Here is a 72,089-nt window from a genome sequence, read left to right on the forward strand (position 1 = left end):
TATCTTGAAGTTTTTGAATGTAGAAAAGGAACTGTTGTTATTTGTGTCAGTGTGTGACACACTCATTCTCAAAAGGATGCTTAGCATGAGTGAAGTATGACATTTAGATGACAAGATTACAAAGGCATTTTCAACTAACTTTCTAACTTCATTATCATATTCTTCTCTGGGTTATTAACAGGATTTTTTCTTTTTTTGTAATGCTTGGAATGTAAATGAAATTCTCAGCACATGCTTTGTATGCATGCTACTAGTGAACTACATCCTCTGTACCAAAGTTTTCTTATATACTGGGTTGCAAAAGTCCATTTTCATGCAGGTATATCACTTTATTTCAGTATATTCACCTCCCTCAGCTCCCACATTCACACTAGCTTCTTAGTTCCTCTAGACAGTTTTGGTTTTACACTGATGTCATCTGTACATGTATGACTTCATTCTTCTATATAAAATATAATACCTTCAAACTGGTAAAAACACGTGATATTTGACTTTCTGATGTTGAGTTAATATACTTATGATTTCTTCAGTTGATGTGATCTTGTTCTTCATTATTACTGAAAACATATCCATTGGGAACATAAGCCTGATTTTTTTTAATCCATTTCTCTCTTGGTGGACACTGAGGCTGGTTCCATAGATTTTGTGGAAAGTATTGTAATAAACACTGATGTGCACGTATAAGCTTTACAAATATTAATAGAAATGTACAAAATTGATGTCTTTTGATCATATTAGTATCATTACTTTCAGCACTTTAGCAAAACTGTGTTATTATTAAATACTTATCAGTCTGCTATTTTTCATACATTGATTTTAGCACCATTTTTTTAATATATAGGCTTTACAAACTTGTATTCTTTTCTATTGCTAACTCTTGATAATTTTTTTACTTATTAATTAATTAACTAATTAATTAATTTTGTTTTTTGTTAGACAAGCTTTTTCTGTGCATCCCTGGCTCTCATGGAACTTGCTCTATAGACCAGGCTGTCTCAGAACTCAGAGATCCCCCTGCCTCTGCCTCCTGGTTGCTGGGATTAAAGGCATGTGGGACTACTACATGTTCTTTTAAAAATTATTTTATTTGTGTGTGTGTGTCAGAGAGAGAGAGAGAGAGAGAAACAGAGACAGAGATAGAGAGACATGGAGAGATAGAGAGAAAAAGAGGGAGAGAATATGACATATGTATTTGCAGGTACTTACAGAGGCCATGGTTTCTGGGAACTAAACTCGTTCTCTAGGAAAGCAGTAAGTGCTCTTAACAGATGACCCGTCTTTCTAGCCCGTAAAATCATGTTCTTTCTAATCTTTCTTGTAAGATAATACACTTAAAATTCATGAAGAGGAAAGTGTCCACAGTCAACTGAAGGGACAGTCATATGTGATATGTCTAGATCAATACAATACTCACACTACAGTTGAAGTAAATAATATTCAAAACGTGCATTTGGCCTGTCTGTCTAGATACTAAGTTCCAGGTGAGAGTTTTACCTTAGTTATTTTCAACTCCAAGCTTGACATTTTAACCGGTAATTTGAACAGTGAGTATGTTTTAAGAGATGTATACTATCCCACTCATTTAATACACAAACATCAGAAGGTACTTTATCAGTATTTAATACAGTATTTACAGTCTGATAATCACACCAGTCATCTTAACAATGGATTAATGCAAAGAGTTTTGGTTGCTGTTATTCTTTGGCGAGGAAAATGATGTTATTTTTTGGCCTACTAGCTTTCACAGCCAGTGACTATTTTCAGTATAAATAATTTCATCAATTATGTCGTAGATAGGGTAATCATTAAATCACAAATTACAACTAAATGGTGATTCATAGAGAGCCCATGTATCTATTAACCTTATAACCACACATGTGGTTTTAAAATGCTAAGTAATGGCTCTAAGAAGACATTGGCACATGTAGAATTATTTTTACAGATACAAAACTTAAGGATTTTAAGTAAAATTTCAGGCACTATAGTTTATATGTTCATAAATCCAGTCATTGATATTTTTTCCATGTCATGAACTTGGGGCTGAGTATAGAATGTTCTATGGACTACCATGATTCAGTCCTTTCTTTCAGTGAAATTCTAGTTTCAATAAAGTCAATTTCTTTTTTTTTCTTTACCTTTTTGATGGGTACACAATGTCTATATCCTGCAGCATTTTTCCCTCTCTCCTCCCTTTTCCTTAGTAAATTGGAAGCAAATATTGTGGGGTACTTGACATTTTAAAACTGTGCATTGCTTCTGGGATAAATGGAGTGGGCTCTATAGTCAGTGAAATCTCCAGCATACTTCAGGCTCTGCCATGCGATCAGATAATGAGGGATATCTATACAAAAGGAGACAGATATCTTTGAGAAGGATGGGAAGAAAATTAGATGGCAACAGAAAACCACTAATAGTACAGAGTGTGTATTATAACAGTAACCAGGGAAAACATATGGTATTAGCTTTACTGTGGAACATAACACATTTACAAGACCTAAGTTTTTCTTAGCAGCTTAAGCTGTAAAAGCCACTTCTCATTTTCAGGGTTGAATTGTGTGTGGTTTTGAAAAGGCATTTTCATCATTTCCAACCACATCAGTTTTTTGTTGTTGTTGTTGTTAGAAAATTGGTTATTGGATTCCTTTTTATATTAAAAAATTCTTGGATTCACTCATCATCCAAATACTGGAAGATAAAAATCATGTATGTAATTCTTGTTATCATATCGATATCATTCAGTTACGAAGTGGCATTGTCCACCAAATACTCACTCCAAAGATGTGGCATATCTTTGTATCCAGTCAGAGTGAGTCTTTCCCAAAGACCTTCTTAAAGTAACAGCAACAGACTTGATATAGAGTTCCTAGACTCTTTTTCCCACAGTCTCTATAATCATACATTAGGTGACTTAATTTATTTTTATTAATTTGTTAATAATTAACTTTCTGTCATTCTAGTGTTACAGTACATATGTAGGACTCAGTGATAAATGATCATTAACAAGAAAACTGCCTGATCTTAAGGAGATTAAAGCAAAGGGAGATGGGTTATAGAAGTCTCTATCTCAGTATGCACTATCTCTGTATAAACAGGTAGTGTAGTATCTTTCTTGGGGTAAAGGACAAATGTCACAGCATTCCAAAATAGAAAAAAAAATACATGTACATGAGCTGAAAAGGTGCCTCAAACTGGGGAAGAGCTGGAAATGCCAGGGGAGGAAAATGACCAAAGGGAAAAGAAATCACCATGGGTACAGGGAGCTATGAGTACAGCTGAATTCTGGACCCCAACTTAGAGGATGAGATCACAGATAAGGCTGTAGAGGTTTGCTGGGGCACATGATGAGGGATTTGAACACCATTCCATGTCTTCTGGGCTTTCTTTATATGGATGACTCATAGTAGTCAACTGGAGGGATGTGCATGTCACAAAACTGAGTAGCTGAGGCAGAATTAATGTGTTGGTGTGGTTTGGAATGATAAGTTCTTCAGATGCTGTAGTAACTTGACTAAGGGGTAACTGCATTTTTATCTACTGATGATGACCTATTGGGAGAATAGATTGATACAAGAATGTCAGAGTATTAGGAGACCTTCATGCCTTGCTTGTTAAGTTTTGCCATTGAGAAAGTGGGGAGGAAAACATTCATGTATAGCAATCAAATGATAAATGATGAATCAATGCTTTTTAAAGTTAGGGAACATTGGAAATGGGGCATTTCTTTTAAGAAGGATTATGGTCTTTCTTTATTTGAAAATGAAAATATACATTTTAGGTAGATGGCTGTCCTTTAGAAGTTTGAATGGAGATACCTAATGTATGGGAAGTCATTAGTTGGATAAGTTGTCTTGGGGATTAAACATAATTAATTGTTATAGAATAATCTTTTTGTACACTGTGAAGATGTGTCTTTGCCATGGCACCATCCGATTGGTTTTAATAAAAGAGCTGACATATCAGAAGCTAGGCAGGAGGTAAAGGCAGGACAGCCAGACAAAAGACACTGGGAGGAGGAAGGGTGGGGTCTCAGGAGTCTTGAGAGGTGCAGAGAAAAACAAGATAAACTTACAGTGTTGAAAGAAGGTGCACTCACATGGCAGAGGGCAGATAAGAAGTTTGGGTTAATTTAAAATGTAAGAGTTAGCTAGTAACAATCCTTAGCTATCTGAAGAGCATTTATAATTAATAATAAGTCTCTGAATGATTATTTGGGAGCAGCTGCTGAGACACAGAGAAACTCCACCTATGATTAATGGAATGAGGTGACTGATGTTCAACAACTGAGTCTTTGTTCTTAGTGAAAAACTGTGAGATGGGGGAAGGAGACAAGTTTCAAACTTTGGGCAGTTTCATCTAATGTTTGTTCCTGTGTTTCTCCAAGGAAAGATGGAATTTCTGAAAGTACTTAAAAAGAATAAGCTAAGAAAGTAGACATGAATTCAGCCAAAAGTTAATTTAACTGACAGTTCTGTATGTGCCGTTGTGCTAATGATAAAAATTAGCTAAAATAAAAGAGCAAACTATCTTGGTTTCAAGAAAGGCAAAGTGATTACCTAGCAGATAGTATGTCACACAAAAAGGATTTCTAAATTGCTAAGCACTGCTTTCATTTGCTGCCTGCTGTCATTCTATACTCCTATCTGTTAGAAAGTTCCAGAAGGCATCCTAAACTGCTTTCTGTAGTGCTCATCTCAGAAACATCACTGAATCTCTATCTTCTTTATACCATGCCATCCTGGATTCAAAGATAAAACTTTGGTCTTAGAGAACAGTGTAGCTGAATTTGAACACAGAAGGGGCATTATAAGGCAATGAAACAAAGAAAAAAATAATTGATCATAAATGCCCTCTCGCTATAAAAAGTAGAAGTGTACCCAATATTACAGTTGTTACGAGTGAGGAATAATGTTTGTGAAATAGAACAGTTTTTACAAAGGTGATTTATTAATTGAAGTGTTCTCATATCAACCCACTTAAGACTTCAGGTTGGCTATTAGAACCAAATCCTGCCTGGTGACAGTGAGTAGCCAGCTGCTCACATCATGATGAACATGAGTTTCCTGAGTGCACTCGATCACATAGGTTCTTACTCCCAGAGCCCCTTGTATTCTATTTCTGTCTCTTGTGAGCCTCAGATGACAATCATGATAAATTGTATCACACTGTGAGGTGGTTTGTGATGAAAACACATTTCCACTGGGGACTGGAATACAACCTCCAAACTCAAGCTCAGACAAAACACTTAGAAATGTGTGCTTGTCTCTATTCTCCTTTGTCTTTGTTACAGTGTTACAAATGAAAACAAATGTGGGTTCCCCTGGCCCCACTGAAGAATGAGGCCCACTGCCCGCAGCAGACCTTGACGGAGTAGGGGCAGTGCACCACTGGCCGTCACCCAGCCTCTCGGTACCCGGAGACAGTCAGATGCAGTGGGGAGCCCTGTCAAGCGGGAACTTGTTTATTAAGCATCAGCACACACTTTATAAAGCACCAAACCACAGCCATCTTTTCTTCTACCAATCACAACAAGGGTCGTGTATCTATGAGCCTCTCTAGGCATAGCTCAGCATGATGATCACGAGGAGACCATGCACCTACGTCATATCTCCTGATCCCAAGAGCCAATCATAATTTTTGGTAAACAAGTTAGGTTTCCTCCCAGCTCACTTCCTCTCAGCACCATCTTTGGCTTTTGCAGCCAGACATGTGCTCGGCATACTCACAACAAAAGCAGTTGTAGTTGAAGTTTTCCTGTGTCCACCCAGCTCCCGTGTCCTTGTGATTCTGCAGCCACTCAGATTCAAATAAACACACACAGGCTAATATTATTTAAAACTGCTTGACCATTAGCTCAAGCCTACCACTAACTAGCTCTTACACTTAAACTCAGCCCATTTTTGTTAATCTAGATGTTGCCATGTATTCTGTGATTTTACCCGTGTTCCTGTTACATGCTGCTCCCTAGACAACAAGCTGGCATCTCCCACTCAGCTTTCCATTTCCCAGAATTCTCTTCTCTGCTTGTCCTGCCTATACTTTCTGCCTGGCTACTGGCCAATCAGCATTTTATTATACAGAGCGATATCCACAAAAGGCAGTTAATTCTCCATAAACCTCACTAAAAGTGCAGAACAATAATACTTTCTTATAAAAGTCATGTAATTTCTATTACTTTACTCATAGGTCCACATTATTGTCTGAATTTATTTACTTTTATGGTCTTCTCTACATATCCAGCTATTATAGTTTAGATCTTACATTTTTAATTTTTTATACTTATTTATTTTATAAGTATACTTATTTATTTTATAGTGTTTTACCTACATATATGTCTGTATACCACATGCATGTCTAGTGCCCATGAAGACCAGAAGAAGGTGTGCCATACTGTGTAAGTGGAGTTACACATGGTTGTAAACTGCCATGTGGGTGATAGGAGTAGGATCCAGGTCCTCTGCAAGAGCAAGAAAGGTACTCCTAATCACTGAGCCTTACAGGTAAATGAATCCTGGTCCATACAGTCTAGATAAGTGTCTCCGAAAGGATGAGATGGTAACCTGATAGTCTTACTTGTGACCTCTTGTGGTATTAGGAACAAGTGAAACTTTTAAGATTTAGAGCCTAGTAGAAGAAAATGAGGCTATTGATGGTATGTCTTTGACTTTGACAGGGCTGTCAGGAATCTTGCTCCTTCTCTTCCTTTCTTTGGTTCCCTGACACCACAGGATAATCAGTTTTCTCTGCCACACAAATCAGCTGTGATGGACTGCTTCACTGTAGGTCATGCAAACATTTAATGAAACCGTGAGCCAAAATAGTTCCTCTTTGTTAGTTGATTATCTCCAGTATTTTTAACAAAATAATAGTAAGCTGGCAAATACACTACCCATTTAATTTCACCATTGTTATTCAATTTTATAAATGACAAAAATTTAAATGGAATAAAAGTTATAGTACAAGGTAGCCACACAGTTTTATTTTTAAAATAATGGAAAATTTTCCCTTTGGAAATAAGACTTCTCTTTACACATATACCATAGTCGTTAGTATATTGATAAGATTATTTTTGTCTGAAGGACTAATATACTTCATTGCCTGAAACTGGAGGTATTTTAGCATAAATTGTATAACCAGTGAATTTGTAAATTAAACCTGCTATTTTGTCAAAGTGAACAAGACAGCCACCTCATGTGGCAGGCCAGCTTCCACCTTTTAAAAGGGTTCCCTTGAGAAGGATAGTGGGATTAAGGAACTTTTATATAGAAAGATAATGAAGAGGAGAAAGACAGAAACACAGGATAGCTTTTGGCAGACCTGGATCAAAACCCAATGGTCCCTTCTGCCTCTTCAAAAGGGCTTTTCATAACAATGCCAAGGGGTGGGACAAAGAACACTGCACAGTCAAGTGTAGATCCTTCCAAATACCTGGTTATCGTGCCCATTGTCAAATCTTCCCCTTATGCAGCCCTGCTAAGTAAAGCAAGCTCAAATTCTTAGACCCTGAGAAACTTCTCACTAGGAAACCTATGTAGGTCTCTACAATCCCCAGATTCCTCAGATATACTGTGTCTGGCTTAGGTCATCCTTCTCCTTCACTAATCAGCCTCATCTGTCACAGATATATACTTTCTGTCAAGTGTACTCTGTCTTAGGTTGGCAGCTAGCAAGAAGAACTTTATCTGTCTCTGACTACCAGTGTCTGGCAGGGGAAACAACGGAGCTTAACTCAGCTCTGACTCAGATCCCTACTAAGAGCTTACAAATATCTGGAACAACCACAGTAATCCCTATGGCTGCCACGCCCCCTAGTAAAAGAGGAGAGGATGACTAAGATGGAATGTTCATTTTGGATGGGTCTAAGATGTCAATAACAGGCTGAGCTGGGCCAAGCTCTTTTTTAAATCAATAAACTCTTGATGAAAATGCATCAAATAAATCAATAAACTCTGATGCAATTGCATCAAACTTAAAGATTCCCTTCATCAAACTATGGGTGATCAATATCAACAGATTAACATAATTCTAGTATGAGTACTACTCTACATATTTATAACTAGCATAAATATTACTATACATATTTACAATTCTTACATACTTCCATTCAAAAGCAAACTCTCTATAGGACTATTTACACTTTACAAACTTTAGCAAACATTCAAAAGAGACCACTTAACAGAACTATTTACATTTTCTTCCAACAAGACAGAAGGTACATGAATTGTGAGTCATGACAGTTAAAATTATACTTGAGCTCAAAACTGTTTCAATTCTGAGGTTTATAAAAGCTCAAAAAAGTCAGTTCTAATAATACTCTTAAAGTTCCTCAGAAAGTTTTGAAATCAGAGCCTAACTCATCAGCAGCTCTGGAGTCCCTTTTAGCAGTTCAAGTCATAATGACTTTTAGGCAAATAGTTCCTAATATGAGGAGTCCCAAATTTGTTGCAGTTCTCTTGAATGCAACAACTCAACTTAGTTCAAACAAGTAGCTATGAAGCTTCACTCTCAGTCACAGAGGCACTTCCAGATAGCTTTCCCTAGAAGAACTGCCCTAGGGTAAAAACTGCTAGCTGGCTGGGAATGAATCCTTTCAAAAAGAGGCTTTCTTGCAGCCAGCAAACAGAAACTGCATGGCTTTAGCTGCTAGCTCTGTTCAGGCTTTTACAATCCCAGTCCTGAGGCCCAAGGACTCTCAACTGCCTCTTACTCCAGGGGTTCAAAGTTCCTCCTGCTGCTGTGCGCTGCAGCTCTCAAGCAGCCCTAGCTCCAGGAGGGGACCCAGCTGCTGTGTGGCCTGTGGTTCTCAAGCAGCCCTTCTAGGTCTGGGAGGAAACCCAGTCATGGTCAGCCACAGCTGCTGTATCCTCGGCTCTGTTTATGTTCACTTGCACTATGTTAGCCTGGCTGTTCAATTATGGGGAACACTTGAAATCCCTGCACTTCCTCCCCTCTGCTACCCACTTCCCTAATACTGGCTTGAAGGGGAGACACGGGGGTAAGCAGCAAGGGTTTGCCATGTTCTCGGAGGTTTTTGCACTAGGGCAATTATGGGTGGCTTTGCCATTCTGATAGATGATCCCTCAGGTGAGTCTAATTCTGCCCCTGCAGAAGGAAGAGGAGTACCCTTCTAAGAAGAGACCTGAAGAGTCTCCAGTTTGGGGGAAAGAGAAATTACTAAGTCTTTCAAGCCCTTCAGTTCCTCCCTTGTCTCATCCCAAGACTTCCATTCCTTAAACTTGGCTTCATGGCCAAGAGGGAACTGATCCTGATTGAATAATACTGTAAAAATGTTCTGATTTAGTGGCAGCTCCGGTGAAGCAGAGGGTTTTGTTCTACTCATATGTGCCTCAGAGAAGATTTCTCCCTGCTGCTCAAGACTTAGATCTAAGCTGTCCCAAATCAATGCCCACAGGCCAAAAGCTTCCACGGGAATCGTTTCTGGCCCATGTTTCTCATAATATTGTTACATTTTGACTCTGTTTCTCCCACAGGAGTCTTCATCTAGAGTTCCATAATTGGAAAACCAAGGACACAGTTCCTCTAAGAACTCCAAGAACTTCTGTACTTGTTCTGGTTCTACCTTAACTCCCCCACTTTTCAAATGCTCTACAAGTGAATATACAAACATCTGCTTACTATTTCCCTGCCCCTGGGTGGCTTTTCTTTCTCAGATTGCTAAGTCCAGTGGCTGCTTGTTCCTGGATGCTGTTGTCAGGTCTGACACTAGGGATATTCTACTCTTACCCTAAATTTCTTCTTATGCAATATTTCTATACCTAAACTCTATATATTTTTCCCTAATTTAAGAGAAAGAAATTGAGAGAGACAGAAAGAAATTGAGAGAGAGAGGGAGAGAGAGAGAGAGAGAGAGAGAGAGAGAGAGAGAGAGAGAGAGAGAGAGAGAGAGACCTGGACACAAAGAGGTACTTTCTGCAGCCTAACTTTTCTATATACAGTTTTTGCTCCCAAAGAATAAAATACCACAGTCTTAACCTTAATTCATAACCAGACATGTCCAATCGCCTCCGTGGTATTCCCTTCCTCACTTATCTATCCTCTGTACCCAAGTCCCTAGTTCTGGTGTCATCTGTGAGAGGCCAGCTTCCACCTTTTAAAAGGGTTCCTTTAAGGAGGAGAGAAGGATAAGAAACTTTTAAATAAAAAGATCATGAAGAGGAGAAAGACAGAAACACAGGATAGCTTCAGGAGGACCTGGTTCAAAACCCAATGGTCTCTTCTACCTCTTCAAAAGGGCTTTTTATAGCAATGCCAAGGGATGTGGCAAAAGGCCTACCCCCTTGCCAGATCAAATCAGATCACACAGCCAAGTGTAGACCCTTTTAAACACCTTGTAACCATGCCCATGGTCAAATCATCCCCTTATGCAGCCCTGTTGGGTAAAGCAAGTCCAGAATCTCAGATCCTGAATAAGTTCTTACTAGAAATCTCTGTGGGTGTCTACAACCTCAGACAAGGAACCCAATGGCCTGCCAGTTCTCATGAACATAGTTTTTGCTTTTGATCATTTAAATGGTGAGGCATTATCTTCCTCTCTCCTGAGTCTGCTTAAAACATTAGCTGTATAATTTCTCTGAAATCCTTGCAAACAGTGAATAAATTTTGACAGCTTTGGAAACAGGAGAATCTCAGCAAGCTGGATTAACATTAGTCCCCACACAGTGTCTCACAGTAAAGATTCCCTACCTTTTCAGTTCTTGTAAGTCAAGATAGAGCTCATGTAAATATTCTGTGAGTATGAAAGCAGTGTAAATATTCTGTGAGCCTTTAGAAGGAGAATATTATAACTGCTAGCTCTGGTTTCCCAACCTGCTTAGCACAGATTCTCAACCTGTGAGTTGCAAACCATTTGAAGTTACATATCAGATATTCTGTATATCAGATATTTACATTATGATTCATTATGTTGGCAAAATTATATTTATAAAGTAGTAATGAAAATAATTTTATGGTTGGGTCACCACAACATAAGGAACTGTATTGAAGTGTTGCAACATTAGGAAGATTGAGAACCACAAGTTTATTTGCCTATTTACTGATTTACTTATTCTTCCAATGGGTGTTTGCTGTGAGTTGGTTATGCTGTAAACATGGGGTTTACAAAGACATTGAAACCTTAGATCTTTCTCCTATGAAGTAAAAATGTTTAGTTTTTCCCCCCTATCTTGTGTTCTTATAACAAGTTACCAGTCCCTTTTATTTTGAAAAGCTGAATTATAATGAACCCCTTAGAACCTGATTGAGGGCCTATTGTCATTCAAGTAAATTTTCATTTAATTGACATTCAAATAATTCAAGGATTTTTTTAATAATTAAGAAATGGTCAAGAATTATAAAGAAAAGCAGTAATGGATAAGGCTCAAAGGTAAAGACAAAAGCACTAGTGAGAAAATAACATGACAGAGAGAGTTATGAAAGGATGGTGAATGTAGGCTGATAGTGTTTTCTACTGAACCCAATGAGGAAATACGACCATTAAGGCCTGCAGGAAGTGGAGATATATGAAAGGTCTTAACTGGAAAAAATTAACTGAGTCATAATGAGGTGGTTATGATAAGATGTATGTAGTCTTGTCAAATGTGATTCCTTCCAAGGAAGAATTTGGATGCAGACAATCAGGAAAGGAACATGATATAAAGGCATGGAGAAGATGACCATCTGCAAGTACAAGTGAACCACCCTGTCATAACATATACAACCTCTCAATCATAATAAAAGAGGTTTCTGTTTTTTAAGCCACCTAGTCTGTGCTCTATCACAGAAATTAATAAAGTATTACTTTATTAGAAAGAAAACTAATAAAGTATTAGACTTGAAAAGCAAAAAAAAAAAAAGACAGTTGTTGAGCAAGTAACATACTTCCACCATTATAGTAACTGTGCAGTAGAAATTAATTTATCTAGACTGTAAGGGGCTAGAAAATTATTTCTCAAAAGTAAAGTGACCCAAAGAATACCTGAAACATACACACATGCACACCAGAGAGAAAGAGAGAGAGAGAGAGAGAGAGAGAGAGAGAGAGAGAGAGAGAGAGAGAGAAAGGAGGGGGGACATACACAGGGGAGACTAAAGTCAAGTGGGAATGGCTTTTATGATTGGAGGCATAGACCTAAACATTAGGAGAAGTCACAGCAGTGACAGTGTTGGTGATGGTGATGATGATAGCAGCTTCTCATATTGAATACCCTTTTTTGTGTGCCAGACACAACATTTTCATAGCACTTCTCTGTTATGAGGGTATTTTTCTTTTATAGTTATGAACATGAAGCTCAGAGAAGTTAAGTCTTTTATTTGATGAAACTCTCATAGCTAGAATTTTCAGCATAAATGTATCGGAGCTCACGCATCAAACTTCCATGAGCCAACAGAATTATGTGGACACCTGCTGTTCCTGTAATGGGTGATGGTTTTGTTCAAAGGATCAACCAACCTTAAGAGAGGTCATTTCTGTTCCATATGGCTCATCAGAGCTCTTGAGTCTATATTAGTCCTTGGTATCTTTTGATAGTTCTGAAATCCATTATAGTCCATCATGCTGTCCTAGAGACTTTGGTACTTAAGGCTAAAAACATTCCTCTGGCCTAAATATTTCAGATTATTCTGAATTTAATTTTGTCCCTCCTGAAACCTTGCTCAGTCACATGGAGAGAAGCTCATATTAGACTCTTCCTATACTGAACAGATCTAAAACAGAAGGAAGGAACTGTTGCTAAGGTCTCTCCAAGGTCACAGCCAAATATATGAAACAGTCAGGAAGGCCATGTATTGATTTGCATAAAATATGCTCAGAATTTGCATTCAAATGGATTTTAATCTGCATAAAAGTCTATTATTATGTCTTAAGAGTATAAATTTTATAATTGTTCTTCATTTAAAGCTGTCATTTATTTTTCTATGTGTAGCCACACCCCCTCGCTTCTTTTAGTCCTTGCCAGCATTTCTGCATTTTCTGGGAAGCCTTCTTGGGTGATGTTACCAAGGAGGTTTTGGCATTGTTTACATGGAGAGCTCAACCCAGGACTTCTCCATCATTTTCTTTATTTAGTGTTTGTGTGTGTGCATGTGCCTGTGTACGCATGCATGTGTGTATGTGTGTGTGTGTGTGTGTGTGTGCATGTGTTGCCATGCATTCATAAGACAACTTTTGAGAGCCTGTTTTATCTTGGTACACTTAGATCCAAGGATTGAACTTAGATCCTCAGGTTTATGGAGCAAGCTTCTTTATTCATGGTCCTATCTTGCCTACCCTGCCCATCCATTCTTTTTCTTCCACCAGGAAGTTCATTACAAGCTTATCTTTCTCTTCCTGACTAATGCCTATTCTTTTTAGCAGTTGCTCTCTACCACTGACAAAGATAAATACGATAGAATTAGAGAAATAAGAAAGACTTGAAGGTTAATGAAATAAAGGAAAAAGACTGATCTCAACAAACCAAATATGGGTGAATTTTAGGTGCTAGGATGAGTGTGGGGGGGATTGTTGAAAGTATTAATGGGAGTTGATTGGTGGGATTGCGCTCTCTGTGTTCTTACTTACTAGGAAATTTGGACTAAACTCTTCCACAGAGAGTGGGAAAATGGACTGCTATCCTAAAGACTGTCTTTTTGAAATGGCTCTCAGGTCTTCTATTGTTTCTCAATTATTCATCTGGGAAGAAGCTGGGAGGCAGAGAAAGAATTTATGATCGTCAGTTTTCTAAACTTATTCTGTAAAAAGGGCTGCCAGGGCTGTAGTATCAGGAATAATCCTGATCACATTTAGGTAGGTTGAAGGTCTCAGTCCAGCAGGCAGAAATATGATCATTGACAATTTTATTCACAGCCATCTAGTCTCATCCCTATGTCCTCCCTCAGAGTACACTGTTCTTCAACACCTCTGCTCTATAGGGCTTCCTATGTTTATTTTATTAATGTAGTGGATGGGTAAAATCCCATGATGTCAGACAAGTCATAGCATCTGTCAGGCATGGAATTCAAATAAAGTAGCTCCTTTTCAACACAGTGTACATTATAAGGTTACTTTATGAAAGTCTCCTACTTATCAATTAACTGATCAGGAGTTGGTTCACTTTAAATGTGGAAGAAAGATCTTTGTTCTTTATTTTTTCCTAAGTTTTCAAAAGAAAAAGAACTGCTGACCTGAAGAAAGTAATGATTTTGCATGTTCTCCCCTGAAGAACACAAGCAATCATGGTTCACTGGACTTTCTGGATTCTGCCTGATTCTAAATCTCCTACTTGTAGCTAGAGTTTTCCTGCCTTGCCCACAGTCAGGACAAATCTCTGTCACCCGCCAGTCCCACAGCCTCTCAGACCCAACCAAGTAAACACAGAGACTTATTTTGCTTTAAACTGTATGGCCATGGCAGGCTTCTTGCTAACTGTTCTTATATCTTAAATTAACCCATTTCTATAAATCTATACCTTGCTACGTGGGTCATGGCTTACTGGCATCTTCACATGCGGCTTGTCAAGGTGGCGGCTGGCAGTGACTCCTTCTGCCTTCCTGTTCTTTCTTTTCTCCTCTCTGTTAGTCCCGCCTATACTTCCTGCCTAGCCACAGGCCAATCAGTGTTTTATTTATTGACCAATCAGAGCAATACATTTGCCATACAGAACATCCCACAGCACTCATTCTCTGTAGTTTTTTCTTAACTGATGACACTGTCATGCTCACAGCATTTATACTTACTTGCACATTCATATATTTGGAAAAATGTTCAAGATCATTACGGTGTATGGGAACCATGCATCACATTCCATTGTCCACTGCAAACCCTTAGTTTCTTCTTTCTCACCTTCCAAGATATTCTGTTAATTATTTGCCTCATTACTTCTACAGATTTTTAGATGTTCCTACATATATAAAGAAAAAAAAATCACGTCTTTATTATTTTATATCTATTTGCATCTTGCAAAACAGCATAAAAATTTGGTCTGTGTAGGCATGAGTGATTGGAAAATTTACCATTTCTTCCTGAATTTATATACTAAATTAAACTTAAGTGTATGAGATCAGTTTATTTTCTTTCCTGGATTATTTGGACACCATCATGCCTATTTATAACTGAATATATCAAATGACCAAAATTGGTTTATATGCCCAGGGTGAATTTGAAGAGTATACCAAATTTATTTCTTTTCTTCCCAAATACAAGCCTCTTTCATTTGTGGTCTTTTGGGAGAATGAAATAACATACATGCCAATCTTTCATATAAGCTGTTCAATGCATCTCAAAACAAGCAGATTTATATCTCAATTGTTGTAATAATTCTGAATGCTCTGTTTGCTTTTGCATATGTGATGCTGTTAATTTCTTCTGCTGAAATGAAACACAAACATAAAAGGGGTTATCAGGCACTAACCACTGTCACTCAGCCTGTGTTGATAATTTGGTCACTCTTCCAACAGATCATAATCTGCAAGGTAATGACTCTACTTCCACTTTTCCCAGCTGTTCTTACTAGTGGGGACAGCTGCCATTGTCACACTTGTAAACTCCATCCTTGGCAGCACTGGTGATGGAGTCTGAAAATGTATTTTTTTGTCTGTGTGAGTTTCTTCTGCATGATAAAGTTATGTTGGGAATTAAAGCAGGAGCAGCATATTGTTGTCTGGTTGACAAGAACACCTATGAGAAACTAGAGGCAGTCAATCTCACTAAACACTCATCACCTTGGAATTTCCTTTATCTTGGTGGAATGAGTCATTGGTGTCATACTCTTTTAATTCCTTTTGTCTTCCAAGAAAGAAAAAAAGACAAAGAAAAAAGTCTTCAAGGACATAAGCAGATAACTAAACCCATACTCTGTCATATTATGAAATTCAAGAGCAACTCAAAACTTCCTGCTAGATAGTTATTTCTCATTAGGATTCAAGTTCCCTTTGTGACTGATACCAAAGGAGAAAGACATCTGGATTTGATTAGAAGTGCCTACAACAACCCCCGTCACCATGTTTTTCTTTAAGTGGAGCCTGTCACCAACAGGACAAACAGGCAAAAATTGGCCTCATTAGTATCAAGTTGTCCCAGCTGATTCTGGGAGTAATTAATATTCAACATGGACTGATTTCCCTAAATGATCAAAATTAAAAGAAAGTTGATTCAAATCTGAGTGTCTTTTTCATTTGAGTAATACCATATTGAGGAATCATTGCTATGAAATAAATCATAAAATAGCTTTAGCCAACTCACCTGATGTCAGATACCCAACTTCAGGAGCATTACATTACCCAGTGCAATTATCTTGCTATAGCTTTCATTTTACATTGTCATATTATTTCCAAGGACTTTTTATGTTTCAAACCATTTGCTTATCTTATGACAAAATAGTCCAATCTTCTCTTTGGTGAGAAAAACAGAATTCTTGAATAGAAACTTCTTACAAAATGAAATGTCCTAAATCCAACCAAGGTGGACACTGCTAATGACTCCTTTTTTTTTTTTTCTTTTTTTCTTTTTTTCTCTCCTAGACTTTTGGCCTCAGAAGAAAACTCAAACTGAAGTTTGAGAATCTTTCTAAATGCCAGTTACTTATGCACTCACTGAAGATGTCTCATTTGCATAAAGTCTATATTCCATCAAATTGTAGCCTACCTCCTATCAAGGACATTATTTCTTAAAGTGGTTTTCCCTTTCGACTTTGGTTTCTACTGGTGCAGTTTTCGTTGCTCAGTCACTCAGGTTTTATATCTCAGTCATGATTGCCTGTCAGCTTCTTTTTCCAGGCTCTATGCTTCTTAAGTACCACGATTGCCATTCTTTATTCTCCCATGCCTGATGCAGCTTCTGCTACTCTAGAGTTGTTGAATAAACATTTTTAGAATAAATGAATAAATATGTTTTAACCTTTCCTTGCTTTGATACTCTTCTTATGATTAAAGAAATTGAATATGTGATCAAAGAGTTTGAATGCAAAAATCAAAAGTTATAAAAACGTATTGAAAGAGCAATCTTTGGGTCCCAGTCCCACCCCATCTGTACAGCCCTCCCTTCCACTCTAACCTGGGTAACTGTGGTCATCAGTTCTTTGTGATTTCCAGTTTTTTTTAGGTGCTATATGTGCAAAAGTATACATGTGTACTCTTATTTTCTTATTGTAAATACATATAGTAAATGCAAATCATCTTATACTGTTTTAATACTTGTGTTTTCTTTGAAATATTTGGAAGATAGATATTGTGATATTTGGATACAGATTTTAAAGTCAGAGAATTACTTGTAGAGTTGGATTTTTCCTTTTACTGTTCAGTTGTACATTGCTGCAAGCACCCTTATCTGCTGAGTCTTCTTGCTATGCATGGACATGCTGTGGAATAATGCTCTTGTACACTGGCCAGTAGCCAGGCAGGAAATATAGATGGGAAAACCAGGCTAGAAGGCTTGAAAGAGGAAAGGCAGAGACATAGTTACCAGTCAAACACAGAGGAAGTAAGATGAGAATGTTGGGCTGAGAAAAGGTACCGATGTGGCTAAACATAGATAAGCATTATGGGTTTGTTTAAGTGTAAGAGCTAATGAGTTATAAGTCTGAGCAATAGGCCAAACAGTTTATTAATATAAGCCTCTGTGTGTTTATTTGGAACTGAATGGCTGTGAGACTGGGCAGGACAGAAACTTCCATCTACAATTGGTGCTCACCATTGATCCGCATAGACCTGAGAAAGCTTAAAAATCCTTAACACACAGAAATGGAGCCTCACTGGGCTTCCTGGTCTCAAAGTCTCATGCCAGTAACAGCAAAGAGACACACCTCACTATGGTGATATTTTATTTGTACTGAAATGTGATTTTATTTGTATGTTAATAAATAAAGTTGCCTGGAGGGTCAGAGCTAATAGTAAGCCCTAGTGGAGCTGGGCATTTGTGGTGCATGCCTTTAATCCCAGCACTTGGTAGGCAGAGCTAGGTAGATCTCTGTGTGGTCAAGGATACAGCCAGCACTGGAGACACATGCCTTTAATATTAATACCAACCATAGAAGTCCTGGAGGTCTGTACAGACAGGCAGTGACGAGGCAGTCATGTGGTCGGGTTTACAACCAATGAGAAGGCAGAACAGAAAGTCTATATAAAGATAAACACACAGGAAGTACGTCTCTTTTGGCTGAAGAGGATCGCTGAAGCAGGAAGGGTAAGGCTCTTAGCTCTGACCTCTTGGGCTTTTATCTTTACATTGGCTCTGTGTTTCTTATTTAATAAGATGGGAGGTTACTTCTACACCTCATGACAGTTGCCTTTGAGATGTATCTGGACACCAGCTGCTATGAGCTAAGTGACATGGCAGATTTCTGCAGTCTCTCCCACAGGCCATGGGACAGAAAGGCTTCTCCTAGCCACTGCCTGCAGGCTTGGGTGCACAGGCTTGGGCTGATGAACACAGCTGCACACTGCTTAATCTGCTTCCCAGAATTGGGGAGGTAAGTGTGACTCCTTGGTGCCTGCCCCATGTTGGAAAGCAGAGCAGGGCAGAGGCAGCAGCCAGGGCTGCCTCTCCCATTCTAGCCACACAGCTTATCAGTTTAAAAATTCCCCAGGTCAGAAAAGGATTAAAGATACACAATAAAACAGATTCAGATAATAAATTCAGATGGAAAAAAAAAAAAACTCTAAACAGGTTACACTGTGTTTAAAAATATACATAGGCTTGAGAAAAGAAAAAAAATGGATAAAGTCCTTAAAAATAAAAATAAAAATAAAATAATAATAATAATAATAATAATAATGATAACAATAATAAAAGAGCTGCACGAAGATAGAAAATATACTGAAAGTCTGTCTGGATACTGTGTATTATTGTGTTGTCTTTGGGATTTTTTTTCAACTGCAGAGAGAGACATTTGATTGTAGAAGCTGCTAAGCTAAACCAACATATATATCTTAAAGATATCTTGACTTCAAAATTTGGGTCTAAGGATATGTTGCTTTGGAAAAGAAGTTCTTTTGTTTCCACAGAAGATGAGAACTTGTGGATTGCCTCCAGGTTAATATGGTTTGATCAAGCAAGACCCCCTAAAAAATCTCCAAAGGGAACAAATGGCCCAGATGATTCAACATTTCAGAGTGCCTCTCTTGCAGTTTCCTCTGAGTTCTGTATCCAGAAAGTTTTCAAGGCTGCTGGCTGAGATGATCCAGCCTCATAGACTACTCCAATCATGAGTAGTCTATTGTGGGGTTATAATCCTAAGATTTTGGGTCCCCACAAGATTACCAGGGCTGCCAATTAGCAGCAAGTAGCCTAGAAAACTACTCCCACATTCCACCAAATGGATTATGAATGTTTATCTTTGTTTAGAATGTTGGTTACAAAATGTTATGGATAATGGTCAGGAAAAAGGTAAACAAAGGAGATTAGATTCAGGGTCTTTGTTTTGAAAAGAAAAAAAGGGAAAATGTGGTGGGATAATGCTCTTGTACATTGTAAAGTTTTGTCACTCCATTGGTTTAATAAGACGCTGATTGGCCAGTAGCCAGGCAGGAAGTATATGTGGGCAACCAGACTAAGAAAAGACTGGCAAGAGGAAAGGCAGAGACAGAGTCACCAGCCAGACGCAGCAGAAGTAATATGAGAATGTTGAACTGAGAGAAGGTACCAATTTACATGGCTAAACATAAATAAGAATTATGGATTAATTTAATCATAAGATCTAGTTAGTTATAAGCCTGAACAATAGACCAAATCATTTATAATCAATGGAAGCCTCTGTGTGTTTATTTGGGACTGAATGGCTGTGGGAATGGGACAGAAAATTCTGCCTGCATGGACATAGTTATTTTATTAATTTACTTGAAGCCTTTGAGGTATTGACACAGCTCATTAATCATTTGGGTTATATGCTGTTAATGGACAGTAACAGGAGGTTACTTCATGTATAATCTTACATGGCATGACTTTGTGCAGGTGAATTGTCAGATCCTGACTGCTGGCTTTGACTTCACAATGGTACCACTTTCAAGCTGTTCTGAAGAGTGATGCTAGAGGACCCAAACTTGTATGGAATTAATTATTTGTCTGTAAAAAGTTGTCAAGACTAATTATCCAAATATAGTTCTCTTTTTCCATAAAAATATTAGTTAGCATTTCACTTACCATGTATAAGGATGAGCATCTCAACTGTATTTTCTCTCTTTTTTTGCATGTATTTTCTTCATTTCTTTTCATTGTCTATGTATATTCTTTTGATTTGGTTTTGGATTCATTTATTGTTAATTTCTTACCTGGGCTTGACCTTTCTCAATGCCTGCTGTATATCAACTAATATTTTTTTGTGAAACAGGATTTTCTCTGTTCTTTAGTTTCTAGAAAGGATAAAGGGGGATATTAATACTCATGTCATTAGTTTTGTCTCTACTTATTGAGATACATAAAAAGATGCTTCGAGATCTAAAAATTGCTATGTAAATGCCAAATAGTGTTATATATACTGAAAATAATACAGATGTTCAAATTGAAGCTCTCCAGATAATCTTAGAACATCTCAATTTATTGAGAGCTTAATTATCTATTTTTTAAAATTGTTGATCTTACTAACATAATTTCACTATTTTCCCTGATTGGGCATGAATGCCTAAATACCATCATAGTACACTATTGTGTATGATTGGGTTTGTATGTGATGTGTTGATATCCTCATACTCTTTTCCTATACGTATTTGTAATTAGGAAGTACTCCCCTGCATTATCATTCAACAAAATAAATAACTCTTAGAATATTTGTCTTACTTATCTTTCCTATTTATTTCTCCTTTGTGCAGTAAAGGCACAGTATTGATTCTGAAGTCCTTTCTAGCTTTAACTCTCTGATTCCATTGCTCTCTGTAGAACTGCCTTCAAGTTCTCTTGACCCCTTTGAAGTTTCTGATCATATTCCATTGAATCAAATCACACACTGATGAATGGTTTTATAGATTTGATCAAGGACATTTTATAATTAAGTTAAGCTTAAATTCTATATCAAAGCTAAATAAAAATTTTATTTGAAATTAAAAAAAAATGTTTTAAGAAACAGTAGCCAATTAGCAACTAAATCTTTGTGGCATATAGAAGATAATTTTGGAATCTCATAGAAAATATAACATAATAACATAAACAAATGTATACTTTATTCAAATACTAACTTATTTATATCTGCTTTTTTGAACTTTTATTGTTTTGAAATTATTATTGATTTTTATTGAAATTATAATTTATGTGTTCTAAAGTTCAAATGATATATTTTTATTAATTTTACATACCAATTACAGATCCCCTTCTTCCCTTCTCCTGCCCCTCCCGCTTCCCCCCAACCCACCCCTATTCCCTCCTACAAGAAGGTAAGGCCACGGGGAGTCAGCAGAGCCTGGTATATTCAGTAGAGACAACAGGTCCAAGCCCCTTCTGCCTCAAGGCTGTATGAGGTGTCCCACCAGAGATAGTGGGCTCCAAAAAGCCAGCTCATGCACCAGGGATAGATCCTGATCCTACTTCCAGGAGACTCCTTAAGCAGATCAAGCTACACAACTGACTTGCTTATGCAGTCTAGTCCAGTCCCTTGGAGGGTCCATAGGTATTGGTTTAATTTTGAATAATTCTAAAGATCATAGCAGTGAAATAAATGTTAGAGAGAAAAACCGCAACATGAAATGTCTTATTTTATTTTTAAACAAGACATATCAGCCCCAGAATTCCAGCTCTCAACTTAGGTAGAAACCCTGTACTCAACTTTAGGTCATTCCAACTGGAAGACCAGAGAAGAAACAGAAACCAGGGGGGAAAACAACCATACAACAAACTCAGAAATAGACACCTAGACCTATAATTACCCCAAACCCAGATGTCTAGATGCCAACATAAGAACACAATCAACAACAATAATGGCAATATGTCACCACCAGAGTGTGGATATCCTACTACAGAAATCCCTGAAAATATCAAAACAGATAAAGCACAAGAAAATGACCTTAAAACTAACTTTATGAACATGATAGTGATCCTTAAAGTGAAAATGAATAAATTCCTGAAAGAAATCAAGGAAAAACAAACAAACAATTGGAAGAAATTAATAAATTCCTTAAAGCCAAGGAAGCCAAGAAAAAACAAACAGTTGAAGGAAATGAATAAAACTGTTCAAGACATGAAAATATAAATGGAAGCAATGAAAAATCCACAAACTGAGGGAATTCTGGAGATGGAAATTGTAGGTAAATGAACAGGAACCACAGAAGCAAATATCATCAACAGAATATGAGATAGAAAAGACAATCTAAGGCTTTGAAGATATGATCGAACAAGTAGATATGTCAGTCAAAGAAAATCTAAAAATTTCCTGACACAAAACATCCTTGAAATAGGCGACACTGAAGAAAACAATCCTAAAAGTAATAGAATTAGAAGAAGGCAAACATTCCCAGCTCAAAGGCCCAGAAAATATTTTTAACAAAAATAATAGAAGAAAAATTTCCTAATATAAAGTAGAAGAGACAAATAAAGGTACAGGGAGCATACAGAACACCAATAGATTGGACCAGAAATGAATGTGTACTTGCTCATAATAATCAAAACGCTAAACACACAGAACAAAGAAAACCTAGTAAAAGCTGCAAGGGAAAAGAGACCATGTAACATATAAAGGCAGACATATCAGAATTATACCCAATTTCTCGATGGTGACTCTAAAAGCCAGAAGTGCTGTGGACTCTAAGAGACCATAGATGCCAGCCAAGACTACTATATCAAGCAAAACTTTCAGTCACCATAGATGGAAAAAACCAAGATATTCCATGGTAAAGTCAAATTTAAACAATATCTACCCACAAATCCAGCCCTATAGAAAGCACTAGAAGGAAAATGCCAACCCAAGGAGGTTAATTGCCTCCAGCAATGCACACACACACACACACACACACACACACACACACACACACACACACACCAGCAAAGCCAAAAGAAGGGAAGTATATACATATAATACTCCCAACCACCAACAAAATAACAGGAATTAACAATCATTGCTAATTGATAGCTTTTAATATTAATAACTCAGTTCCTTAATAAAAAAAAAAAAAAAAAAAAAACACACAGACTAACAGAATTGATGGGATAATTGTTGGTTTCATGTGGCACTAATTACCCTGTGAGGAAAAGTCAAAAGGCACAACAAAACCCACTATGAGAGTTTATTAGGAGAAGGTGGGGGGGGCAGGAGAGGGTGTGCTCAGGCCTGTTTGAGAGACATGTGTGGAGAGAGAGGAAGAAGGAGAAGGGGGAAGAAGAAGAAGGAGGAGGAGGAAGAGGAGGAGGAGGAGGAGGAGGAGAAGAAGAAGAAGAAGAAGAAGAAGAAGAAGAAGAAGAAGAAGAAGAAGAAGCAGGGAGGAGTCTGTGACCCACATTATATGGATTCCCCCTGCACATGTGCATATGGGCTTATGGAGCTACACCATGCATGCTCATAGATTGCTTGATCATGCTGTGCACAATTTACATAATTGTGCAGTGCACGGATTATGTAGGACATAAGGCCCTGGAACAATTAATCATTTTGCCAGCACATGAGCAGTCATGTAACTGGGAGAGTGGCCAGTGGCCACAAATTCCAACATCCATCCTTTTGCTGCATATAAGAAACACTCCCCAACATCAAATATAGACAACACCTCAGAGTAAAAGATTGAAAAAAGGTTTTCCAAGCAAATGGATCTTTTAAAAAAGCTGTTGCATTCACTGTAACTTCTAACAAAAATAGACTTCAAACCAAAATTAATCAAAATAGAGAAGGAAACTTCACACTCATATAAAGAAAGAGCCAACAAGATGATTTTTCAGTTCTTAACATCTATGTCCCAGACACAAAGGCACCCATGTTTGTAGAGGAGGCACTGCTAAAGCTTATATCATACATTGACCCTCACACATTTATAGTGGGAGACATTAATATCCCACTCTCACTAAAGGACAAGTCATCCAGACCAAAATTAAACAGAAAATATTAGCGCTAGTAGACATTATGAATAAAATTTTTCAGAAACTTTTGAGGTCCAGCCCCTTAGTTTCCTTCCCAGGTGCCCAGAAGAGACACTACTAAAGGCAGGGGTATTCTGCGGGAAAATAATCTAAGTACATCGTGCTCTTTCATCCATCCACTTTATTCCTCTAAACCAAAATTCTATCCACACAGTTTCAGTTCTGTTCTTACACTCAGGTCCTCACTGTCCCTTCTCTTCCTGTCCTCTCATAGTCTTAACTAAGGTTTCTTTCTTTCGACCTCATCTTCCTCCTCTGATCCTCCATCCATTATATTCCTTCTTTTCCTACCCTCCTCACCCATCCAATTTACCTACAATCTTCCAAATGCTGCCTTGCTGCTTCCTGGTCAGGTGGGGCAACTCTGCTTGGAACTAGGATTTTTGTCTCAATACTTCACTGCATCTGGTAGACAAAAAACCCTTTTGTTCTGAGTCAATTGCTCTGGAATGCCACTGTGAGAGGAAGTAGGATCTGAGCTTCATTTGCACAAGAAATAAGGCTATTTACACCTAGGTGTCCCTTAGGCAGTGTCTCCAGAAAGGTGTTTATCTTAAGTCAGGAAAATGTTAGTCATTATGACCTAGGATGCTTGAGAAGTATATCAGATAAATACACTGTTAGGAGTTCTTGGAAGCATACATAGCATACAAAAAATCATTGCAGGAACTGGCTACTATATACAGAAAAGCTAAAATATCACCAAGAATCTTTAAGCCATGGCTTGATTTTCAGAAAAAGTCCTTGACCTTTCCAAATAGTAGCTTTTATGATAGTAACTGGATTCTATATAAAACATATTGCCCAAACACAAAAGAATACACCTTCTTCTCAGCATCTTATGGAACATTCTCCAAAACTGACCACATACTTGATCACAAAGCAAGTCTCAACAGATATAATAAAATAGAAATTACCCCCAAATCCTATCAGACCACCATGGATTAAAACTGGAATTCAACAACAAAAACAACACAAAGTCTATAAACTCATGGAAACTGAACAACTCTCTACTGAATGATTGAAGGCAGAAATAAAGAAATTAATGACTTCCTAAAATTCAATGAAAATGAATGTATAACATACCCAAACTTATGGAACATGAGGAAAGCTATGCTAAGAGGACAGTTCATAGAACAAAGTGTCTTCATTAAGAATTTGGAGAGATTTCATAATAGCTGTTGGTTATTCTGCAGCGCTTGTGGCTGGCTGCTGCCCGTGGTGGCCATGCTGGAGGAGGCGAGTGCTGATTGGAAGAATCACATGCCATGATTACCTTTTTAGAGCTTTATTGGGAGAGAGAAGGAGAGAGGGGGGAGGGAGGGAGGGAGGGAGGGAGGGAGGGAGAGAGAGAGAGAGAGAGAGAGAGAGAGAGAGAGAGAGAGAGAGAGAGAGAAGAAACAGAGAAACAGAGAGACCATGTGGAGGGAAGAGAACGGAAGGAGAGAGTGCGGAAAGGAAGAAGAGCACACAGAGTGCATGCCTGCTTTCTAGACTGGGACGCCACTATAGGCTAGTGACATAATTAAGGACATAATCCTTACATCCCAGACTTTTGATTATTATAAAAAAAAAAGCAGGTAGATGGGAATAGGGGCGTCATTCCTCTCAAAAACTGTTTCCAGCTGACTTTTGGATGCCTGTTGGCTCTTGGGGGAATGGAGAAAGGGAGTCTTCAGAGGTAGACAGGCGTTGTGGAATGCTGTCTGTCATCCATTTGCTCTGGAGACATGTATCTCTCTTAGCTGTGGCTGGGAACTTTCTGTTTGACAAGATGCTGGTGACAGAAAAAAGCTTAGAGAGAAAAGAATCATTATTATTTTATGTTGATAGATCCGGCCTGTCTGAATGGATTTTGAAACATGGTAAGCTTTATCAGAGACAGATTATTTTAAAGTACCTATTTCCGTTACTAGTTCGGCATCCAGGAGACAGGTGATCAATTGTTAAAAGCACCTCACAGTAATAGATGTTTATATTAAAGTCTTTTTGTAGTGCCCAGACATTTTTAGGTCTGAGGGTATAAATACCTTTTAGCTGTTATAGTTTCTTACTAGATGATCTTTGGACTCTGGTTCTGTGGTGGTCCTGTACCATTAGCTAGAATAGGGGACTGGGAAGAGAAAAGCTTGTGGTGCATGAGAAATTATTATTTTTTTTAATTATGGACAAGGCAAAGATCAGGGCCCTGTCTGTATGCATGTGAGAAACACAGTCAGTAACTCTAAAGGTGCAATTAAATCTGGTGAGGTGGGTAAAGCTGTCCTCTGTACCTGACAATAAAGGAGAGATGACATCACCAAACTCCCAGGACTGAGTCAGTGGCTCTGGTGTCCAGAAGGTAAGAAACAGATCGCTTCCCTGCTGTGTTCTGGGTTCCTTGTCATGTCTGTAGCCAAGCCTAGGTCTGCTGGAGGTCTTAGCTTGATGTACCCATGTGTCTTGGTGCCTGGGGGCAGTCAGCTGACTAGTTGTCTTTCTAGGCAGCACTTTTAATAAGGCTGTTGATGGCCTGGCAGGGCATTCACTAGCCAGTGGCCTTTTCCTCACTTAAAACAGGGACCCAACAGCTTTTGGAAGTCAGCAAGTGCCATCACTTGTCAATTTTGTTTTGGGGCTTTTATCTCTTCCCTGGCACACCTTAAATGCCACAGATGACTCTCTTGCCTGTGGGGTCAGGAGCCTTGCTCTCCAGATGCTTAAGTTTTAGTCAGGGAGGTCTAGGGTACAAGAGACAGAATTACTTCATGTCCTGAATTTTTTTCCCTGATGATTGGTTGCTTAAGGACAGCTTTTGGAAGATCTACCAGGAGGTAGACTATAAACTGATCCTTTTGGAAGACTTGTCCAAGGCTATAAGCTGAATTTTTGGCTTAAAAGCCATCCTGACTACTGTAAAGTTATTTGTATGGATCTTAGCTGCTTTCAGACCTGTCTGTGTCTCTCAAGGCAGTTTGAGAATGAGTGGGTGGAGTTAAGGTGAGTTAGGCCTAGAGTCAGTAGAAGCCTCCCAAGCCTGCCCATTTGAGCTCGCCCACTTCCGGAGGAAGTCAGACAGAAAAGGTTGCAGGTGGAGAAGCAGAAGTGGGGAAGGAGAAGGTTTTAGAGCTTTAGCAGAAAGCTTGGGGATAAAGTAACTCTTATTTGCCCGTTCACTGGCAGAAGTTTCCACAATGCTGTTATGTGGCCAGGTTTACCAGTACCCACCCCTATTTACCAGTGTAGGTGGTAAATGTGTAAATGTGTCCTCCTCCTTGTCCTATGGCTGTAGCTGAGAGAAAAATAAAAAATTAAAATAACAAACCGGGATCAGACGCCAATCTCGGGCATCCCCAAGAGTGAAGAGAGATCTATGAATCAGCTCAAGTTCCTGTCCTCTTCATCAAGGGATGGGAAGGGCTGTGGCTACACTGTGGTTGGTCCACCTTTGGACCCTAGACAGCATTGACCCCCTCATCAGGAGTGAAAATGTGCCTGCCATTGCCAGCACAGCCCTAGGACAACCCCCAGGATGTCCATCTTAAAGTATATACTCAGACTACAGTCGCAAGAATGGCAGACTCACTCACTGTGGTGAAGAATCATGGTGGTATCAGTAGTGGTAGCTGTATAGGGGTCCAGCGGAGGTGAGGGACACATGCACGCTCATGGTTTCACTGCCCGGGGGAGGTGGCAGCAAGCAGCAACAGTTACAGCAGGTCCTCAGTGGTCTATCTGAGTCTGAATGGCACCAAATGTTGGTTGCACTGCAGCACTCATGGCTGGCCATGCCGGTGGAGGAGAGTGCTGATTGGAAGAATCACAAGCTATGGTTATCTGTTTAGAGCTTTATTGGGAGAGAGAGAGAGAGAGAGAGAGAGAGAGAGAGAGAGAGAGAGAGAGAGAGAAGAAACAGAGAAAACAGAGAGACCTGCGGAGAGAAGAGAACGGAAGGAGAGAGTGTGGAAAGGAAGAAGAGTGCACAGGGGACATGCCCACTTTTTAGGCTGGGATGCTGTCACAGAATAGTGACATAATTAAGGGCATAATCCTAACACTAGCAACTTAATAGCACACCTGAAAGTTCTAGACCAAAAAGAAGCAAACAAATCCAAGAGGAGTAGACAGCAGGAAATAATCAAACTCAGGGCTGAAAGCAATAAAATAGAAACAAAGAGAGCAATACCAAAAATCAATGAAACAGAGAGTTGTTCATTTGAGAAAGTCAACAAGATAGACAAACTTTTGTCCAAACTAACTAAAAGGCAGAGAGAGAGAGAGAGAGAGAATATCCAAATTAACAAAATCAGAAAAGAAAGGGGAGATATAACAACAGACACTGAGGAAATACAAAGAATCATTAGGTAATACTTATAAAACCAGTACTCCACAATATTGGAAAATCTAAGAGAATGGACAGTTTTCTCAATACCAAAGTTAAATTCAGATCAGATAAACAACTTAAACAGGCCTATAACTCTTAAGGAAATGCAATCAGTCATTAAATGTCTCCCAACAACAACAACAAGCTTAGTGCCAGATGATTTTAGAACAGAATTCTACCAGACTTTCAAAGAAGAGCTAAAATCAATGCTCCTCCAATTATTCCATAAAGTAGAAACAGAAGGAACATTGTCAAATTCATTTTAGGAGACCACAGTTACCCTGATACCCAAACCACACAAAGATTCAACAAAGAAAGAGAATTGCAGACCCATTTTCCTCATGAATATAGATGAAAAAATACTCAGTAGAATACTTGCAAACCGAATCCAAGAACACATCAAGGAGATCATTCACCATGATAAAGTAGGCTTCACCCAGAGATGCAGGGATGGTTCAGCATACAAAAAACAGCCAATGTAATCCACAATATAAGCATTCTGAAAGAAAAAAAATATGATCATCTCATTAGATGAGGATTTTGAAATAACCTTTGACAAATTCTAACACCCCTTCATGATAAAAGTCTTGGAGAGATTAGGGATACAAGGGATATACCTAAACATAATAAAGGCAATTTACAGGAAGCCGATAGCCATCATCAAATTAAATGGAGTGAAACACAAAGCAATTCCACTAAATTTAGGAACAAGACAAGCTGTCCACTCTCTTAATACATATTCAATGTAGTTATTGAATTTCTAGCTGGAGTAATAAGACAACTTGGGGAGATAAAGTGGATACAAATTAAAAAAGGAAGAAATCAAAGTATCATTATTTGCAGATGATATGATAGTATATATACAAGTAACCCAACAATTCTACAAGGGAATCACATAGCAATGGACATCTGATTTTTGATTAAAAAAGCCAGAAATACACAATGGTAAAATATAAGACAGCATCGTAACAAATGGTATGAGTCTAACTGGATGTTAGCATATAGAAGAATGCAAATTGATCCATATATGTCACCCTGCACAAAACTCAGGCCCAGATGAATAAAAGACCTCCATATAAAGCCAGAAACATTGAACCTAATAGAAGAGAAATTGGGGGATATCTTTGAACACATTAATGCAGCAGACAACTTCTCAAATAGAATACTGATAGCACAGGCATTAAGGACAACAATCAATAAATGTGACCTCATGAAACTGAAAAGCTTTTGTAAGTCAAAGGACACTGTCAATAGGACAAAATGGCAGCTTAGAGAATGGGAAAAGATTTTCAAGAACTCCACATCTGACAGAGGGCTAATATCCAAAATATATAAAAAATTCAAGAAATAATCCAATTAAAAAATGGGTATAGATCTAAACAGAGAACTCTTAACAGAGGAATCTCAAATGGCTCAGAAACACTTAAAGAAATGTTCAACATCTCCAGCTGTCAGGGAAATGCTAATCAAAACTACTTTGAGATTCCATCTTCTGCCTGTCAGAATGGCTAAGATCAAAAACACAAGTGACAGCTCATATCGGCAATGATAAGAAGAAAGTGGAAAACTACTACTTTGCTGGTGGAATTTCCATAGCTACCATGGAAATCAATATGGCAGTTCCTCAAAAAATTGGGAATTGATCTATCTCAAGACCCAATTCTACCACTCTTGGGCATATACCCAAAGGATGTTCCATTCTTCCATAAGAACACTTTCTCAATCATGTTCATTGCAGATTTATTCATAATAGCCAGGAACTGGAAACAATTTAGATGTCCCTCAACAAAGAATGGAAAAAGAAAATGTGGTACATTTACACAATGGAGTATTACTCAACTGCTACAAACAATGACATCATGAAATTTGCAGGCAAGTGGATGGAACTAGAACAGATCATGCCGAGTAAGGTAATCCAGACCCACGAAGACAAACATGGTGTGTACTTACTTATAAGTGGATATTAGCTGTAAAAGAAAGGATAATCATGCTACATTTCATAGATGTAGATAAGCTAAGTAACAAGGAAGCCTCAACAGGGGATGCTTGGATTTCCATGGGAAGGTGAAATAGAATAGATGTAATGGGTGGACTCAAGACAGGTGGGGATGAGACCACTAGGGATCAGATGGGGAGAAGAGAATACTTGGAGAGCTGACTTGAATTTGGAGGCATTTAGGGGACAAGGTAGGGATGTAGTACGGTGGAAACTTCCTGGAAACTACAAGAGTGACCCTAGTGAACTCTCCTAGTAATGGGAGATACAAAGCCTACACTGGCCATCTTCTATTACCAGGCAAGGTCCTAGCAGTTGGACTGGGATATCAACCCAGCCACAAAACCTTTGACCTATAATCTGTTCTGCTTGCAAGATGTACTGTGGTAATGGTGGTGCAGAACTTGTAGAAGTGGCCAGCCAATGACTGGTCCAACTAGAGGCCCACGCCAAGAGAGGGAGCACACTCCTGACTCTACCTAGATGTCCAGGAACTGGAAGCAGGACAGCCCAGAAACTCAAGATAGAACCAAACACAGCTGCCAAAAAAACAGTCAATGAAATAATTCCTAGTGATGTTCTGTTACAGTCATAGATCAGTGCCTAGCCCAGCTGTCATGAGGGTGTCATCCAGCAGCTGATGGGAACAGATGCAGAGACATGCAGCCAGATGCTAGGTGGAGCCAGGAGAACCCCGCAGAAGAGGGCTAGAAAGGACTGTATGTAAGACAAATTTTCAAAGGTCTAATTAATAAAAAACCTGGAGCCAGAAATTGGGGTAAATTCTGAAAGATCAGAGAGACAGAGCAAGCCACAGCCAACTTCACCTCACCAGCTCCTCAGCTGATCTAGTTTCCTCAGATTGAAAGCCTCTGAGTCCTCACCTCAACAGATCTTAGCTAAACTGCTGCTAAAAAGCCTTCTAGGAAATCCTCAGCCCAAGAGCCTCTGAGTCTTAGTTGAACTGCTTAAAAGCATAAAACCTTAAAAGCCTCTAGTTCCTGGTCCTCAGGCCTTATATACCTTTCTGCTTACTGCCAAAACTTAATGCGATTAAAGGTGTGTGTTTTTCCCAAGCAAGAACATGAGATCTCAAATGCTGGGATTAAAGATATGTGTCATCATGCCTGGCTCTTTCCAGTGTGACCTTCAACTCACAGAATTCCAGATGGATCTCTGCCTCTGGAATGCTACGATTAAGGGTATGTGCCACCACTGTCTGGCCTCTATGTCTAATCTAGTGCCTATTTTGTTCTCTGACCCCAGATAAATTTTATTAGGGTACACAAAATATTGAGGGATACAATATATCACCACAACTGTAGGAACCAGAGGAATAGAGAACACTGGGAGAACATGGCCCACAGAATCAACTAAGCAAGACTCACAGGGGCTCACAGAGATGGAATTAGCAAACACAGACCCTCTATGGGTCTGAACTAGGTCCTCTGCATATACCCTGTGGTTGTGTGTGTGTGTGTGTGTGTGTGTGTGTGTGTGTGTGTGTGTGTGTATGGTGGGGGGTAGGGAAGAGGAGTGTATCTGGGGGATAGAGGAGTAGAGGAGTTAGGGGAGGAACTGGGAGGAGTGGAGGTAGGGGAAACTGCAGTCAGGATATAATGTATGAAAGAAGTATAAAAGAAAAATCATTTTTTCATAAAATAATTTTGATCATATTCCTTTACCTTCTCCAACTCATCATCTCCCTACCCACTCAATTTCATGATTTTTTTCCTCTCTCACACCCCTAAAAAAGATGAAATCCCAAACAAACAAATAGATAAAAATAAAATAAAAAACATGGAGTCTCCACTAAAGAAAATGGATTTTCTCTTTCTCAGCATGTATCAATTACAAATAGCTCCTTGGTTAGAGTTGAGAATTTGTGCCCACATCTCCTTCTCCATGTTGAGCTATTTTCTGGTTTGAATCTGCTCAGTTTCTGTGAGCTCATATGTGGACCAGTCCTGTTGTATCTGGAAGATCCTGTTTCCATGGAGTCATCCATCTCTCCTGACTCTTTTAATCTCTCTGCCTCCTCTTCCACATAGATATTGAGCCTTGAGGGAAAGGTTTTGATGAAGACATACCATTTAGGGCTTAGTGTACCAATGTCTCTTGCTCTCTGAACATTGTCCAGCTGTGGGTCTCTGTCAATTACCATCTACTAAAGAGAGAGTCTTATAGTGTTTGAGTGATGCACTGTGATATCAATATGTTATTAGAAGCCATTTCATTGCTATGTTCTTTTAGCAGAATAATATTACTATGTTTTCTTTAGGGCCCATGATCTATCTATTCTAAAGTTATTGGCCACTTTAACAGTGTCAGGTATGATTTCCATCTCATAGCGGGGGTCTTAAATACAATTTTAACAGTACTTGGTTACTCCCATAACATTTATGCCACCATTATAGAACTAGTTTGACTTGTAGGTACATCTCTGTTGTATGTGACGGGCTCTACAGCTGGATCAGACTGATGATTAATTTTCTTCTCTGCATAGTTACTTCCAGCACAATGGATGCTAGTTAGCATGGGTGAATCTAGCTGGGAACCAGTTTGATTTCTCCATGTTCAATGAAACAAATAAGTGGTGTCTTCAACACTAGGGCTTTATCATCAGGTTGTGGAAGGTAACCAATTGTCTTGGCAATATTCTGTAACTTTGGAGGGTGTTTGTGGGATCCTTTAGGTCAATGACTCAAGAAGATAGAAACCATTCTGGTCAATGGAAATTTGACTTCTGATATAATATACCTATTTGGTGTGCTCTCTTTGGCAGCACACATACTAAAATTGGAATGATACAAAGAAGATTAGCATGGCCCTGTGCAAGGATGATACACAAATTCATGAAGTATTTCATATTTGAAAAATAAAAGGTATCTATTTGGGACATTTCCTCCCTCATTATATTTGTGACTCAATTTAAATTCCTTTTATATGTATATACCAGAGGTTCTCAACTTGTGGGTCAAGGCCCCATTGGGAGGGTGTCAAATGAGCCTTTCACCTGGGTCTCATGTTAGATATCATGAATATAAGATATTTATATTATGATTCATAACAATAGCAAAATTAAAGTTATGAAGTAGCAATGAAAATAATTTTATGGCTGGGAGTTACCATAACATGAGGAATTGTATTAAAGGGCCTCAGCATTAGGAAAGTTGAGAAACATTAGTGTGTACAATTTAAGAAGCTTCTACTATTTAGAAAGCTTTCCATACAGCTTTGCCAAAGGCTTCTAGTGTTAATTATCCCACACCATATTGCCTTCTTTTTCCTGTCCTCACAGCTGCCTCAACATTTAATCTCCTTAGTTTCTCCTTTATCACTTTTATAACACTACATTGTATTACTCTTTCCTTGGAACATCCACCGTACCTCCTGGTCCCTTGTTAATTACCTAACTTCTATGGTTATTTGGACTGAAACACATATATAGAGATAGCTTATAAACTGGCATCCACATAAAAGAAAAAAGCATGTAATATTCACCTTTTTCTATATCTGAGTTACATCACTCAGGATGATTCATTCTAGGATTTCTCCATTCACTTACAAATTTCATAATTTATTAATGGTGGATTACATTCCACTGTAAAAATGTACCATCTTTTCACTATCCATTCATCTGATGATGGGTACCTAGGCTGTTTCTAATTTTTGGCTATTATGGTTATATGAATGGGCCACTATCTGTGGAGTAAAATATAGAGTCCTTTAGTTACCTAAGAGTGGTATAGTTAGGCCTTAAGGTAGGCCATCTTTAAGCTTCCAGAGGCCTCTGCACACTGATTTCCATAGTGTCAATACCAAGTTTGCACTCACTCCAGCAACGAATAAGTGTTTCCTTTTCCCTCATTCTTTCCAGCACATGCTGTTATTTGTTGACAGTTCTGAATGAGATGAGAGGGAATCTCAATGTAGTTTTAATTTACATTTTCTTTATGGCTAAGGATGTCAAACTGTTTCATAGCCATTTGTGTTTCATTCTTTGAGAACTCTCTGTTTAGCTCTATATCTCATGTTTCTATTGGGTTATTTGTTTTCTTGATGTTCTGTTGTTTTAGTTATTTATCTATTCTAGATGCTAACCCTCTCTCAGGTGTGTAATCAGTAAATATTCTTTCCTATTCTGTAGACTACTGCTCTGCTTGAATAATGGTGTCCTTTGCTATATAGAAGCTTTTAAACTTATGAGGTCTCATTCATTAACTGTTAGTCTAAATGCCTGCACCACTGATGTTCTGTTCAGAAAATTCTCCTCTGTTCCAATGATTTCAAGCCTACTGCCTACTCTTTTCTATCAGATTTCAGGTAGCTGACCTTATGTTGAGGTTTTTGGTGCATTTGGGGCTTAGTTTTGTGCAGGGAGATAAATATGAGTCTATTTGAATTCTTCTCCATACAGCCATTTAGTTTGTTGAAGATGCTGTCTTTTCTCCAGTGTGTATTTTTGTCATCTTTGTCAAACTTTAGGTATCTATAGGCATATGGGATTGTGTCTGGCTCCTCAACTCTGTTCTATTGACCAAGGTGTCTGTGTCTATGAGCATACCAAGCTATTTTTATTAGTGGAGATCTGTGATACAAGTTGAAATCTGGGATGCTGACACCTCCAGTGGTTCTTTAATTTCATTATTCAGGATGCTTTTAGCTATCTTGTTTTTCTTTTCTTATCTCCTCTCTTTTTTCTTCTTTTTCTCTTTTCTCTTCTTTTCGTGTGTGTGTGTGTATGTGTGTGTGTGTGTGTGTGTGTGTGTGTGTGTGTGTATGCTTACACAAGAAGTCAAATATTGTTTATATTGTTTTTCAATTTCTGTAAAGAATTGTTGTGGAATTTTAATTGAGATTACATTGAATCTGTAGATTGCCTTTGGTATTATGGCCATTATTCACGATAATAATCCTACCAATCCATGAGAAAGTGAGATCTTCCTGTATTTTGGCATATTTTTCAATTTCAATTTCTTTCTTCAACATCTTAAAAGCTTTTACCATAAGAGACTTTCACTTGTTTGGCTAGCTATCCCAAGATTTTTTAAAGCTATTTTGAAAGGCACAGTTTTCCTGATTTCTTTCTTTGTATGTTTATCAGTTTTACATTAGAAGATTACTTATTTTATGTGCTAATTTTGTTTCCTACTGCATTGCTGGAAATATTTAGCAGTTGTAGAAGTTTCCTCATGGAGTCTTTAGGTTCCTTTGTGAACAAAATAATATCACCTGCAAATTAAGATACTTGGACTTCTTCCTTTCCTATTTGTATCCATTTGATCTCCTTAAATTGTCTTATTGATGTAAGACATAAGTACTATATTGAATAGGCATGGCAAGTGAACATTCTTTTATTATTTCTGATTTTAGTGTATATGAGTTGAGTTTCTTTTTATTTAAGATGATGTTAGTTGTGGGCTTGCTGTAAATTCCATTTACTATCTTAAGACATGTCTCTTGTATCTCTAGACTCTGGTTGAGAGCTGTTCTAGGGTTAGCAGTAGTTACAAAGGGATGAACATGGGCTTAAAGAAAAGGGTAAAAGAGATGACAGGAAAGAATTAACTGGGACAGTATAGAGGACAAAGTTCACCCACCTAAGTCCCAGCCTAGTGTGGTGCTGTGGTTCCCTGGTAGAGAGCAGTTCTTTCAGTCAGTGGAAGATAAAGGAATGGAGATGGATTATAAGAAAAGGCTCAGAGCTTCAGAGGGGAAGAATTAGGGACATCCTGAGTCTGCTCCAAGAGGTACAGTTCCTAGTGGATGGAAGTGGGCAACAACATGGAATATTAAGAGCAAACTTTTTAGCAAAACTCTCTGATACAAATACACTGTAAGAAATGCTGTGGTCAAATATGGAAGTGTTAATTTTGAGCAAATGCAGACACTCCTTCTATAAATAAAATTCAAATATGGGATAGTAAAAGAACAATTGTCAGGGTTTGGTAAGAGAAAGAGCATGTGTGTGCTAACATACATTCATATGTATTAGAAAGAAACAAATGTAACTTGCTAATTCCACCTTCTAGAAAACATGAAGTGCAAATAAAGCTATCTAGATTGTATTTTATGCATTGAATTATGATCATGTTTGTGTTAAATTCTAACTTCAGGAAATGTCACAAGGAAGCAATGTTTTCTTATAGAAGGTTCTGTCTTAGACAGAAAATGGCCTTCCAGCCAGAGCAGGGCATACAGGGTAGCCCATCAGCCTGTCATGCTGGCATTCCTGCAGTGACAGCTTCTGTCACCCTAGAAACGCAGTGCCAGGAGCCACTTGTATTGATGCCAGTACAGTCCCTGGAGCTGTGGGTCAGAGAGCACATCCTGTTTATTCATGTGCCAGCATGAGGAATCCTCAATATTAATGTTCCAAAGATTGGGCTAAGAGTACAGTGGTTCCATGACCACCAAGCAAGTTAGGTGGAGAGACAACATGATGCACACAGCAGCCTCTCTGGAACTACTCATTTATGATATTACCCTTTTGTGGAGATAAGGATCCAGTGCATCAAGCAACACAGGTCATGAGCTGCATGATGTAGCTCCAGGAATCATCTTGTTCATGTAGTTGGTATCTGTCATTCTAATTCTAAAGACAGAGAAATGAACTACAATTCAGTTGCTTTTTCACTATTTTGTTAAAATCAGTAAAATACAGGTCTTTCGTTAATAATTTGCCCATACTGGGGATTTTTTTAATCAACATACAGCTCTACTTAATATTTTAGTAACAACAATTCTAATGGTAATAAAGTATTAAAACATAGTCTTGCCTAGCAAATTAAGAAGATAAATAAAGGAATTACTCTAAAGAAAACAATAATCAGATTGTCTGATCAGGTTCCAGATGTGTCTGTGGAAGATGTGTATCGTCAGTGGAAATGGCCCATTAATGTTCACATGGTGCTTTTCTCAGTGAAACACTTCCATTCCTTTACAGTGAATGCTTGTAAATAAACAGATAATTGAGGGGCTTGAAGCATAGTTCGCTGGCTCAGAGCACTTGCTATTCTTGCAGAGACCCAAGAGTTCTGTTCTAAGCATGCACATTTGACAGCTTAGAACCACCTGTAATGCCATCTCAAGAGGATCTAATGTCCTCTTTTGGCCTCTATGTGCACTAGATGCATGTGGTGCACATACGCACACCAAGAGACACATTTATTTACATATAAGGTAAAACAAACAAATAAATCTAAAAAAACAAAATAAAACAAAAGAATCATAAAACTCTGATTGCTGCAGTGTCAGTCCTTAAAAATGGGTAACTGCGGAGAGTTCACAGAGCATGTTGTTCTCACAGTCGTCATTTTCTGCCTACACAGAAGTTTGATAGAAGTAGTGTCTCTCTTCCTGTTGGTAAACATGTAAGCAGGATCCACAGAAAAAGCAATCTGACTGCAGCTTTGATTTCAGCTTCTTTTATTAGACAAGTTGACACTGTGGCTCTACTTTTAACGAGACTCTGATTCATAGAAAGAATTCTGCCCACCGTCCCCAGCCAGGCCCAACCTCTCTGGAACCCCATCCCAGCCCCCTGTGCCCAAGTCCTCCCAAGCCTTGTGTTGTTGCTACTCAGTCATTCAAAGGTGCCACCGGAGTTTTGGTTTTATTTTGTTTAAGTGTTTAATCTTTTCAAAGCATTCACTCGCATATGTTTCTTTCTGAAAGAGTTCGGGAATCTTTTCCTAACATTCTCTAAGAGCAATTCCATCCAAAACAAGAGAGGCTTCAGTGCTCTCTTTGGTCCCTACTTCCCACAGCCGTCTATTATAACAGCTGTGCTATTCTAAAAGATTATAGCATTGCATATTTATATCTTAAGCTCTTTTGAGAGCCTCTGAACCTGTAGAATGCCATTAATCTTTTTCTTGTAGATCATTAATATATGCTGAGTACTCACATTGCTAATGAATCAGCAAGAAGGCTAAATTACAAACCCTGAACATCACAGAATCCACAGTGGCACACACTATACACTTACCTGATTGCCTTTTTCGTGTTGATTACTGGAAAGTCAGTCATTTCCTGAGAGTTAATCAGAGGTTCCCATCTGAGTTCCAGTAAACCCGGTTTTCTTCCACTTATTTTCTGAGTTATATAAAATTATTATTACCATAAAATCTTTCAGATTTGATTACTGACAAAGTTAACAAATCTATTTTTAATCAGATAATTATTTTCTATCTGAAAGGAGTTTCTAGCTATTTGTTCATTAAAATGTTATTTCATTACTTAAGAGTACTATATATTCACATATGAATCAGGTTACAATTCAATATGTCTTTACACATAGCCCCCATTAAACACTCATATATATTGAGTCTGCAGAAATATCTCCCCTTATCCATAGAAGCACTAATAGCATTGAACTTTGTTTTCCAGTATCACACAGACCTCTGTTTATTTGCCAATTTTTTCCTTGGATTTAAGGTGGTTTTAATTTTTTTTACACACCAACTTCTCTAGACATCTTTCTCGAGTCTCTAAACTCACTCTACAGCTACCTACTTCCTGCTCCATTTCTTCATTGTGATAAGACACACATAACATAAAATTTGTCATTAGAGTTATTATTAATTCTACATTTGACAGTATTAAACACTCAATCCCTCATCTGACTATCACTACTGGTGTTCTCTCATCAGCAATTCCTGACATCTTCTTTGAAGAAATGCCTGTTAGGATCCTTTTCCACTTGACAATTATTTATTTTCTTTTCTAGTTTTTAGTTCTTCATGGGTTCTTAATACCAGTTCCTTCTCAAATTCAGGATTATGGCTGTTCACTTACTCTATAAATTATCTTTTACTCTGTAGATGATGTTTCTTGGTATACATTAAAACATTTCATGAAGTCTATATTCTGATAGCTTTTGTCATTTGTACAATTTGTATCATATGTGATTGTTGTTTGACATCTCTGAGAATGTGGTTCTACCCTTAATAACCCACTTACATGCTATTTCATTAAACATTTCATAGACCAACCATCAAAATCTGTAAGATCTCTCTCTCTCTCTCTCTCTCTCTCTCTCTCTCTCTCTCTCTCTTGCTGTATAAGTAGCTAATAAACATTTCAAAATAATCCTCAAAAAATGAGTATATTTGTCCCTAGAGCAAAAATACTGTTTAATGTCCAGATGAGTGATTGATGTAATTGTCAGCTATATACTCTGAAAAGCAATCTTTAGCTGCAAATTATTTATTCTCTCTCTAATATATATCTGATGAGAGATCCATTTTGCCATCTCTCTTCAATTATATCCTTATGATGGGGACTTGTGTTCTCTCTTCACAGTTCACGTTGAATGATTAACTCTATTACAATCCTTCAGGACATTAAGGCTAATGTGGCTGTTGAATCCACATATTCCTGATAAAGTGCCTTATGAAAATACTTTTTCAACATAAACTCAGATATGTATATTTCAGGATGGAGTGAAAGGATATTGAGCTGCTATATGTCCTAAATATCTTCAGGTATCAGACATAAATTAGCATAAAGTGAATTATAAAGCTGATCATTACATGAGATGCTTGTGAACATCCTCCTTCCTCTTTATTTAGTCCTTTATACTATTTTAGATTACTTTTAGGAACAAAATTAATATTTATCAAATGAAATATTTTCTTATATCCTGTTATTTCAAGCATTAAATTTGACTACCAGAGTGTGGTAACTTGCATATTGCAAACCCTATTATTAATGGATAACATTTATAAACTGGCTCTGATGTCTTTCTGGAGTTTGCTATTGTCATTAGCATCTATTTCAGGTTACTTTCAATTTTATAACTACTTACCCAATAAACTACTTTTTTCTTTTCCTCCTCCTTAGTCACCTTGACATAATAGACATCTCTTCCCAAAAGAACAGTGTGATGATTTCTCCTCTTGATGTAAAGTCTCTCAAACTCTGTATGATCTAGTGCTAACTCTTCACCATGGCATTGGACATAGAAGAACTCTGTGGTGAAATTGTGTTCCCCAATATATTATCCTAATAAACTTATCTGGGGTCAGAGAATAGAACAGCCACTAGATATAGAGGCCAGAAAATGGTGGTACACACACCTTTAATCCTAACCTTCTGGAGGCAGAGATCCATCCAGATCTCTGTGAGTTCAAAGCCACACTGAAAACAGCCAGGCATGGTGACACACGCCTTTAATCCCAGGAAGTGATGACAGGAAGCAGAAAAGTATATAAGGCGCGAGGACCAGGAACTAGGCCGGTTAAGCTTTTAGGCTTTTGAGCAGCAGTTCAGCTGAGATCCATTTGGATGAGGACACAGAGGCTTCCAGTCTGAGGAAACAGGATCAGCTGAGAAATTGGCAAGGTGAGGTTAGCTGTGGCTGGTTCTGTTTTTCTGATCTTTCAGCGTTCACCCCAATACCTGGCCCTGGGTTTGTTTTATTAATAAGACCTTTTAAGATTCATGTTACAGTACTCAGGTCCTCATACCACAATATTTTAACTCTTCTCATCTTGCAAACCCAAAGACTCATCTTCAGCTGTTTCTGTACAACCACATTTCTATGCTTCTGTGTGTGTACATGTAGGTTCTCGCTCCTTGTACTTCCTTCATCATTTCATTTTATTCCAGGATCTTTTTTAAAAATATAAATCAAAAGATATTTTCTTTGTGAAATCTTCTACAGCTTCATGTAGCCCAAGCAGAAACTGTTTCTGTGTGCCCACAGTATATGATTGTAACATTAATGTCACATTGTGCATTAGACTTCTTTTATGTGCTCCTTTCTGAATTCTTTAGTAGATTGGATGGAACCCTGAAGGCCAGACATTCACCAATAATTTTATTTATACCAGAATCTAGCACAGTATGAAGTAAAAAAATACATGGTCAAGAAAGTCATATATATATGCATACATATATACATATAAATTAACAATGTTCGTGACTAAAAAACATCTATATTGACAAGTACATTATGTGCACTTGACCTTATTTAAACAAATATTAATTTGCACAGTATATAAGCACTGATAAGACTGGGTACATCGATAATTAAATTTTTTCTTTTTGTCTCCCCCTCCTTCTTCCTGTTTCCCCAATTCTCCTCTCTCCTTGTCCCGCCTATACTTCTTGTGGGGAGGGGGAGACACTGCAGCCACCGCCAGGACAAGCAACATGTAAAGATGCCGGTAAGCCACCAGCCATGTGGCAAGGTATAGATTTATAAAAATGGGTTAATTTAAGATATAAGAACAGTTAGCAAGAAGCCTGCCATGGCCATACAGTTTGTAAGTAATATAAGTGTCTGAGTGATTATTTTATACGTGGATTGTGGGACTGCGGGGCTTGGTGGGGCCTGGAGAGAAGCCCTCCAGCAACATTAAGCTGTCCTAAAAACAAACACTTACATTATGTAAGCCTTCGCCTGGAGACAGAGAACCTTCTTTTCTTAAGAAAATACAGAACATGGGTACTGGAGACATGGCTCAGCAGTTAAGAATGTGCACTGCTCATGCAGAGAACCTTAATTCACTTCCCAACACCCACTTTGGGCAGCTCACAAAAGCCTGAAACTCCAACTTCAGGGAATGGACACCCTCTTCTACCCTCCAAAGACTCCTGCGTATATATGCACGTATCCACACATAAATATACACATACAAATCCATAATTTTAAAATAAAACAAATCTTTAAAAAACAAGATGAAAAACGTTCAGAGACACAAGTAAAATTAAGCTTTAATTTAATGCATTTGCTCACAATAATAGAAATCTATAACTGCATTTTTTATGAACTGCAAAAAAATAAAACAAGTATAAGGTATAAAATATATTTGTGATCATTCAAAATAAGAAATGCCAGTTAGTGTGCATTTTACCTAGTGTACTATAGCATTCATATAAATTGATCTTCAGTTAGTGTGCAAATTGAAAAATATGGAAAACCTCACAATTTTGAGAGCAGTTCTGAATCATGTAAGAGTAATTCTGTACATGGTTAATTTAAAAAATATTTCTTATATTACATCTGGATTATCTACCTGTTTCTATAACCAGTGCATTCAGTTCATAAGAACAAATACAAGTGAATTCTAGGCATTGGACTTCATATTTTCTGTAATTTAAAGTTTCATTCAGAAAATAATAAAATATTCTAAAAGAATTTCTTTTTATACATGATTAATGAAATAAAAAGAGGCAGAGGCCATGAAATTGGGAGAGTGGTGTTAGGGTATGCGTGGAAGAGTTGGAGGGAGGAAAGAGAGAGGGAATTATATAATGATATTTTAATTAAAAAAAGAATAGTTGATGCAAACAAAATAAACACACAAAATATCAAAATGTGTGTGACATGCACACGCAGTTCTCAGAGGGAAGCTTGTAACAGTATACCCTCACATTAAAAAAAGAAGGATGCTATCAACCTGAAAAACTTGTTCACAGCATATGAAATAAAGCACTAGAAACAGCATAGGGAGCATAAAGAGCATATCAGAAACTATTTATCTGCTAAGGAGGTTAATAATATTAAAAACATACAGGAATGCTCATGTTTTAGTAGGCAGAAAACATGTAGCATGATCCTTAGACAAAGCACTCCTAGAAGACATACAGGTGTCTAACATATAACTGAAAGACGTGCTCGATAACATTCATTCTTGTAAAAATGAAAAATAAAACACAAGATAACCTTAGGCCTGAGATAGTGACTATTGTAATAAGTAAATGACAACAAGTATCAGACAGAATATAAATTACAAGGACTATTTTCACAGTATTGGAGTCAAGAAAGCCATTAGAGAGAACAAAATGGAGATTGCCAAAAAACTTTAAAATAGTATGACCACATGATCCCGTCATCTCCCTACTGGGTGAAGTCAAAGGAAATGAAGCCGCTGTTACCCAGGAGAGTCTGCAGGCTGGTGTTTACTGCTGCAGTATTCACAGTAACCAATACATAAAACAAATCAAGGGGTCACGGAAGATGCACTGAATATATATATATATTTACATAACACATATATATCTACATAATAAAAATATATATTTACACCTTAGGGACTACTTAGCTCTAAAAGTGAAGGAAACCCAGTCTCTTGTGAACCTGTGAGCACTGTGCTAAATGAAATAAACCACATGCAGGAAGACCTACATCATATCATTTCCCCTATAGATGGAACCTAAAGCTGAACTCATACAAATAAGGCATAGGATAACAGTTATCAGGAGGTTGAGGAACATGTCAGGGAAATTGGTTAAAATGCAAATTTTACTTAGTCTGCAGAAATAATTAGAAAAGATACATTTGATAACACAGTGACCATGTCTACTAAAATGTATTATACTTCCTGAAAATAACACAGAGAGTAATATTTAAATGTTTCCTTAAAAAGTGTCTGAGATAATGTGCCAATCTATAATGTATACACATCTCAAAACATCATAATATATATGTGGAAAATATGTACATTGTGTCAATTTAAATAAGTTAACATAGAAATACCTGAAAATCTTGTACTGATGCACATTTTCTTCAAAGAGGTAAAATTAAGAAAGTGATAAAGTTGTTAATAAAATATATGCATCAAAGCTATTTTCTAACTTCATGACTATACTCGGTTCCGTTTAATATTTTTGTTAAAATGGAAGTATAAGTGACAAAGATTAATGCATATAAAAAGCAGTTTTATAATTTTGAAATTTATATCTATTTTTGTTTCTGCTTAGGTGTCTTTTTTTCTTTTTCCTACTTTTGGGAGCTTATACCCATGTTTGAGTAGAGTTTGAGATTTTAATAATAGGGCATGACTGTTCTGCACAAGCTGAAACTAAAAATGGTAATAAATGAATTTATAAGTTAAGATGCCTTTTGACACAAAGTTGAGTTACTATGAAAAGGTTTTTATGGACAAGCACAGATGCATGAATACACAGTTAGCCACTCAAGGGTGGATATGGGCTTTCTGAGACAGTGTCAAGAATGTTTACAATGGGTTTATGAAGATATAGAATAATTAGAGACACTTAAATCTTTGCTGTACACAATTGAAATAGGTAAAAAAAACTACCATACATAAAGAAAATATGTTGAGATCTTCTAAATTCCCATCCAAACTGGCTTAGTTAGCAGAGAGAACAAGGAAATATGTATTTTTCAGGGATGAAAAATCGTTTCATGTTTACCTTGTGTATCAGGGTTTAGAGTCTGGTTTATTATAGCAAAATAAAAATAAATCATCATAAGTACAAAATTCTTCTAGCAAACAAATTTAAAACGTAATATAGCTGATTTACTTTTAAGCAGATAGTATATTTATAGATGTTGATAAAAAACTTCCAATTTGTCCAAATCAAAACTATTTATGTTGATAATTTAAGATTCCTTATTCATAAATCATTTTTATGAATTGTTGGTGCATAGTTGGTAAATAACTTCAGAAAAATTTACCACAGAAAAAGCACATTAAGACATAAAATACTATTTTTTTCCTTTTATAATTGCTAGAAAAATAAATTTGGGAAAAAAGCAAATTTCTGAACTGGAATCAACTTATTAGGAGTCAAATTTCCAGAAGATTTGGTTGACAGTGCAACAAAGAAAAGTCCACTACATCACTGACTAAAATTCTGGTAGCTGCTTTGAAGACAGAATTAAATATTAAAGTGATATATGTATTTTGTTAAATGGTTTTCCAATTCTCCATATCAGGCATATTTTCCTTAAATAGAAAAAAATCATTAGGAAGCTCTGAAGGTGTCAGTTCTAATAAGAAAGCTTAATGAAATTATTTAATTTCTGCAATGGTTAGTTAAAAGGACGTGGAAATACCTTCATTTGTAGTTGAAATAAATTTATCTCTCTAAATGTCAATTAGCAGGCCCCTATTGACTCTTGGTGAATCGTTCTTTAATGAAATCATAAATGTCTCTGTGTAGCAACCCTTACCATTTTCCCAGGAGGCCACTGAAGTGTCAGGAGATGGATGTTGGAAACTGGCCATGGCCCACCTGCGGCAGTGGGGTTCTAATACCCATGGCAGCAGTGGACAGCTGCAGGTGGGACACACAGGGCATCTGGCTTCCACATCAGGAGCTGTAGACATCTGGAGCAATGTCAAAGCCATAATTAACACACAGGAATCTTCTTTCACTATATTCTATAGCCTCTGAATTCCCAGAACAGAATACGTCGCCATTCTCTTCTGAAGCCTAGCTCTTCAGTACTGAAATAACGTTGAGTTGAAGAACTTTTACTAGCCACCCTTATTCAGCTGCATGCAAACTCAATTTCATATGGTTTGGTTAAGAAATTTAAATTCTGAGAACATTTCAAACTTTTAAGAAAATGTGAGAAATCAACTAAAATAATTAACCTTGGATGTCTTAAAACAAGAGACCAATAAGATAAACTAACATGATTCAATATCAACCTAATATAAATATGCTGTATTTTTAAAAGTGAAATTATGAAAAAAATATTTTATAAGCTTGATTACCTTCTGATCTCTTTATCTCTCCCTCTGCATAGCTCTGGTTGGCCTGGGACTTTCTGTAAGCTAAGATGGTTTCACACTTGCAATCATTTTCCTGCCTCTGAGTGATGGAATTACAGGTGTGTGCTGTGCATAATATACGCATATGAAGTGAGTAAAAGGACAGACCCAGGGACAGTAAATGGGGAAAAGCAGAAAGAGAAAAGACAGTAGAGCATAAGCAAAATTCATAAAAGCTAAGTCATGCCATTACAGACATAATTTTTGAAGAAGTTATGTCAGCAGAAACAATACTGTAGTTTGACAATGAATGACAAAATAACTTTCAGTTTAGTAAGATCAGCAAGAGCAGACATAAAATGGGTGGGAGAGGAGTTCTGTGAAAACACAAAATCAGACCATCAGCTTACCACCTTCCAGGAGAATGAGAGAATTCTCAGAACAGCTGGAGTCAGAGAACAGCACAGAGACAGAGGACTCGGGGCTGGTCCAGGTGGCTCTGGAACCAGGCGATGAGACTGTAGGGAAAACTCATGTTATTTAGAAGCCAGACCCAAAAATCTTACATGAAAGTAAGCTGCTGTTGGAGTGTAGAAAGGCATCTTCCAGAAGAATTTTTACGTGCCAGTTAAATAAGCATCTTTATAATGAAATGCAGCTCTAGATGAGGCAAAATATACAAAGCATAAGAAGATATGTGGTTAAGTGATAGAGGCTGACAGTTTAATTCATCTAAATAATCAAAACGATACATTTAAAGTAGATGTAAGTGCATTAGAACCCAGAAAGCAAATGGACATCCTAGAGAAATAATAAGCAATGGGTTACAATGGAAGACGGAAGACAGACCTGGCCACTGCAAGTCTACCTACATGGCAAAGGGTCAATTGAATGTTAGTTAGAACACAATCTTGTGGAGTAAATAAAACCATGAGGATTTCAAACTTATTATAGGTATCAGAATCTATTCTCCATTTTAAAGGAAATGATATCTTCTAGGGACAGGAAGGGGGGAAGCAATACTTAGATAGAATTCCAGAATCCTGTTAATATAAATTATTTTCTTAAATTAATTTGAAATTTAATATATTTAAGAATACTTAATTTTGTCATCATAAGATGTTTCTGTTAGTCATGCTCATCCTCTTTGTTCAGAGTCAACACCCGTCTCTATCTACAGTGTGTCGACTGATAAGGCCAAGGTGTAAGGGCATGTGCTATCTGGGACAGCCTTCTTGTTTGTCTCCTTTAATGGTCTGATTTTTAAAACAGTGTATATTATGTTGGTAATTCAATCCACTCTTTCCAGAAATACATTTAGAAAACACAACAGTAGACAAATGAGGGAAATAAGCAGAATGAAAAAAAGCTTAATCATAAGTAGTGAGAGACACTGGGTATACTGTTAGTGAAGTTTAACCTCCCTAATAGCACAACATCATCACAGAAGCTTTGCGAAAGGTCAGAAGGTGATCATAAGTTCTCATTACTAAAATACCATTTAGGAAGAGTGATGGTAACAATGGGTATGGAGATGACATCCTTTGGCAGCTGGGAGCAGAATGATATAGCTGTTGGAAATCCCAGGTCTAAATATGGGCCAAGTGTCACCCCCACTGGAAGAAAGGTTAAATGCAGCCACAGAAATAATGTTAGATGAGACTCACCCTTGCATTCTGCCTTTTAAAAAGTTGCCATTTAAAGATTTTTATTATTTTTAATTGTGTGTGTGTGTGTGTGTGTGTGCGTGTGCGCACACTCGCACATGTGCCTGCACATGTGCATGCCATGTGTGGATATGTGCTTATGAGTGCAGGTGCCAGTGGAGTCCAAAAGAGGGCATCAGATACTCTGAGGTTGATGATTGTAAGCTATCAGATATGGGTACAGGGAACTGAATTCAAGTCCTCTAGAAAATCAGGAGACACTTTTACTCATGAAGCCATCTTTCCACTATATCTCCCCTTAAAACATATTGAATAAACAGCATTCCACATTTGTAACTACTCACCATACAGATATTAGAATCAATGTTTCATTTAAATTAAAAGACAAAGAAACATTGTAACAATAGGTTAAAACATGTATTCAGAATCACAGTATTTACTAAATGCATAGCTAATTTATGCATGGGGATGTCAACTTGGAATGAAGATGTTACTAATTTATAATTCCATATCCTTAGAATATTCTATAATAGAGAACTTTTGTACATTTTACAGCTATAAATTTTCTTATTCATTTTTTTCTGCTATTTTTCAAATTTTTAACTGTGAACTCTATTGTTTTATTAGATAAAATAGAAGTTATATCTAGAAGAGGCCTAACATTTGATTATTTTGGCATATTATGTGGATACTTACTTGGAGATGAAAAATTATGTCTGGAATATTCCCTTTCAGGTGCACTAAGGTATTCTCTTAAATGTGTTTTTTATTTAAAATGGTTTTAATTCATTTTACATACCAACCACAGATCTTCCTCTCATTCCCCCTTCTGCTCCCCCCACTGACCCACTGACTCACCTGCATCCCCTCCTCCAAAGGGTAAGCCCCCCCCCATGGGGAGTCAGCAAAGACTGGTACATTCAGTTGAGGCAGGACCAAGCCCCTCTTCCCTGCATCAAGGGTAAGCAAGGCTTCCCACCATAGGTAATGGGCTCCAGAAAGCCAGCTCATGCACTAGGGGTAGATGCTTATCCCACTTCCAGGAGCCCTTCAAACAGACCAAGCTACAAAACTGTCTCGCTTATGCCAAGGGTCTAGTCTGGTCCCATGCAGGTTCCACAGCTGTTGGTCTAAAGTTTGTGAGTTCCTATGAGCTTTGTTCAGTTATCACTGTAGATTTTCCCATATAATCCCTCTTTCCTCTCTCTGACGGGACCCCTAGAGCTCGGTCTGGTGCTTGGCTGTGGATCTCTGCACCTGCTTCCATCAGTTACAGAATGAAGGCTCTATGATGACAGGGTATTCACCAATCTGATTACCAGGGTAGGCCAGTTCATGTATCCTCTCCAATATTGCTAGTAGTGTAAGCTGAGGTGGTCCTTGTTTATTCCTGGGAACTTCCCTAGCACTAGGTTTCTGCCTTAGCCCATAATGTCTCTCTCTATCAAGATATCTCTTCCATTGCTCTCCCACTTGTCCCTCCCCCAGCTCAACCATCCCATTCCTTCATGTTCTCATCCCTCAGGTCCTCCCCTCTATTGCCCCCCCCCCGCCTCATTCCCAGTTTACTCATGGAGATCTCATCTGTTTCCCCTTCCTAAGGTGATCCATGCTTCCCTATTAGGTCCTCCTTGTTTGCTAGCTTCTCTGGAGCTGTGGGTTGTAGTCTGATTATCCTTTGCTTTACATCTAATATCCACTTGTGAGTGAATACATACCATGTTTGTCTTTCTGAGTCTGGCTTACCTCACTCAGGATATTTTCTAGTTCCGTTCATTTATCTGCAAATTTCATGATGTCATTGATTTTTTACAGCTGAATAATACTCCATTGCATATATGTACCACATTTTCTTTATCCATTCTTTGGCTGAGGGGCATCTAGGTTGTTTCCATGTTCTGGCTATTATGAATAATGCTGCTATGAACATAGTTGTGCAAGTGACCTTGTGACATGATTGAGTATCCCTTGGGTATATGCCCTTAGTAGTATTATTGGGTCTTGAAGTATATGGAAAAAAGAAAGCATCTTTACCAAATGGTGTTGTTATAACTGGATGTCAACATGTAGAAGATTGCAAATAGATTCATATCTATTGTCATGCACAAAACTCAAGTTCAAGTGGATCAAAGACCTCAACATAAATCCAGTTACACTGAACTTGATAGAAGATAAAGTGGGAAGTAGCCAAGAACACATTGGCACAGGAGACAGCTTCCTAAATATAACACCAATAGCACAGACACTGAGAGCAACAATTAATAAATGGGACCTCCTGGAACTGAGAAGCTCCTGTAAGGCAAAACAAACCATGGTAAATAAGACAAAACAATAGCCTACAGAATGGGAAAAGATCTTCACTTACCCCACATCTGACAGAGGGCTGATCTTCAAAATATCCAAAAACTCAAGAAACTAGACAGCAAAATACCAAACAATCCAAATAAAAATGGGCTACAGATCTAAACAGAGAAGTTGAGAAACAGAACAATCTCAAATGGCCGAAAGACATTTAAGGGATTACTCAATAATCTTAGTCATCAGGGAAATGCAAATCAAAACAACCCTGAGATATCATCTTAAATCTTTCAGAATGGCTAAGATCGAAAACACTGATGATAGCCTGTGTTGGAGAGGATGTGGAGCAAGGGGAACACTTCTCTACTGTTAAGAGGAGTGCAAACTTGTACAGCCACTTTGGAAATCAGTATGGCAACTTCTCAGAAAACTGGGAATCAATCTACCTCAAGACACAATCTGTTTTAATGTTCTTTTGTTTATGCTATAATTCTGTGCACCATTAGTTCTTGCTAGAGTTTAGATTTAGTTAAAAAAAATCTTATCATAGCATTGACAATATAACTACAAACGCCTGCACAAAAATAGGCCCATTATTCCATCACAGATAGAAACGATGCCCAACAAGCCTCATCCAGTCCTTAGGAGAAAATGTCTGTTAATATCTGCTGGAGGGGAGGGATATCTCTCTAATGCTGCAGCTACTAGAGGACTAGGTATGAAGAAAACCAAGTGCATGAGGGAAGAAAATTACAGAGGGTAATGGGGATATGAAGATAATCACAGTTTATTGTATATACATACAAATATTGGTGAAATTATTTTGTCTACTCCACGTAGTTAAAAGGATATTTATTTAATGGCGTAACTCACAAATTAAGTAATAGGTAGGTCACAGGTTCTGGGGAAGGTGTATCGCAGTCCAGCGGTGTTCTCTGGAGCTCTGCTCAGTCAACCTCCACCGTTCAGCGTCTCGGCACAGAGAGAGTGCACAGAGAGAGCGCTGGCCCATCCAGCTCTTGGGTCTCCAGGCGCCTCCCCTGGCCCTGTCTCGTAGGCGTGACAGTTGCCAGAGTCTCAATGGGGGTTGGAACTCCCAGATCCAAGCTGGAATGGCTACCCACTACATATCCCCTTTTTGTCTAAATAAGAAGGTTCTAAACTAATACAAGACTATATACAAAGGAATGGTTATCAAATATTGTCCAGGAATAATGAGGGATAATGACCTAGATAAGATGGAAGTACAACCAATGCAAACAATATCAAGCAAGAAACACATACTAAAATCCAGAGAAGTATAGAGCATAGGTAAATGGCATGTTATAAAGATCATTCAAAGGTGTCCTATCCTAAAGAACCTGAATCTAATACTTAATATGTTCTATCTAAGATATTATATATACTAAGTTGTAACTATAACTGCTAGTCTTCAATCCCATCAAAGACCTGGGAAGGAACATAATGGTACCTGAGAAATGGTAGATGGATTTAAACAACTTTCGGGAATCTTGCAAGAGTAGACCAAGACAGCTGGCAGCCTGGACAGTCACCTAATGTTTCTCAGCATTGTTGGTGCATTCAAATTGGCTACAGGCCTAGAGTATCTGACAGACCATTTTCAGAAGCAGGAATTCTGAAAGACCATCTTACCCTGTCTTGGCAGAGTACAGTGGTCGCTTTCCTTGTGTTCCGCTTGTCCAGAAAGGACAGCATTACATTTGTACTGTTAGCCATCAATGCAAGGGCAGTTCTTTGCCCAGTAGGCCATTTTGTGCCCAAAAGACAAACTTCCAAATGGAAATGTCTTAGAAGCCCAACATTCTCTCGGGATCAATTGGTGCAGCCAAGAGCAATTGTGTCTCACGTCAACAGAATTTTAAGTTATTTAAATGCCATATTCTCTAGGTCTATGAAGTGTTTGAAGATTACCTTTCCATCTGACCTATGTATCTGTAAATCTGGATAACCTAACTAACGTAGCTATAGAGATGACAGGCATAGGTGACTATAAATCTATAAGTCTTATCTACTGAAATAACCTAAGGACTAAGGCTTCACGTAAACAAGGTAAACAGTCTATAAGCAAATGTATGGTGAAGAACAATGACTTCAAAATTGTGACAATACACAAGATATTTATAACAGAGGTAGGAATATATAGTGTGATATGTAATATGACAATAATCTTAAATATATATCAATATACCGAATATCCTAAACAGAAGTAGAACATATATAAAGTATGACAGATAAAAATTTACATTTGTATCAATATAAAAATGTTTCAAATAAGAGTAGAAATATATGTACATTATAACAAATATAGTTCTGTATTGGTATCAATATACAAATTATCTTAAACAGGAATATAAAAATAGTTTACATTTGTATCAACATATAAGAATCCATAACAGTACAAATTACAGTGCAATTATCTAAGGTTGCTATTTTACTAAATTTGTTTACTAGTATATACAATGATTTACCATCATATCTTATACCTATCCATTCCATTTCTTCTCCCCCCCTCCCCCCCTTTTTTTTACAATACTGAGTCTAATATTTTCTTCTACCCCCAACCCTATAACCATCATCCATGACCCTGAGAATTATGAAACCTAAGGGAGAAGGGGCGTTGTTTTCTTAGAATTGCTTCCTGCTGTTTAGGGGGTGATGTTATCTCTGTTGGGTACTGTGAGAAAGCTCAGATAGTTAAATCTCAGTTAGACTAACTGTAGGTTCTGTAGCAAGTTTTAGAGTAATGGGTAAGATTGTCTGAAATTCTGGCAAGAAGTGTAGTATGATGATGATTACCATGGCATCATTCTGGATTGGGTAGAGTTGTTGTTGTTGGGGTCCCATCTTCCTTCTGGAGACTTCTGAGATTGCTATTGGAAAAACTTATTTGTTATCAAAAATGGGAGGTTTGGATTTAAAGAGGACATAGCTTGTAAGAAAGGATTCTGAGAAACCAAGAGTAAGCATGGAGAGAATTAGAATTTAGAAGACAATGGTCCCTTTTTATTGGTTTCCTTTTGTCTCACACCAGAGGGCTCTTTTGATACGGGACTGAAGTATCTCTCAAACTTTTCGTTTAGCAATATGCTTGAGTTTAGAGAAGGAGTGAGCCAATTCCATCTCCAAAGCCAGCTTGGCTTATAATTGAATTGGAACCACAACTTTTCTAGATTGATAGAGAGATAGATATTAGACAGTGAGATTTTACCATGTGTAGATTGGTATCAATAGATTCTTCCTTTCTGCTGTAAACATCCGGATATCCAAGGCCTTATGAGTTTTGGAAGATAGGTATTTCCATTATCCTGGAAACACAAAAACAGAACCCTACCCCACCCTTTGATTGTTAAATTTTTCTTACAACTTGTAGAGATGTCACATTGGTGGATGATCTTTTACTTCTTTTCATCAAGGGATTTTTTCTGTTCGAATCGAATTTTTATTAATCCTGGCTAGCTCAGTCGGTAGAGCATGAGACTCTTAATCTTAGGCGCCAGATATTGGTGAAATTATTTTGGCCACTCCACGTAGTTAAAAGGATATTTTTTTAATGGCATAACTCACAAATTAAGTAATAGGTAGGTCACAGGGTCTGGGGAAGGTGTATCGCAGTCCAGCGGTGTTCTCTGGAGCTCTGCTCAGTCAACCTCCACCGTTCAGCGTCTCGGCACAGAGAGAGTGCACAGAGAGAGCGCTGGCTCATCCAGCTCTTGGGTGTCCAGGCACCTCCCCTGGCCCTGCCTCGTAGGCGTGACAGTTGCCAGAGTCTCAAAGGGGGTTGGAACTTCCAGATCCAAGCTGGAATGGCTAACAACTACATACAAAACTGTCAGTATATGAATTAAAAAACCTGTTAATTAATTACCATTTCAGCATTGTTATTAAATATAATAATAATAATAATAATAATAATAATAGATTAAAAGTTTGGTGTAGACAGTTATATTTTTGGTGATTCATATCAATGAGTTTACTTAAAACAAACTAATCTCAAAGTTAACAAACTCAGTCATCAGCAGAACTTACTCAAAGGGTACTACTTTTCACTTTTAATTCAATGGAGTGGTAACTTTCCCACAATTTTCATTTATAAGATGGTTAATAGAGTTCTTTTTACCTACCTAGCTTGCAGGGATGCAGTGAGGATTAATGAGATCACTCCTACAAAAGATTTTAGCTCCTTGGAGATGAATGATAGGGGAATGCTATTTTTACCCTGCCATTCATAGATTACCTTGCTCACTCTTTCAGGGCCTGGAGGTAGAATCAAAAAGAAACAATTCCCAATCCACAGTGAAAAATATTTAATGAGGTTTTTTTTCACAATTTTCCCATGTTTAATACCTAAGCTTCCCAGAGCTTGATATATTAAATTCATTTCAAAGATCATTTTGCATACCAGTTTGATCTTTCGTGTAGAGATCTGGCTGCTTTGGTTTAGGTTTCAAATGGAATCAGATGTGCACTACTTTCATTTGTTTAAAATGAAATCCACTACTTTGGGCTGAATTAATACCTATTCAAATGTATTAAATTAAGGTATAATATTATGCCATTAAATGAAAAAGAGCAATATTGATATCCATAGCTCAATTAAATTATGAGTTAAATTCTTTGTTTTCTGCTATTATCATTACTTCTTTTTTAGTCCTTTCTGTTAATTTCATGTTTAAGCACAACCATTAAGAACTGGAAGATGTCTTGCTTGCAATGGCAAAGAATTGCTAAAATTTGCATTGGAGCCCATTTATGAGAGCCAGACAATAGGTTTTCTAGGTGTTTATTACTCTCTGATAAGGCATAATGCATCTCTCCAAACCTTGGCTACACAGGGCAAACACTCTATTAAATAAAGTTTCTGATGCATTAGTAAGTTCACTTTATTTAATATTAAGGTAGATGGTTTTGGTGTGTAATCATTGTAAATAGTATGTTTATAGAGCATATACTGGGAGATACTTGGATGCATTTTAACATTGCTGCCTTCATAAGAATGTGCTCATAGTGGTTAAAATATGGCAGAGTTAAAGCATCCAGGTAATTTATAATAGCATACATATTGAGGTCAGAGAGCAGTATCTGGTAAAGTTTTGATACTTTTCATCCACCTTGCTTAGAACAGAGTATCTGTGGTTCTCTGTGGGTTTTCACCACAGTAGCAGTCTCATAAGATTCTGAGAACACCTCTGTCTTCACCTCCAATGTCACTACATGAACACTGAGATTACTGACTCATGTAACATTAGGTAGATGTACATGGATTCTGGAGATAGAAACCTAGGTCCTCACATTTGAGCAGCAAGCACTTTACCTACTGAGTCTTCTTCCCAGTCCTAAACTATTTCTTTACTATTGCAAGAATTTATGTTGAGTAGCATTTATGCCATTATGGGAATGTAAAAAACACTTGAAGACAAGAAGGCCAATTTTGAGTTTTTTTGCAGAGAATAGAATAGTAAAATAAGTGATTAAGTTAAGGAAGCATGGGTGGGCTCAGAGGGTGATGTGTGGAAACAGAGATGATCTTCAAATATGTTGAAAGAGAGGAGTAACTTTAGGTGGTCAGTGAAAAGAGAAGACTGAGAGGATTTCTAAGTTAGTGATTCTGTCACAAGCGGATTGTAATGGAGATTAGTGTGAAGGTGCAAGTAACTGGCCCACCTGTGTATTATGGGGGTATTTCCCTGAGGTGACATATTAAATATGCACAATAGGGAAAAGTTCTATTGGAGGAGCTGTGTTGACTGTGTGGATTAAGAATCATTAACTAGAGGTGGGAGAGGTGACAGTGAATGTCATATAGTCCTGAGAGCCACAGACCTGTGGATAAATGCAGGAGGACCAGGAAGTTCATCTGGACTTGGCCTCCCAGGACCAGTGTTTGGATAACATCTCCTTAACCAGTCTGCTTTCAAGGTTTGAAATGTGAATAAAAATAATTCGACAGTATACATTCCTGCTCACCCCTCCACACTTGATCTGCACTCTTAGAATAAACCATGTTGTAAAATACAATCTTTTAAAAAATCATTTTATAGTATTTTTATAAAGAAATTCCCTTCAATTTCAGCAAGCAAAATGTTTCCAAAGGAGTTTCTTTCTTAAATTTTTTTTGTTATTAATTTTACATATCAATCACAGATCCCCCTCTCATCCCTACTCCTACTACCCCCCTCCCCCAACCCCCTCCTCTAACAAGGTAAGTTCTTCCATGGGGGTACATCTAAGCCTGGTATACTCAGTTGAGGCAGGACCAAGCCCTTCCCAACTTTATCAGAGGTGAGCAAGGTGTCCAACTGTAGGTAATGGGATCCAGAAAGCCGGCTCATGCAGCAGGACTAGATCCTGATCACACTGCTAGGGGTCCCTCAAACAGACCAAGCTATACAACTATTTCTCATATGCAGAGGGTCTAGTCCAGTCCCATGTAGGTTCCACAGCTGTTGGTCTAAAGTTTGTGAGTTTCTTTCAGCGTGGTTCAGTTGTTTCAGTAGATTTTTCCATTATGATCTTGACCCCCCTTGCTCATATAATGCCATCTGAACTCCTGGAGCCTGGCTGTGGATCTCTGCATCTGCTTCCATTAGTTACATCCCGTGGGTATATGCCCAAGAGTGGTATCATTGGATCTTGAGGTAGATTGATTCCCAATTTTCTGAGAAACTGGCATACTGAGTTCCAAAGTGGCTGTACCTGTTTGCACTCCCAGAAATTAGTGAAGGAGTGTTCAATTACAGACCAATCTCCCTCATGAACATTGATTCAAAAATACTCAATAAAATACTGGCAAACTGAATCCAAGAACACTTCAAAAAAGTCAACCATCATGATTAAGTTGGCTTCATCCCAGAAATGCAGGGATGGTTCAACATACAAACACCTGTCAATGTAATACACCATATAAACAAACTGAAAGGAAAAAAAATACACACATAATCATCTCATTAGATGCTGAAAAAGCCTTTGACAAAATCCAACACCCCTTTATGACAAAAGTCCTGGAGAGATCAGGAATACAAGGAACATGCCTAAACTTAATAAAGGCAATTTACAGCAAGCCAACAGCCAACATCCAATTAAATGGAGAGAAACTGAAATCCAATTGGATCAAAGACTTCAACTTAAATCTAGCTACACTGAACCTGACAGAGGAGAAAGTAGGAAGTAGCCTAGCAAGCATTGACATAGGGGACTACTTCCTAAATATAACACCAGCAGCAAGGACACTGAGAGCAACAATTAATAAAAGGGACTTACTGAAAAAGAGGCGTCTGTAGTCAAAGGGTACACTAAAGAAGACAAAATAACAGCCTGCAGAATGGGAAAAAAATCTTCACTAACCCCACATCTGACAGAGGGCTGATCTTCAAAATATCCAAAACCTCAAGAAACTAGACAGCAAAATACCAAACAATCCAAACAAAAAATGGTCTACAGATCTAAACAGAAAAGTTGAGAAACAGAAGAATCTCAAATGGCCAAAAGACATTTAAGGAATTACTCAACAATCTTAGTCATCAGGGAAATGCAAATGAAAAGAACTCTGAGATACCATCTTACACCTGTCAGAATGGCTAAGATTGAAAACACTGATGACAGCTTATTTTGGAGAGGATGTGGAATAAGGAGAAAATTTTTTTAAAGTGTAAAACCATAGTGATTTCAGAATCATTCCAGCTTCTAAGTGCTATAAAGAAAATTAAAAATTAAAAATAAAAAAATAGGTGTTTGGTTCTTCTCACTGTGGTAATCTCTCACCTTTCACTTACTCAGAAAGCTTCCTGAAAATTTAGGTTTTTGCCAAGTACATGTCTTTCAACTACAAATTTTCACACCTACAATATAATTCAGATGGAGAATGTGTGCTCCTGAGTACCTCAGCAGATCTTCCTAACACCATACAGTGGAGGCATTCGGGGAAGCAGCTAGCCTGACATGGGGCTAAGAAGATTAAGAAACATTATTCCTCTCTGCACATCTTCGTCTTGAAGCAGTTGCCAATCCCTAGCTGGTTCACTTGCTCTGCAGAGAATTTACTAGACCCTCTGCCTCCCACTCCCATTTGAGAGGAAAAATTTTTAGAGTTTAGATTTTTTTCTTGTAGAAATGCCTAATGTTTTCGAGCTATAGGGCTAAAAAGGATTTATACGTTAGTCTTCATATGAAATTTTGCTTCTGCAACTCTTAGTATTTTTCTGTAATTGTAATATAATTTGAGTTTATCTTCTTTTTCTGATGATCTGATAGTTTTAAAGCTTGGTTGATCTTATGAATTTTAATTTATGAATGGAAACCTGAGTTTGTTGATTGTACTTTTGTTCAATATATATACTCCAGTTGCATTTCTTGACTGTGATAAAACATGTGGCCAAAATAAATTTATAGAAGAAAGTTTACTTCAGCCTGCATTTCCCGAGGGAAGAGTCCATCATGGTGGGAGGCGATGCAGCAAACAGCAGGAGTAGCAGTAGGAGCACAAGGCAGAGAGAACAAACCAGGAGTAGAACAAGGGCCTTAATCTCAAGCCCAACCACACTTTTGTACTTCCTCAGCAAGAATGCACAACCCAAGCCTCCTAAAAACTTCCCAAACAGCATCATTAACTGGGACCAAATGTCCAAATGCCAAAATCTGTACGGGGTGGTGGTGGTGCCATTTCTCATTCAAACCATCATGATATACTATGTATTAAATATGTGTTTTTATTTGCCCTTTATGTATGTTTTTTGCTTATAGAACCTTTTCCTTGATGCACTTCTGTTTATTTTCTCTAAATATTGGATTTAAATTTGAGATATTGGAGTTTTTAAGTGATTCTTTCTAAACTGTCATTAAAAGAATCAGTTTAGAAATATTGCTAAGAATTGGTTTGTGTATTCAGATAGACTTGCTGCATTCTTATGGAGCAGGGTGACAAGTGCAGTTAACACAGTTATAGAGATAATAAAGATATGTTTTTATAAAGATAGTGTGATGTGTACAGGATAAATGAGTCAGATCATGTAATTTCAGATTTCTATTTCTGAAGAATTTTCCACTTTGCTGAATAATCCTGCTATGGGAGGAAGTTCTGGTCCTGGGGCAAGAGGAATGCCTAGTCCCAGTCAAGGCTGTTATCAGGCTCCCAGCTGCAAAGACGCTTGCTGAGATGAATTTGTTTAAAAATGGGCAGTTAGAGAGGAGAGTGGTCCATTGTATTTGGAGAACTAATTCAGTGTCTTTTCTATGAACAGCAAGAAGACAAAATGATAAAAAGGTAATAGAAAGTTTTAAGGATTTTGCAGGTGGCTCTAGAATAAGTTATAAATGCATGATAATTTGAAATCTAGGATGGGAAAAAAGAATACATGACAGAAAATTTATGAATAAAAGAAGCAAATCTTACTAAACTAAATAAGGACTCATATTTTTGGTGTAAAGGGCTTCAAAGGGCTAGTCTGGGTCGATAGTTTGATTGCAGTGATTAGTCAATTAGGTGGACTTTAGGGAGCATTACTAATTTTCTTTGAAAACATAGATATCTCTTTCTATCCTTTTGAAATTACTGCAGCATTTCACATCTTTTGGTGCATGTTTGGGAACTGCAACTTTATATGACCACTGATCAAATTATCTGGATTTAATATCGAGGCTAGAGAAACATGTTTATAAAATATTATCATTTGTAGTTTACCACTGTGGACAAGACAATAATGTATAGTATCACTGTGCTATCCCATTATTTTCAAGGTCTGCTAGGCACAGTCAGAGCCTCCAACAATAGTTCGAATATCCTTAGTAATTTTTAAGAAATAAAATTTTTAAGAAAAAGAAATAAAAATTCAAATTAATAGGTAAATGCACAGTCTAATACTAAATAATAAAACAGAATAAAAAATTTCCTGACATCTCCTTATTTTCCCTCTTAGATATAGCAAAATAAATTCTTTAAAGGAAGCTAATTTAATGAGACAAATTTCAAGTGTCATTCATTTAGATGATAAGCCCGAGAAGGGTGCTGGGAAATTCACCAGTTCATGGATGTATGCGTGGCCTTCTTATTTCTTCCCTTTTGAAGCTGTGAGGACATGAGAGAAAAGTTCACTCTGATGTCAAACTGGACAAGGGCTATCTCTGGGACCAAATGTGATTCTTCACCTGCTTTTCAAATAAAATAAAATTTTGTTGGAGATAAGCATTGCCCATTCATTTGATGATTTACATGGCTTTTTTTTTTTTTTTTTTTTTTTTTTTTGGTCCAATAACAACAGACTTAACCTTCAACATCCCACACATATTTTCTATCTGGAAATTTATAGAAAAAAAAATGAGTTGCTCTAAAGTATGTGGATTTCTGTAAACTGCGGTAGTCTATGTTGTGGAATATTATTTTAACTAGGCAAAGATGTGTTATATTTGTTTATGCTGTGGAACATTACTTTAACTGTGTAAAGGTGTGTTACATTTGTTTTCACTGCCTTTGTTTAATTATGTAAAGATGTATTGCTATTTCACCTTACCTGCCTGATTGGCACCTGTTTGCTCTAATAACAGCCAGTAGCTAGGCAGGAGAGGGACAGGCAGGGCTGGCAGGCAGAGGGAATAAGTAGAAGGAGAAATCTAGGCTTGAGGGAGAAGAGGATGAGGAGAAAGAGAGGGACATTCCCAGGGGCCAGAAGCCAGGCAGCCACCAGCCAGACATGAGAAGCAATGTAAGTAAGACATACAATAGGAAAAAAAGGTAAAAATTCCTGAGACCAAATGTAGATAAAGAGAGACAGGTTAAGTTATAAGAGCTAACAAGAAACGAGAATAAGACAAGGCTGGGCATTCATAACTAATGAGAAGTCTCTGTGTCATGATTTGGGAGCTGGTTGGTGGCCCAAAGCAAACCTGGTATAAGTCTATCACTCACTCTTGTCCTGACATAACAAAAGTGAACGAGGAAAATGGGGAAATGACCCCCAGAATGACCTTCTCTCAATATGGTTCGGATGGGGGCCATTCATGGTATGTGACCACTGCAGTATGTCCTCTCCTGATACTTCCAGACACAGCCAATTTTCTGTAAAGTCACTGCAAGTATAATATCAAAGTCGCATTGTGGACATACAGTGAGAAGGGATGGCAGGACTCAGTTTCCACCACACAGCTCTGAGCCAGTGACATCTCCTGAAGCTGTACATGGAGAGGGCTGAAGTAGAGTCTCAAGATTCTCACAACAGAGGAAGCACCTTTTCTAGTGCTTGAGGACCAGTTGAGCACAGTGGATGTGTACTGGCAAGGCTACAGTGCAGAAGAGATGAAGCTACTTTGAGAAGATGTTGACAGGTAGAGAGGAATAACTTTTGAAACTCGTGGCTGAGACTTGAACACTTACAAAACTTTGGGTCCTGAAGCTGCTGACTTCTCCAGGTTAAAGAACCAGGCTGAGAGCTGATTTTAGAAAAAATATTCGCAGCTACAGCAGTGCCACATTCATAGCTTTTTATTTGCCCAACATCTCTGTTATGATTTTTAGTAGAAACATCAATGTAGTGAGAATTCCATTCAACCTTTGGGAGAATGTCTTACTGGAAGAAGTCTGCATTAAAATTCAGCGGGTGTGAGCTGGCAACTCAGCACTCTGAATCTGGCTAACAAGGCCCATGACTATTTCTTTACTGAATGCAGATTAATTTGCAATTCATTAGCGACTCTGTTTCACCTAGTGCTTTAGGGAAGTCTCACAAATGTCATATGGGTGCTGCTTCTCTTATGTGATCCCCTGGACCCTAAAAATTTACAGTAGCTGCTGTATTTTAGATATATAAGATAGTTGAGAAGGAAACCTTCTGGATACTGGTGTCTCCTAGTATTCTACATATACAATGTCCTCTTGTATAAATGAAATATTTTCTGTTCATCCCCATGCTTTCTTTGTGCTCAGATACCTCCATTATGTTTAAAACTAATATTATAAAACTGACAAAAATTAGCAGCTAAGAATACAACCCTTTATTTCTCCTGAATGGGTACAAACCCTATGCTGGGTAAAAGAAAATAGTTTGATAGAGGGCTGATGACTGAACAAGAGATGCTGTGTACTTTAATGTCCCCAACTTACACTTAAAGTGACCAAAATCCTAATTTTTATTGTGAATAATTTTAGCAAAATTTAAAAATAAAAGGCTTAAATGTTTTCAACACAAATAATCAGATGGTTTTGTGCTACAAATCATTCTCGGTAGGAAAAAATTCACAGAACAGCAGAATGAAAAAAGAAAAAGGAATCTATCCTTAATTATTTTGTGAAACTACCATGTACTACTGATACCAAAACCAGATGTTAAGGATACTTGGAAACAAAATCAATGGTTATGGGGCATCCTTATGCATTGCCATAACTCTGAAAACCTTAAAATAGTTAGTTATTCAAATCTAGTAATGAATGACACAGATCATCTTTCGTGAGTTAGTTAAGTTTGCTTCACAAATTCAGGGGTGGGATAACATTAGGTAGCAATGAATTTTTCTACATTCGTAACTAGTGTAGAAACTTTTGTTGATGAGTAGATTCTGTCAACTGTGTTCCATATATATAATTTCATAGAAAGGCAAGAGGAATATTTAAAACTAGAAGCTAAACTAGTATTTCTTTAAAATTTTTATTATTTAGTGGGCATATTGTGTATGTGTGTGTGCATGTGCATGCATGCATGCATGCATGCATATCCTAGTGTGTGTGAGCACATGTGTGGTTTCCACGGTGTACCTGTAGAGATCATTGGAGAACTACTTGTGGAAATTAGTAACATTATATTTAAGTTACATAAGAAAATATTTAAATCAATGACTGGAATTCAAACTCTAGAGTTAAGACAGTTGTTGGCTGTGAATTAGAGAGGGCATAGAGTTACAACACGGAGGAAATTTCAGATGAGTTGGAAATGGGGCACTCAGTAGGGGTGTGTGTGTGTTGTGTCACTCTTGTATCTTCAGTGTGCTCTAAGTCCTGTCATGAAATAAAAACAAGCTTCCGGTGGAAAATGATAACACAAATAAATGATAAAAAAAAAAAAAAACAGGTGGCAACAAGAGGTTAAACAGAAGGACTACATACGAACAGAACATTCTGATCCTCCTTCTGTCATGAACAACTATTTGCTAGTTTAGGAAGACTGGCAGAAAAATGTGGTGAAGGAGGAGGACCTCCAGCGGATTTCAATACAGAAAGCTTAAGGGCAGGGAGACATTGTGTACCAGGAAAAGACAAAGAGACAAAGTAAGGCTTTATGATAGATGGACATAAGGCACAATGTCTTTATCATTCCTCTATTAATAGAAACCCAAGTTGATTATAAATGATAGTGCAATAAGTACATTTATATGTAACCATCTCTGTAATATGTTCCATCAAAGTCCTTTGGTGGAAGAGAAATGTCATATTTTTCTTTTTCATATTTGTGACTCACTCAAACACATATGACAGGAAGACTGTTTTCATGATAAAAAAAAAACAAGCAAACAAACCTGAAGGTCTTACAGATAAGGTAATTGTTCATAGGTAAGAATAAGGTAACCTAGAAAAATAGAATATTGATAACACAAACCTACAACAGTATACCAGCTTCTGTAGTTGGAATATACTTCCCAAAGAACCTTTAATTTCATTTGTCATTATGTAGCAAATAATTGTATGTTTATTTGTTTTTCTTTTTTATTAACATATTTCCAATTTCTTCATTGAAAATATTCTTGATCAAAGAATAAACCTAATTCTAATTGAAGTGGCATTCCAATACCACAACATGCCAAGTAGAATGGCCAAATTCTAAAACATCATTGACACTGACTGTTGGTGAAAATATGGAAACTTGGGAACTCTCATTCATTGTTCCTGACAGTGATGAATAGTACAGCCATACTGAAAAGAGGGTTTCACCCGATTTTCACAAAAGTAAGCATAATCATATAATGATTTTAGCAATCATACTTTTTGACTGTTACTCAAAGCACATTAAAATTATGCCAGCAGGCTAGAGAGGTCATTCAGTTGTTAAGAGTTCTTTGCTGTTCATTTACAAAGGCCAGAGATCAATTATTTTTTCTTTTTCCTGATTTTCTAAACAACTTTAAAAAATATTGGTTCCATCCTAATCTTTCTGGATTCTCTTCACCTCCCTAACCAACTTCATGATATGGTCTTTCTTAGAAAGAAAGAAAAGGGGGGTGGGTAGGAGGGAGAAGGGATGAAAACAACCACACCAAAAGAAAATAAATACCCAAACCAAACAACACAGCATACCAAAAGCATGGAATCCATTAGTGTCGGCTCACTATTCCTGAACACAGGACCCTGCCCTGGAGTATGTTAATATATACAGTGCCACTCCATGGAGAAAGATGATTTTGTTCTTTTTCCAGCAGGTATCAATTGCAAATAGCTTTTTGGCTAGGGACTTTGTGTCCACATCCCTTTCTTTGTCCTGAGCTTTTGTCTGATTTGAACTGGTGGAGATTTTGTGCTTGCTATGACAGGCTCTGTGAGTTCAATGGCACATCAGTGCTGATGTGAGTTCAATGGCACATCAGTGCTGATGTGTCTAAAAGATACTATTTCCTTGGAAATATCTACTATCTCTGGCTCTTATAATCTTTATGCTTCCTCTTTTATATAGATCTCTGAGGCTTGAGTGGAGGGGTTCAGTGGAGACATCCCCAAAAATCTTTCATTCTCTTCACACTATCTAATTGAGTCTCTGTTTTAATTAGCATCTACTGCAAGATGAAGCTTTTCTGATAAGGTCTCAACAACATTATGTCTTTAGGAGTCATTTTATTGCTATGTTCATTTAACAAAATAATAATGGTCAATTTTCCCCTAGGATCATGACCTGTCTAGTCTCAGACTCTTTGATACTTCAGCAGGGTCAGATATAGTTTCCATTTCATCAAGTAGCTGTTTACCCCCTATAACATTTGTGCTGCTATTGCTTGTATCCATATATTTTTCATGCAGGTTACTGTTTTTGATTACAGTGTTTGTAGCTGGGTTAAATTGATGGTTCCTTTCCCCCTCTGTTCTATTGCAATGTGTCTTCCAGTGTGATGAGTTCTAGTCAGCAGTGGTGAAGCTTCTAGTTGTGCACCAGCTCCAGTTCTTTATGTTCAATGATAGCACTAAGATTGTCTTTAGCAATAGGGGCCTACCATCTGGTTGTGGAGAGCAGCCAATGTTTGGGAGGGCACCATGGAACCCTTTGGCCAAGAAGGAGGTACAAACCATTCCTAACAAAGGAGATTTTACTTGGTGGCAGAAGATGGATAGTAGAACATTGTACCCCTCATTTTATGCTAAGTCCATTTGAGTGTCTTTTATATAGGTATATATTTTAGGAAGTTTTTACAGTAGTAGTTTTCCTTACGACTTTCTAAAAGGTCTTTAGTGCTAATTTCCCCCATAGTAACTCTTGCACCAGTTCTCACATGCTATTCCACATTTAAGCATTCTATTCTAGGTTCCCCTTTATCTCTTATAAAGATAAACACTATATTCTATTTCCCCTTCTATTGGAGACATCCTCCTCCCCTTTGGTCCCATATGAGCTACCTATTTTCTGTGGGTAATCTTAATGAAATACCAATCTAAACCTTAAAATCCATCATTTACATATAGAAAATATGCGATATTTGTCTTTCAAGGTCTTGGTTTCCTCAGGATTATTATTTCTAGCTCCACCTATTTTCACACTAATTGCATTTTTCTTAACAGCTGAATTATATACCATTATGTAAATGTACACTACTTTCATTGTGCATTTATTGGCCAATGGTAATCTAGGCTATTCCCAATTTCTGGCTATTATGAATAGAGCTGCACTGAACATAAATGAGCAAATATATCTGCAATTAGAGGTAGAATCCTTCCTCTATATGCCAAAGAGTAGTTTAGTTAGATCTTGTGGTTGTTCTATTTGCAGCTTTTTAAGGAACATTCACATTGATTTTCTTAGTTATTGTCCATGCAAATTTACACTCCAGCAAATATCAGCAGCAAATAAGTGTTCCCTTTTTCCTCATCTTAGTTAGTATGTGCTGTCATTTGTTTCATTTATCCAGGTGATTCTGATTGGGGCAAGATGAAATCTCAAAGTAGTTTTAATTTGCATTTCCCTGATGGCTACAGCTATTGGATAATTTTCATAAGTGTTTTTTTTTGGCCATTTGTGCTTTCTTTTGAGATTTTGTTTAGTTCTATACCCCATTTTTAACTGGGTTGTTTTCATGACATTAAAGTTTTTTGTTGTTGTTGCTCTTCGCATATTCTAGATATTAATCCTATATCAGATGTATAGTTACTAAAGTTTTATGTTTTCTTATTCTGTGGGTTGCTGATTTTCTTAAATGATGGTATCTTTTGCTGTATGGAGACTTTTAAGCTTTATGACAACACATTCACTAATTGTTGCTCTTAGTCCCTATATTATTAGGGTCCTATTCAGAATATCCTTTCTTGTACCTATGGGTTCCAGCATATTTCCAACTTTATCTTCCATCAAATTCTTGGTATCTATTCTATGTGAGTTTTTTGATCCAATTAGAGTTAAGTTTTGTTCAGAATGATCGATATGGATCTATTTTCATTCTTTTAACACATGTATCCAGTTTAAGCAGAACCATTTGTTGAAGATTCTGTCTTTTCTCCAGTGTATGATTTTTACTTTGTATCAAAAAAAAAAAAAAAAAAAACTGTCTGTAGATTTGTGGAGTTATGTCTGGACCCTCAGTTCTTCTCCATAGATCAACATGTCTGTTTTTATGTTAATATCATGCCATTTAAAATCAGAGTTTGTATTTTAGCATCTAAAAACAAAAAGAAATGAGTCCCTAAAGCAAACAAAACACATGGCCAAAGCCTGTACATGGAGGTCAATTACCAAACCTAGAACCATTAAGATGTCCTCCAATAAATAAGTGGATGAAGAAACTGTGGTACAGCCACACTATAAAATAGAATATTATTCTGGATTAAAGTTAAATGAATTATCACTTTATAAACAACACAGATGAAACATTTTATTACAAAATGGAAGCTAATCTGTAAAGGTTGCATCTTGGTTGCAAGTATAGAGAATAATATCTTACAAATGGCAAAACTGTATAATCAGCAAAAGGTCAATGGCTCTCAGGAGTTAGCAGGGAGAGTAATGAGTCTCTAAAAACTTAGGGATTTTTAAGTTGGTAAAAGTACTCCATATGCCATCATGATGATGGGCATTGAAGATGGACACACCTTTTATCATATTTGCCCCAACCATAATGTCTATGATGCTAGGAGAGAATCTAACATGACCTCTAGACTTGGCTTAATGTTGACTCTTCAGTTGTAAAATGATGCTTTTCTGTTGAGGAGAACCGATGGTGGGGGAGAGTGAGCCTGCGTGTGCCTGGACTACAGGGGGTCACTGTCCCTTCTGCTCATTTTTTTCCCTGTGAACCTAACTTTGTTTAATAAAGCCTATGAAGTTCTGCAAACATCCATAAAATGCAGTAGTACATGTTTTCTTCATACACAGGGTAGGATGAATAAATACTGACCAATATTCATTATTTCTATTTAACTTACTACCTGAGAAGCTAAGATGAAAAATATCTTGGTACCTTTAAGATGTTTTATCTTTGAGAAAGTCTTAGTTTTAGAAAGTTTGTTTTGTTTTCAACTTTGAAGGATTAACATCTTAGAACTTTAATCTTTTATTTGGATTGTCTGTTATTTTTGAAAAGATGAAGAACCTTTTACCTCCACTCTGAGATCCTTCTTTTCCTTGGGGACGTGACAATGAAAGACACATGACATTTATTATCAGTTGGCAAAAGCAAAGGTCTGAGTAACTGCAGACAGAGCTCTGCAATAAATCTAAATACCTTTTCAACACCTTTTGTGGCTGTTTTTCTTTGACTATTTTTGTTAGCCCTGAAGCTAACAAGGCAAAATTATTTCTAATGCCATTAAAATGTTCCTTGCACTTGAAATACGAATGCATATTTGTTCTTAGTGTTTCTCTGAACAGAACAATTGTCTGAAAATGATGTCTGGCTTGTCTTTTCAGAGAAAGGTTAAAGGAGAATACACTCAAAACATAGACACAAAATTCTGTTCTCTGCATTATTTATTTTGGAAAATAGTTTTAAAGTAGTTGAGTTACTTAAAAAAAGAATGTGGTAATGACAACCATCTTTCATGTACCGTGTTTCTTGAAGTTTGTTTATCCATTTGTGGTGGTACAGGGTGATTCTCCCTATGCAACCCTCCCAAAAAATAACTAGCAAAAGGGTAATCTTTTATTAGAATAAAATTCCATTTAGCTTTGGAACTTTTTATTCTTCAGTAAGTGTTACCAGTTTTTAAAAAGATTTTTAGATGTATTTATTTTATGTGTATAAGTGTTTTGCCTGCAGGCATAATGCTCATGTAGGTCATAAAAAGAGCAGCAGGCTTTCTGGAAACAGAGTTTCAGATGGTTGTAAGTCACCACGAAGGTGGTGGGAACTGACTCGGTTTATTTGAAAGAGCAACAGGTGTTCTTAACCCCTGAGCCATCTCCCTAGCCTGTTTGTCATCCATGTTGAGTTAAACTTCCCCAATAATTTCTGGAAGTTTATCTAATTTAATGATAAGATTTTCCATAGTAATATACTTTTCCATTTTATTTACAGCTCTGAGACTGGCATTTAGGAACATTAAATTCTTATAATTTAGTTCCCAAAAGTCAGATAACTATTGAAAAAGATTATGTAGATAGAGATTCTGTAGGTGGTAAATGTAATTTTCATTTAAAATTACATAGTAACTATTGGTATTATTTACTATAAAGTAACTGTAACTGCTTTTTACATGACACAATACATATAAGAGTATAAGTCAGAAGACTCTGGTTTTAAATTGTTTCTTAGCCTTTCTTAACTTTTGCACATTAATACACTGGTGTTTTGAAATAGTCTATATTATATTTTACCACCTCCTTCTTACAAAAAGTTCCCTGCAAGGCTTGAATATATACTACAATGAAAGTTCTGCAGCCTTTAAAACAGAAACTCACCCTATCTTGAAGTTATCAAAAATTCCAGCACTTTTACACTTTAAAATATATAGAACCATCAAGCTTATCTACTTTAAAATTTCCTTTATAGCAATTCTATTTCTGTTATATTGCAACAAAATAGCCCAGAGACTTGGTTTTTTTCCCAATATGATAAAATCTCAAGCTCATCTAAGTGAGTAGGATCATCAGTCCTTAGAATCAATTGCTTTCCATGTCAATTGTTAACGTAATTTTGTGCTATTTATTGCTTTGTACTAATACTTTAAGAATGACTATTTCTTTTGTTCATTTTATTCTATGGCCTTTTAATTAGTGGGTTAGAAACATGAGTGCAATACGCATAATGAAATAGTATACAAAAAAGAACATTTTTTTCTGGAAACCTTGATACTAGGAACCATTCTAATACCACAGTGCCAGATTTTATTGTCACTGTTGCTACCATCATTTTAAAATTATTTATTATTTTTATTATTATTTTAGCATATGGTGGGCAATCCATGTACCACTGAACTATATTCCTAGCCTGTAGCTGGAGAGTTTTTCCGCCTTGCCCACATTCAGGACAAATCTCTGCCACCCGCCAGTCCCACAGCCGCTCAGACCCAACCAAGTAAACACAGACACTTATATTGCTTTCAAACTGTATGGCCGTGGCAGGCTTCTTGCTAACTGTTCCTTTACCTTAAATTAACCATTTCTTTTTATCTATGCCTCGCCACATGGCTGGTGGCTTATCGGCGTCTTCACATGCTTCTTGTCATGGCGGCAGCTGCAGTGTCTCTGGTCATGGTGGCGGCTGCGGCATCTCTGGTCATTGCGGCGGCTGCAGCATCTCTGGTCATTGCGGCGGCTGCAGCGTCTCCTTCTGCCTTCCTGGGCTTTTTATTTCTCCTCTCTGTTAGTCCCGCCTATCTTTCCTGCCTAGCCACGGCCGATCAGGTTTTATTTATTAACCAATCAGAACAACTTGACATACAGACCATCCCCCAGCACAGCCAAGTGCAGACCATCTCAAACACCTGCACTCAGGCCCATGGTCCTAATCATCCTCTATACGGACCCGCTGGGTAACGCCACAAAGAACCCAAGAAGGGCTCCCACAGGACATACAAAACATCCCACAGCACTTCCCCTTTTCTTTTTTTAAAAAGGAAGGTTTTTAACTTTTACACATGTCCAAAGTCAGCTTGTTATTTGGGAATTTGGGCGTAGCTTCTCTTAACTACTTCCTGCTGGAGGGGGGGCGCTGTATCTTATGGGGATGCCAAGAAAATTTTAGGTTCATGGAGTAGTCCGTGAGACTGTATCGTCTGAGCCAGTTGCCTTGAAACGATTCTGGATGTTGGATCATCTGGGCCATGGTGTCATCGGAGACCTTTCAGGGGGTCTTGGCTGGTCAAACCTGATGTATCTTAATCTGGAACAAATCCATAGCCTCTGGCTTTCTGTAGAGACAAAAGCAGAGTCTCCTTTCCAAAGTAACACATCCTTATATCCAAATTTTAAAGTCAAAGTATCTTTAATATATACATATTGGTTTAACTCAACATCTTTTATGATCAAATGTTTTTCTGCAGTTAAAAATCCCAAAGACAATATAATCCAAACTAACTGTGTGATATCCATCTTTACATGGCTTATTTTTTATATTACTTTTACTTTCTCTTTAAAGACTTTATTTTTTTAAACTTTCTATTTCTTTATATAACTGTCTATGTTCCTTTTCCTCTCTCTTCCAAGCCTATGTACATTTTAGCAAAGGCTAAATCCACCACGCAGCTTAATGTGCCACTTGCAGAGGCCTCATTTCCGCCTTACTGCAGGTTAAGTGCACACGCCAGGAACCCGCCAGTAACTCAAACCGGCGGCTGCCGCTCATTTGAGAGAGAGAATTAGGAACTGTGGGGCGTTTACCGACGTCACCGTTCCTGGAGAACTTAAAGACGTCACCGCTCCGTGTGTTGAGTTCTGAATCCTCTTTACCACCACGCAAGGATTCTTCTCAGATCACACTTTATTGGAGCGCCTCTTGGTTAAGGGACTTTGTCTTTAGTATTTTTTTTTTTAACACCAGCCTTTATCCCTGTTCATTTGTCCTTTTTCTTTAGTCCCTCTTTTTTTCTTCCCTTTTTTCTTTAGCCCTTTTTTTCTTTAGCCCCACGTTCAGGTACAAACTCTTGCCCCACGTTGGGCGCCACTAGCCCTATAATGACAACTTCTAAGAAAAGTCTTTCTATTGATAGGAAATTAACTAAAATTAAAGTAGCAGTAAAAGTACCCACAACACATGCACACATGTATGCACCTGCACATGTAAGCACATACCTTATTTAGTTGTGGCTTCAGTAATAGCGAATTATTTACTGCAACTAGAGTTTTCTTGCCTTACCCAGTCAGGACAAATCTTTGTCACCTGCCAGTCCCATAGCTGCTCAGACCCAACCAAGTAAACACAGAGACATATATTGGTTACAAACTGTATGGCCATGGCAGGCTTCTTGCTAACTGTTCTTATATCTTAAATTAATCCATTTCTATTAATCTATACCTTGCCACATGGCTCATGGTTTACTGGCATCTTCACATGCGGCTTGTCATGGCGGCGGCTGGCAGTGACTCCCTCCACCTTCCTTTTCTCCTGTTCTTCCTTTTCTCCTCTCTGTTAGTCCTGCCTATACTTCCTGCCTAGTCACTGGCCAATCAGTGTTTTATTTATTGAACAATCAGAGTAATTTAACATACAGACCATCCCACAGCAATTTACTTTTTCAGGAGCCTCAAAAGAGTGTGTTGTGATACTGTTGGTGGGGTGACCTGACACTCTCATGGAGGAGGCTGCAATGATGCTGGGATTTTCCTCAAGGGCTCCTCATGGCTGTTGCACTTGCAGCCATCCTTTTGAACAGACATGCCTGCTTCTCACAGTTATCTTTATAGCTATTTGTTTCTTGCTGTTTCTTTCCTCACAAATGCTCAGCGAAGTCTCACTTTTTCATCTAGTAAGTTAGAGTCAGTCATATTTATATAAAATTGGTAATCTGAACAGGTGTTTGTCTGTAGTCAAAAGGAAAAGATTACAATAACAAGGGCTGAGGTGATTTACAGGTGGGTAGTTCTTTTCTTTTTGAGACCCAGGGCTGGAAATCAAACCTAGGACCTGGCACTTGTTCAGCATACACTCC

The 72,089-nt window shown here is 37.6% G+C and overlaps 1 non-coding gene across 1 annotated transcript; it reads left to right on the forward strand.

Annotated features, from left to right (window-relative positions):
- The first annotated feature begins 33,141 nt into the window (after positions 1–33,141).
- Positions 33,142–33,247, forward strand: LOC114695133. Its single transcript, XR_003734813.1, has one exon. It is a non-coding gene; the product is annotated as a U6 spliceosomal RNA (small nuclear RNA).
- Positions 33,248–72,089: the final 38,842 nt, after the last annotated feature.

The sequence above is a fragment of the Peromyscus leucopus genome, chromosome 16_21 (assembly GCF_004664715.2).
Source record: "Peromyscus leucopus breed LL Stock chromosome 16_21, UCI_PerLeu_2.1, whole genome shotgun sequence".
NCBI classification, from domain to species: Eukaryota; Metazoa; Chordata; class Mammalia; order Rodentia; family Cricetidae; genus Peromyscus; species Peromyscus leucopus.